The 72,089-nt window shown below is 40.5% G+C and overlaps 2 protein-coding genes and 1 long non-coding RNA gene across 3 annotated transcripts; all 3 read right to left on the bottom strand.

The window, feature by feature from the left end:
* Positions 1–28,716: 28,716 nt before the first annotated feature.
* LOC133460917 (chitin synthase chs-2-like) lies at positions 28,717–36,111 on the bottom strand. The gene is made up of 18 exons (XM_061741630.1): positions 35,639–36,111; positions 35,348–35,531; positions 35,108–35,203; positions 34,734–34,895; positions 34,427–34,601; positions 34,011–34,344; positions 33,734–33,934; positions 33,431–33,546; positions 32,998–33,166; positions 32,725–32,904; positions 32,335–32,613; positions 32,081–32,249; positions 31,946–31,989; positions 31,784–31,848; positions 30,356–30,466; positions 30,050–30,261; positions 29,875–29,950; positions 28,717–29,427 (listed from the first exon to the last, which is right to left on the bottom strand). The coding sequence occupies exons 1-18, from the start codon at positions 36,033–36,035 to the stop codon at positions 29,287–29,289; spliced, it is 3,111 nt and encodes a 1,036-aa protein (XP_061597614.1). The 5' UTR covers positions 36,036–36,111; the 3' UTR covers positions 28,717–29,286.
* A 21-nt stretch (positions 36,112–36,132) lies between these two features.
* Positions 36,133–38,334, bottom strand: LOC133460916 (uncharacterized). Its single transcript, XM_061741629.1, has 5 exons — positions 38,300–38,334; positions 37,643–37,778; positions 36,635–36,823; positions 36,230–36,518; positions 36,133–36,146 (listed from the first exon to the last, which is right to left on the bottom strand). Exons 1-5 carry the CDS (start codon positions 38,332–38,334, stop codon positions 36,133–36,135), a joined length of 663 nt encoding a protein of 220 aa, XP_061597613.1.
* Positions 38,335–66,180: 27,846 nt separating this feature from the next.
* Positions 66,181–66,781, bottom strand: LOC133460740 (uncharacterized). Its single transcript, XR_009784151.1, has 3 exons — positions 66,759–66,781; positions 66,542–66,660; positions 66,181–66,417 (listed from the first exon to the last, which is right to left on the bottom strand). It is a non-coding gene; the product is annotated as an uncharacterized LOC133460740 (long non-coding RNA).
* Positions 66,782–72,089: the final 5,308 nt, after the last annotated feature.

The following is a 72,089-nucleotide window of genomic DNA, read 5'->3' as shown; positions in this document are numbered from 1 at the left end:
GAAACAGTTCTAAATGTATATGGACAGCAGCTTACACACACACACACACACACACACACACACACACACACACACACACACACACACACACACACACACACACACACACACACACACACACACACCAGAAATCGAAATTTCGACTTTTTTCTCAACATTTAGACTTTTTTCTCAACATTTCCACTTTTTTCTCGAGATTGTACTTCAACATCAATCTTGACATTCCGACTTTTTTCTCAAAATGTTGACTTTTTTCTCAACATTTAGGCTATATATATATATATTAACATCAGAAATCCTCCCAAGTTGTCTTAACAAAAACGTATCTCATAGGTTCTGTGGTCAAATGGGTGTCAATTCAATTCAATTTTATTTATATAACATCTATTACAACACAAGTTGTCCCTTTCCAGAGACCCAGAACATGACCCCAAGCAATTATTACATAAAAAATGGCAGGTAAAATCTCTTATAGTAGGAGAAAAACCTTAAGTCAAACAGGTAAAAACCCTTTAAGAGGAGAGAAACCTCAAGCAGCAGGACCTGGACCATAAGGGGGGACCGTCCTGCCGAAGGACAGCCAAAGATAAAAAACACCATTCAGTTTACCAAGAAAAGTGGAAAAGCTGGTGTGTGTGATCTTATGAGTACATGGGTGACTCCGGTATGAGAGAAAGTATCACTGATGCAGAGCTGGTACTGAAACGTGACTGTATAACATCTTTGTCATGCTTTAAAGGGCACCTATTATGGCATCTAATCCCTATTTTAAACAGGCCTTGACTGTCTTAAAAACAAGCTTTTGATTGTTTTTGCTAAATAAATTAGAAATTCAGCCTCTGAGCCATGTCTTTATCATCTCATTCTCTAACCTCATTATCTATGCAGGATTCTGAGTGGGCGGGGCTATGATAATGAGGCTCTGTGCTGATTGGCTGCCTGAATGACGCGATACACCGCTACGGAAAAATGGCAGAAGCTCCAGCCGGCGGAGTTACCGTGTCCTAACTGCATGTGATGCAAGAGAGCGTCAGCGAAAAAATCAATTCCATTGCTTTATTTTCTATTGGACTGTCCTAACTGGCCGCGTCGTTTTGAGCTGAACATTTGTCGGACGCCCTGCTTCTATTTTCTTCCTGTCGCTCACGTTGAAAGCCGGTTGAAAGCGCTGTAGGAAACAGTCATGGATGAGGAACGGCTGGTCCAGTTAGTTGAAATGAGAAGTTATCTCTATGATTCCTCCTCATTTCACTACAAAAACCTTAATAAAGTGGCAGCTGCTGGAGGGAGCTGGACAGAGAGCGTCTGATGTCACGCAGTGCTACGATAGTCGGACGCTCGCATGCAGTTACACGGTTTTATAGTTGTGGACGTGGTTTGCATTTTCGTTACGTAACGAAAATGCGCAGAATCTTATTGGCTCGTAGATCCACATCACACTGGACGGCTCATCCGGGCGGCTGTACAGACACTGCAGAATCTGGTTGCTTTCCTCCTTCTCTGAGTTGGCAGGCTGAGGGGAGACCACTTTATATATGTTAAAGTAAGAGAAAACCTGTTTTCATAATAGGTCCCCTTTAACCAAAGTCTTGGCCCGCGTGCAGAACACATTCAGGAGACGGTAGGTACAGTAGGTTCAAGCTGTTCGGTGGGTTCTTTCAGAAGGGTCTTTGACAGGAACACAGTGGAGGGTCAGAATAGAATAGAGTAGAAAGCCTTTATTATCATCATAATAAAGGCTTAATCGTAAAAGTGCACACATGCAAAGACTATGTAAACAAGGACTGTAAACAACAAAAGAGGACTCTGGTGACCGAGTGCTGGCAGCGTGCTCCCTTTATCCTGCTGCTGCTGAGGGCTTGATGGAAAACACCTGTCGCCTCATCCAGCCGCCATGTTACCTGATGACATCTGGTGGATGAACAGACTGCAGAAAAAAGCAGACACAGATCTCACAGGTCTCCCAGACCCCGACAGTCTCATCATGCGGCGCCACCTGAGGGCTCAAAGGGGACATAATTCTAACAAACGCTTCCGTCATAGAAATGTCTTTTCTCAGAAAGCCTGCGCTTCCGATCTAACTACTGTATAGAAATGTCAAGGAGCATGCGGAAAAGAGTCAGATATATTTTTAATTATCTCCTTTGCACTCTTCTGTTAAATAGGAGTTCAGTTTAATGAACAAACTGTAGCTCTAAGTTTTTAGTACATTTTAGAAAACTTCTCAATTCTTCTGGAAATGGAGTTTGTTGTTGTTCCTCCAGAGAACTAAAAAAAAGAACTTTAAAAAAAAAGGCAATGAAGAAATAACATTTTCTCTTTGACAGTGTGAAACCATCAAAAAGCAGAATTGCCATTTCTTACGATGATTTTTGCAGTCCTAAGCACAGGAGTGTAAAACTAGTTTGGGTGTGTGTGTGTGTGTGTGTGTGTGTGAGTGTGTGTGTGTGTGAGAGATCACACTTGCAAAGCTGATTTCTTTAAATAATTCAAATAATGATTACATTGTCCATTGCAGCTCTGCATTCTTCTAAATGTTTTTTGATTATAAAACCACAAATATTGACATCAAAACAGACACAACACAAAACAAGTTCTAGTTTTTTCTGTCCTATTTTTGTTACTATGAAGGCGTGATGAGCACATTGATGGTATAAAGGTGGGATTTACTGACATCTAGTGGCAGAAACTTCAAACTGCCACCAACTGAATACTGGAAAGTCGGTCGGTTTGCTCCTTCTGGGCTACTTTTATAGTGGAAAGACAAGGAGGTGGATTTACGATGTGCCTGGATTTAAATTGATCATCAAACCATTAAGAAAAGCTTGTGTTACTTTTAAATTTCAAGCTGTTAAATCAATGGTTCCCAAACAGGGAAGTCATCATGCATTCATTAACCTCACCAGTGTAACTTGCATGGAGAACAGGGATCTGGCTCAGGAGCACATGAACCTAATCATCCTGTAACAGCAATTATGAAAAAAAATAACAGGAAAAACAAATGATGCATGTTACAGTTCAGTTGGGTGAAGCACGGAGAAGTTTGTGACAGCTAAACTAAAAGCAGGTGAGCTTGCATTGAACAGTTGGCAAAAAAAGATGTTTTTTGTCTAAAGCGACTTCAGAGGTTGGCGAGGGATGGACTGATCCCAGGCCAGAGAGGCCACACAACACAAACTGCTCCCAAATTAATTGTATTTCATCCCTTAAAGGAGCTTGAGGCTCCTTTTAAGAAATGAGACTCTCTAGCGCCACCCTTCACCACGACGGCCGTTGGGGGTACTGCAGCCAACAGTGAAGCCGGCACGGGAGAACGGGGAGAACGCGCATGCAGCGTCATGTGACGTCACATCCGCAGCCCAGCGCGGGAAATTCGGGACCGAATTGCAGCACATTTTGCAGCACACAGCCTGTTCAAGGCAAAGGAGAGATACACTAGAGGGCTCATTCTTTTGGGTTTGGAAGGCTTCATCTGACATTATTACTAGAAAACTTAAAATGTATACGGATTTTTTTCATAAATCCTGCCACAATCCGGCCTCAAGCTCCTTTAAATTAAAATAGATCAATATACCTACACATGATTAAGTGGGTAAGGTGAAAAATGAGTAAAAAAGAAATCTGTGCAGTCGTTCAAGTGATTCCGGTTGATCGTAAGGTGGATGGATGGTGTTTGAAGGTTATAAAAAAGTTAATGATGTCGAGTATTCATCTTCATCATGGAGCAAACTATCAAAGAAACCATTAAGTGCCCAGTTCAGAAACAGAAGAAGAGGAGAAACGGGCAAAAGATAATGATATGCAGTTTTCTATGAGTGAAGTGAGTGACAGTAGGTTATTAATTATAATTAATAGCCTCTTGCTAATATGTTGCCATTATAGGCAAAGAAGACGACTGCGTTTGTTTTTTGAAGTTTTGCTGAACTAGCAACTATAAAAACTGAGGCATCGTGTCATGCGACTAATTTCCCCCACAGGCAACCTGGTCTGGTTTCTGTTTGAAACAGAACGAGCGCAAAGTCACACAGACTTCCTGAATGTGGATTTTTTTATTGTTGTATGGTAGATGCTGGTTTTTCAAAGACCTTTAAAAAAAAAAAAAAAAAAGATTTCCATTTTCAAGTGTGGACCTACGGAAGCATATTGCATTCACTTGAAAAAAAAAATCTGCTCTGTTTTTCTGAATTAACGAGATAATTATCTCAGAATTCTTAGAAAAGTTTTAATGAAAAAAAATAATTCTGCTCTGTTCTGAATTAACCAGATACCTCACAACATGGAAGAAGCTGTCATTCCCTTGAGAACTCAAAGCAAACATGTCCCGCTTGTTTAATCCAGTTTTATTTTGCTTTTGGTTTGAAACATTGGGAGATACTCTTGTCTTTATGTTATATAGATGGTATTGTTATTAGTTTGTCGACTTTGCGCAGGCACCTCAGGACTTTGTGGTTGTGACAGCTTCTCGCAGTTTGTAAACAGAGCAGATTTTCTTTTTTTCATTAAAACCTTTCTCGGAATTCTGAGATAATTAACTCGTTAATTTGGAAAAACAAAGCAGATTTTTTTAATCCAAATTTTATTCTGTTAATTCTGAAAAACAGAGCAGATTTTTTTTTCTCAAGTGAATGCAATACGCTTCCGTATGCAGAGGTGTCAAGTAACAAAGTACAAATACTTTGTTACCTTACTTAAGTAGAAATTTTGGTTACCGGTATCTATACTTCACTGAAGTAATTATTTTTCAGACGACGTTTTACTTTTACTCCTTACATTTTTATTCAATTATCTGTACTTTTTACTCCTTACATTTTAAAAACAGCCTCGTTACTCTATTTCATTTCGGCCTTTAAAAAAAACTATCCAGTTAAATTGCTCCATCCAGATAGAGTGAATTTGGTTGTGGTTGTTTCAGATGTTCTTGTCCAGTTTTGTTCTTACATCCGTTCCCTCAGATTCCTGCAACTAAACTTGGATGTACATTCCAATAAAGGTTAGGATAAATGATAACATGAACATGAAGTTTGACTTTTTGCACCATTACAATACTTATAGGCAACTAGTCATCATATCTCCTGCTCTCTGAAACACATGTTAATGCTCAATAGTACACATATATGGTTCTTTAATATATTTACATTATACTAAGATGCATTCATTTTCAATGGCTTTTGTCCTTAATGGCTTTTTCCCCCTTACATTACTTTTACTTTTATACTTTAAGTAGTTTTGAAACCAGTACTTTTATACTTTTACTTGAGTAACAAACTTGAGTTGATACTTCAACTTCTACAGGAGTATTTTTAAACTCTAGTATCTATACTTCTACCTGAGTAATGAATGTGAATACTTTTGACACCTCTGTCCGTATCTAAGAAATGAAATAGTGATGTTGTTCACATTGTGTAACTTTGTTGTGGTAAATCTACTATAACTATTACGTTTTTACAGAAAAAATAACATAGTTTCATTGGAATAACATAATAGTAAGGCATTTCAAGGCTACAAAACACAGAAGATTCAAACGAACATAACTATCTCACTTAAATCATTTTTTTATTTTTTATTTTTTATTAACAGAACAAACAATCAAACAATACAAAAGCAAGTCTTATCAATGAAATATCAAACAGCAGAACATCAGCCAGGGGGTAGGCTGCTAAATAAATACAGAAAACAAGGTGCACAAATCACAAGTTTTCATAGCTTTCTTGTTATTCGAGTCACAAATACTTTGCATGTACTGTTCAGTTTCCTTTTGGAATGCAATAAAGCATGGTTTCGAGTGAGTAAATTTACCTTTGTGTATGTGATACTTCCCTAATATTATTATCAAGTTTATGACATACAGTTCTTTCTGTTTCTTACTTTTGACATCGTGGACACCAAAAAGTACATTGTTCCAATCTAAAGAAAAATCAGAGTCAATCTTCAAGGTGATGTAACGGATTACTTCTCTCCAGAAGATGGCAGTAGAGTTACAGAGCCAAAATAAGTGTATTACAGTTTCAGGTTCAGATTCACACAGGGAACAATTCACACACAAATCTTTCTTAAATTTTAACAAATAATGTTTGGCAGGGTAATATCTATGAATTAGTTTGTAAGACACTTCTCTAACTTTATTCGTAATTAGATATTTGTATGGAAGGTTCCATATATGGATCCAATTCAGTCCAGGAACAATATTAGACCAGTACGGAACAACATATGGAGTAGAGGTGATGTCAGTCTGAAAAAGAGATCTTATTAGATAATTCCTTTTTTTAGTTTTAACAGAAAAACACACTCGCCCCACTGGTGTTAATATAGGATCTAAGGGAGGACAGACTGGTTTACCAGCGCCTCTTAATAGATTTAGAATACCAGACGGAACAGCATCCATAACAACTGCAAAGTCTTTTGGGGTCACAGGAATACCATAAACTGTAAGGAATTCAGTGTAATTTAGCAGATTACCATTTTCATTGAGCAGTTGGGTAACTAAAATAATGTTGTTGTTGAACCATGAGTTAAGAAATAGAGATTTATTTTTATATTTGATGTGTTGATTGTTCCAAATAAAGCATCTATGTGGAGAGAAATTGTGTTTATAGATTAAGGACCATGCTAACAACATTTGTTTATGAAAGTTTGACAAAGTTAAGGGAAGTTTTTCTATTTTATAGTCACATAATAACACATATTCAAGACCTCCAATGGTAGAAAAAATTAATTTGGGTATAAAATTCCAAGTGGACGTAGGATTATGTAGGAACTGCTTTATCCAGTTAACTTTAAAAGTGTTGTTGAGGTTGGTAAAGTCAAGAAAATTTAGACCACCAGAATCATAAGTGTTCATAATAACAGACTTTTTTACATAATGCGTCTTGTTTTTCCAAATAAAATTAAATAATAACTTGTCAATGGCATTACAGATTTTTTTGTCATCTCACTTAAATCATACATGCACGCAAAGATACTCTACGACGCATTCTCAGACATGCGCAGTGACCACAGAGCAAAGCAACCGACGACACTCGCGCCATGTGCTCAGTTGGAAGCCGTCGTCCTTGAAAAAAATTGGTAAGTAGAAATGTTTCCTTGATAATACAGTGTGAAACTATAGGTTGTGTCAACCGACGATAAGTGTTTTCAGTTTTTAATGCCCTCGGTTGTACAGTTTGAAAGAGTTTTAAAGGGGCTGACACACCAAGCCGAAAATCGGCCGTCGGTGCTCGTCTGTCGGGCTAGTTTCCCCGGTGAATTTTCCAGGATGCTTTTCGTCGTCATTTGCGTAAATAAATATTTTGCATAAATATTTTACTTTCATAATATTCACTCAGTGAATGTACATAATCACTCGCTTGTCTTTTTCAAACCGCGCCAGAATAAAGGCTGATTTATGGTTCTGCGTTACACCAACGCAGAGCCTACGGCGTAAGTAACGCGGCGACGCGCGCCTTACGCCGTACCCTACGCCGTAGGCTCTGCGTCGATTTAACGTGGAACCATAAATCAGCTCCGGAGCCGGCAGGCAGAAAATCCCGAAATTTTCGGAGCAAATTACTTAACAGGCGCAGCTACAACTGTTAGATTTAATCTATTAAACCAACATTTAGAGATTAGAGAGCGGGGGAAGTCGGGTTGGTGTGTCAAGGCCTTTAAACACACACACACGCAGGCACCCGCTCGCACGCACACACACACACACACAGTTTCTTGCAAATGTGGTTTTATTGCAGCATTTGTGCCATTGTCAAGTGCATAGCTGTTATTTCTTGAATTCTTAAATAGCCAGATGATTTTTCTTTGGTGCCAGTTTATACTGCATCCCTAAATATTGAACAGAAAGCAGGAGGAGCTCTGGTAGACTTCATCACTCTTTATGAATTCTAGTGATGCACCGAAATGAAAATTTGTGGCCGAAACCGAAAATAATAATAAACACTTAATTAAATAATTAACACGGTATTGTTCGCCGAATACCGAACAATATCGAACATGGTTCTTCGCAGTTTTTCATTTATTTTGCCAATTTTTTCACCATTGCATAAATCAAATAAATTTGATTTAGGCATGCTTTTAAAAGAAAAACATCTTTTACAAAATTAAAAGGTAGAAAACATTTGTTGAACATAAAAAACTGAACATTTTTTAATTTCCCAGCATTTCTTAAATATTCCAGCAGACATTATACCAGCAAAGAACAATAACTTAAAATAAATAAATTAGCAAAATACATTTTTTGGCCATCTTTGAGCTTACGTTAGGCTTAACTGACTGAACATTGTAACATAGGCCTTAAAACAATAAAAATGCATTAAAGCGCTCAGGGTTTTTTATCATTTCAAATGATAAATCAAACTTGTAGTGCTGAAAGACTTTGCAGATGTGCCCCCTCTAGATATTTGAGCAGAACATTCATTGCAAACAGCCATTCTTGTATTATTCTTTGCCACTCTAAAATACTTCCACAGTGCTGACATGTTTGCACCGCACCACTTCACTCCACGCTCTTCCACGTTTGATTTCCTCATCTGAACGCACCTGTAATAGATTGATTTATGTTGTTTTGGTTCCACCTGCTGGTGAATGTTAGTTAAATTCTTATGTGGTTAGTTTTTGGTTGGCCAACTATTTATGTGGTGCGCAACAGTTACGGAGCGGCCAGTCTATTTCCTTATATTACAACGCCGTTATTAATTGTTCGTTTTTTTTCCCACTTATTCCACCGAAAGTGTTTTTTTGCCATTTTCAGCCGAACAATTTCGGTTACCGAACAATCGGTGCATCACTAATGAATTCATATTTGAAATTTCATATCACATTTTAAAAAATAGGTAAATTATCCTAGAGTGATACTAAACGTGTACATTTTGTGTGCCCTGTTTTCATAATTTACATAAATTAATTGCTTTTGGTAAAAATATACAGGTCGGGTGCAGTTGACTCAGTGTAATGTAACAATGTAACAATGTCAAACTGCTATTTACTAATATATGTTCCATATCTGTTTTATGAGCAGTTCTAATCCTAACATTTGAAGAGATTACTAATCACTGTCTCTCTTCTTTGTAGGCTCTGAATGTGGAGATGCAAACAGTGCCCTGAGACTGTATCTACGAGGTACCAGTTATTAAAACACTACAGATTGAAACATTATCATTACGGTCAGAGACACTCATATCCATGCACATACTATGAATGTCCATGCTCATTCAAAACATGGAATGCTCTTAAAACTAATTTGAGTCGATGTCATGTAAATGTGTTGGGTACTAGAAGTGCAGAACTAGGAGTTTTTACATGCCCTTTGTGCCCTGGAAGTGAAATACCATCTAGTAGAGAGTATTTTTCTCACATCAACAACCATCTGAAGCGTTATGAAACAGTAACTTGTGTGTTTCAAAACACCGATTTGATTGAATATGGTAAAACGGTTTGTAAGTTATTAAAAGTCAGTTTCTCCTAATTAAAGTGTTGCAATGCTAAAATTGATTGTGCAAAGGCCGATGAGATTTATGTGAGAAAATTATTTAGTGTTTTTGTTTTTCAGAATGAACACAAGATGGCTGCTTCACTGAGAGTTGTACTTGGAGAGGACAATGCAGCAAAACTAACTCTGCCCAATGGGATGCCGGATTCAATAGAGGCTCTCAAAGAAGACATCAAAAGAAAACTCAGCTTGCCTGGAAGTTTCAGACTACAATACAGAGACATTGAATTCGATAATGAGTTTGTGAACTTGCCAGAGATCTCACAAATCAAAGACAAGAGCACTGTTAAAGTCATTTACTTAACAGATGAGTCAGACACAACCACATGTCAACCTGTTTCACGGTGGTTAGATGACAGTTCTTTGTCCACATCATCAGACACAGATATCCTTTCCTCTTCCGAATCCACATCTTCAGGTTCTTCCCTTAGGTCACAGCCATGGCCCCAACATTTCCAGATACCTCAGTTTAATTATGAGGTACAGATTCAGTTGGAAAGGGCCAACCAAGCCTTCCTGAACAGTGGTACTCTTTTGAGTCCAAGTCCGAAATTAAAGTCGGATATACTTGATGGTTTGGCATCAGAAATGGTCAAAATTCAAAGTTTACCCTTCAAGTTCAGAGTTCGATGACGTGGCCCAGGCCCTCATAACAACGTATCCTTGTTTAAAGGAGCAGGGATCAGTTACTGGCTTCTATGGATGGAAAATTAGTTTGAAGTATAAAATGGCAAACTACCGAACAAGACTGAGGAACATTGGCTGCCCAGAATTGAGCATAAATGCCACCAAAGAAAAGCGAGGTGCCCCGGGTCAAAGTCCAAACCAAGTGAAGAAGCCGAAGAAAGCAGAAGTCAACTTCTGTCCCGATTACCCAGCAGGCGAAAGCAAAAGAAAGCCTTGAAAAGGAAAGGGAGGCACTTATATTAGAGGTGAAGAAGAAGAACAACAATCAGCTAATCAACAGTAAAATGGAGAAAGCCTTTGCCCATAGAAGACGAGAAGTAATTGAAGATATGCCCTTCATAGCAGAGTTTAAAAACAGATGGCCAGCCCTGTTTTCTGAGAATCAGGTAATGTTCATGTTTTTGTTTTTTTTTGTTTAAAATGGTTGTACGTGTATTAAACAATAAGCTCTTAGTTTTGTTTTTTTTTTTTGGGTGGGGGGTGGACTCAACTCAAGTATGTCAGTGTTCTTTTGCACCAGGTGAATGGAGAAAATACAATGCATGTGGACAATCTGTCTGCATTACAATGCACAGTATATTAGCATGAATGCAAACCATTAACCCACAACCTCAGAAGTTAGTTGAAAGTGACATGAGATCATTTTAAGATTCATCTGAGATTCTGACTAAATCTGTTTCAGGTAAATTCGGAGTTCACCCGTATTACCACGTTCCCCCTGCTGTCAACCTTTATGGCTCAACTGGATCATTACTCCAGCCAACTGATGAAGGTTTTCAAAAAGAAGGGAGGGGCAGCAGGACGCAGAATTAACCTGATCATGGTTGCCATGGACCAGGTGTGTGTTTTTCACTCAAACCCTGACCCGAAGTTGAACTCTTAACATAAAAAATCTGTTTAACCTCTTTACCTCTTATTAGGCGTTTCATTTTTAATCAAGTTCAGGTATGCTTTAGAGCAGGGGTTCTTAACCTTTCTGACCTTGGGGCCCAATTTTTTCAGTACAGAGTGGCCCGGGGCCCATTAAATATTAACACTTTATAGCAGGGGTATTCAACTAAAACTTTAAGAGGTCCATTTAGAGAAAATTCACTCAAGCGAAGGTCCAGAACATCATTTTATATATATATATATATATATATATATATATATATATATATATATATTTCAAGTAGCCTCATAGTTGTATCAACATCTGCATCTGACTGTTATATTAAAAAAGTACATATTTGCTACTTAACATGTGTAACTTGAATTACACATATTTTTTCTCTTAAAAATAAAATAGATTTTATTTTATTTTTCAAATGCTATCTTATTTTATTTCTTTATTTCTTTACCAGCAGTTTGAATTTCCCCTTTTCTTTGTTAATTGTCTCAACACATTTTTATAATAAATGAATATAAACACCTCTTAACAATTGAACAGTTTTGCAGTTTTTCTTTCTTCCCCTCTTTTAATCTTATGCCCCCACTTTCTGTTGTTCAGTGAGAGAACTGAGCTCTAATTTCTCCTGCCAGAACTTAAATCTGGGCTGCATGGTGTCAGGTTCTCATGCACATGAGAAGGTGCTCATTGATGAGCCTGAAACGATATTTAGTTTTAATTCTGTTCATTGTGGAGAAAGCTGCTTCACAGCTGTATCTGGACTCAAACATGGGTGTTTTAAGATGGTCAGCTTATTTTCTGTGACTTCAGTTCAGACTTGAGTGGATATGTTTGATGAAAAACTTTGTGTTTTGTTTCAGTGGCGTTTCACTTTCGCACTTTGAACGCCACGGTCTCTGAACGGATGAGACACTGGTTTTGTCCCAGTGGGAAGAGACGGGCAGAGCCTGCAGCTCTCATGGCCGTGCTGCAGCCGTGTCACAAACGCTTTTGCGAGCCCGAACCACAGTCCAGTCCAGCAGACACATCAGCCCACGCATCTACAATCCTTCAGCAGTAACGACGGAGCCCGCCGGCGCCGCCCGAGCGGCACCAACCTCCCCGGCCGCAGGGACGCGTCAGGATAAATGATCACACCCCGCTCGCTCGCTCTGGGCGCAGACCCAAGTAATCGATCCCTGATCCTGGCGGATCTAAACCTACTCTTTGCAAAATGAAGGATTTTCTCTGTAAATACACACCATTTCTCTTACTATTACACGTACAGCTAGCTGAGTGTCTTCTCCTCATTTGGTCGGGAGTTGCTATGCAGTCCCGCGGCCCCCGCGGCCCACACGTACAAAACGTAATTTTTTTTTTGCGGCCCACTAGATGCCGCTCGCGGCCCAAGTGTGGGCCGCGGCCCTATGGTTAAGAATCACTGCTTTAGAGCCATATCATAATCAAATATAGTATTATAAAAGAATGAACTCATGAGCATCATTAACACAATTTCTAATTATATTTCATTATTCAATATCCTCCGTTTATGTCACTTTAATATTAAAAGTTACAAATCTAAAACCATTAGTTCTTTAAAAAGAGTTGGTAAAAGTTATGTTTTTGGTCTCCCACAGAATCCAAGCATTGATGTAAGACGGGAATGCATACTGAAAGGATTATGCGTCTACTTAAATGAAGAGCCTGACAACCTTGTCAAGAAGTACATGGTGAGTTATGACACTGTTAATCATCCATAGCTTTTACTATAGCTAATTAATATAAAATAATGCAGCTTTTTAAACACTGTTGTCATGTTAATATTCAGAAACCTGTCTGGATAGCTACAACTTTATCAAAGATAGCAGAGACATTTAATGGACACATTTTAAATATATATGAATATACAGTATATGGTCACAAGTATAGAATCTAGAAAAGACACTGCAGTTTCATAATAGGAATCACTTCTGCAAAAAAACAACAACCATGAAACTTATAAATATTCCTTAATTCATTTTTGAAGCTGTTTTTGCAAACCATGGTGCAACTAGGCCTGGGACGAAAACAAATTTTGCTGGACGATATATTGTCCCACAAATTATTGATGATAAACAATATTATTGTCGACATTGTCAAGACCAAAATAAGCACTTATGTAATGTTAATAGAAATAGAAAGCCTTTATTATCATTATACTTCTACAATGAAATTAGGCAGCAGCTCCGTCAAAGTGCAAAACAAATGCAAGACTAATATATCATAATAATGCAAGTACACCCTTTCAAATGTAATAATTAAACCTTTATTTGACATTGGAGAACTTTTAAATATGCAAAACAAATAAAACAAGCAAACGGGGGGTTCGAGCCTTCGTGCCCCCAAGTGCAGACCGTCGGGACGCCTGGTCGCGACGTGCGGGACCCGCCCGGGGACATCCGCACCCCTCGCAGAAACAGGGTGCCCAAACAGCAGCTCTCACCCGCGGGGGTGAGAGGAAAAGGGGAGTGCCGTCTCCGTCCAGCCCCCCGCTTGCGCGGTGGGCGTGGCTGCCGGTGGACTCAGGTCTCCGCGCTGCCCGCGTACCACTGCGCCTGCGAAGGCCGGCGGAGGCGGACGCACGCTCCCATCCACTTGGGGGATCTTGGCGGCGGGCGCGTAGGGTGACGGAGCTCGTCCCCTCGCCGCTCCGGCACGCCCGGCAATCACCCGAGCACTGAGCCGCGGGCTGGAGGGGAGAGAGACGGCCGGCCTCCTTTTTTTTTCGCCTACGACCTCAGATCAGACGAGACAACCCGCTGAATTTAAGCATATTACCAGAGGTGGACAGAGTACTCGACCCCAGTACTTGAGTAAGAGTACAAATACTACTGGTCAAAATTTACTCCGTTACAAGTAAAAGTAGCTCAATCAAAATATTACTCGAGTAAGAGTAGAAAAGTACTTGCTTTTAAAGGTACTTAAGTATCCAAAAGTAAATGCTTTTAAATTTACTCTAAGTAAAAGTAAGATTATAAGAGTAAGAGTAAATTTCTTATTTTCCCCATCAGTAAATTACTATATTTTTTCTAAATTAATTTAAGGATCTTTTAACTCTTGTTTCTGAGAATTAACTCTTTGAAACCAGCTGCACTGATGTGCTGCTTTTAGAAGCACAATGTTATATAAAACCTGCAGAAACACCAAAAACAAATCAAATGAATGGGATCATAAGAGGACAGCAGATGATGCAGAGTTTATTAACAATCATGAACTGAAACCAAATGAACCTGCACCATCCAACTAAGTCTGGATCCCTCTCAAAGACAATTGCTTTACAAAAAACTGTGCCCTCGTTTTTTACTCGGTCGAACTCAAACATTGAGTTAAGATACGGCCAAGGATTTTGTGAAAGTCCCTGCTCCGAGTCCGGCTCATTATCAGACTCAGACGACTCAGCGGATTGTCTTTCTTCTCCTGACGCAGGCGTAGCCATTGTTGCAGCTCTGTCTTCACTTGTTGCGGCTCTGTCTTCACTTGTTGCGGCTCTGTCTTGACAAACGCAGGCTACTTTGACTTTGGTATCGTTTTGAGGAGGCTTGACGTATTTCCACTTTACGTACATCCCAGTGGAGAGCGTGCACTGTGATAGGTCTCCTCCTTTGACAAAAACCGCTTGTGTCCAATGGATTTTAGGGAAGAAGAAAAAAGAGCAGACCTGAAAATAACGAGTACTTTTCAGCCTTCCTAGAAATCTACTCGAGTAAAAGTAAAAATATTTGTCTTGGAAATGTATTCAAGTAAGAGTAATAAGTACCAAAGAAATCTAATACTCAAGTAAAGTACAAATCCTCTGGATATGTACTTAAGTACAGTACTCAAGTAAATTTACTCTGTTACTGTCCACCACTGCATATTACTAAGCAGAGGAAAAGAAAGTCTGCCCGGGGGATTCAACTCGGGGGATTCAACCCGAGGCTCCGCCTCCCCCCACAGATACAAAGAGTCTGAATGATTGACAAGATGGTTCACTCCGTTCATTTTTTTCTGCTAAGGAACAAACGCGCCCAGGTGCTAAGACCGATGCACAGAGTGAGCCCTCTTGTCATCCAGTGTGTTTGGAGGCCGGAGACGAAGAAAACAAATATGCGTGCATATGGCCATTTATGGAGGCCGGAACAATTATCGAGTCCATTTTCATTTATCATGCGATTAATTGATTTATTGATTATCGTCCCAGGCCTAGGTGCAACAGATCTCTGTGACCCAAACGAGTATTTCCTAATAGGATAATGTAGATTAATTGTTCAACAAACACAATTACTAGTCTTATTCTTGGAAGAAACTGGAAAATATTAATGGAAAATGCAGAGAGAGAAATGGAGAAAGTGGTTTTGGGCATCTACGCTGTGCAACCAGAGGGAGCAGAGGCAACAGATCCACTCGCGGATGTTGGCATCCTTGTTGAAGGATGCTCGGTCCTGCAAGACCTCAGATATGTTGCAAATGGCTGCGCAGTCCTGTTTGGCTTGATCTACTGTTTAAACTTGAGCTATCCCAAGGACCTGCGATACACTTTTGAGTTTCTTCAAAAAGTGGTGATGGGATTGGATGGGAACAAGCTCTCCACTAAGGTGCAAGTCCTCAAAAACAAACTGCATGAGTAAAGTGCCATCAAGACTGTAGATAAGCACTGGATTTGGATCAGATCTCTGTTGATCCCTACTTGAGAAAAAGCCAGCGCTTAGGGACTGTGGACTGATGCTGGACTTGTCAAGTTTCAAGACATTGTTTTTGTTGGTCTTAAATTGTGTTATTTGACATATTCCCCTTTTGGTACATTTTTACACAAGTGATGGAGTTTGAGTTCATAAAGAGTAAAAGTAAGATGGCCTGCAGTAAATCATACCTGACACTCAGATTGAAGCATGGTCATGATGGTCAGAGACAGTCATATCCATACACTAGGTTTGAGTCGATGTCTGTAAATGTGTTGGGTACTAGAAGTGCAGGAGTTTTTACATGCCCTTTGTGCCCTGGAAGTGAAATACCATCTAGTAGAGAGTATTTTTCTGACACCAACAACCATCTGAAGCGTTATGAAACAGTAACTTATGTGTTTTCAAATGTACTAAATTTGAAATACTTAGAAATCACATAAGAATAGGAGGCATCCACATTGCACAGTTAAAGGCCGGGTTTCCCAGATCCAACCTCTCTTAAGGATTTAAGAGGGGTTCAAAGAAGATTTCAGCTAAGAAGGTTCCCTAAGATACGGGTGTTTCCCAGATGAATTCTTAACACCGTCCTTTAGTTTCGCTCTTTCAGAAGCTCTTTGGAGGAGCTGTCCGGTTCTGAAACCAAATAATCGGTGTCAGGCAAATCGATCGCTGATCACTATCAGCGCATTTTCACCGCAGCACTGCTACCTAACGCACTAATTCCCTGCTGCCTGTGCGTTATAATGAAAAATTAAGATGATTAATATAATTCAATGACCCTTTTTCATGATGAAAACAAGACTGCAACTAAATAAGAAGTATCTTCGTAAGAGAATAATGAGGGAATGCATTGTTTTTACTTTTTTAATTCAGTCACGCAATTACCGCTACCTGGCTACAGTGAAGCTTTTTTTCCCCACATGCGGAGACCAGAGGAAACGTAGTGGGCGTGCGTGCTTTCAAAAACATGACGGTCATGGCGAGCCAAAAGAAGGCGAGTTTCGCAACGTGGAATTACAGCAATCCCTGGTTTTTCGCAGGGGTTATGTTCCAAAAAGAACCCGTGATAAGTGAAATTCTTTTTACAATTATAGAGGGCTTCAAACTGCAGAGATCAGCCCGACTCTGTAGCGTCTTTTTATCCTAAACCCTGCGGTGCAGGTGTGTTTTTTCAAGAGAAGAAAATAGTTATGGGTCGTTGTCTTCGCTCTTTTTTCTTCTGGGCAAAAAGATTCTTATAAACCGACATGCTACCATTGCTTATTATATTTGATGACTGTAATGAACGATTCATCAAAGGTCCTGTTCTTCAGCTGCTGCTGAAGCTCATTGGTCGTTCTCAGCTTGTTGCTAAGCAACCAACGTTATTGATACAGGAAGTGAAGAAGCGGGGAGACTGTTTAGAATGCAGAACACGATGCACAATGTAAATCCATACAGTACCTGCTGAAATGAAGGCTAGAGGGGCATTAATGGGAGCATTTAAAATAATGTTTTCATTTAAAGTAACTAAAAAGTTACTTTTCATAGTAACGCATTACTTTTTGGTCTAAGTAGCTGAGTTACTGAGTTACTTTTTAATGAAGTAACTAGTTACTATTTTTCAGTAACTAGCACGACACTGGTGGAGACGCAGCGCTGCTCCTCAATGCACTGATTCCCTGTCATCACACATGTAGGTGCTCGGGCTCGGGCTCGGCGCAGGAGGATCGGTGTCACGGCTGCCTGGACAGCCCGGTCCGACAGCACGTCCAGGGGACTGAAGTGCTTACGCACCAATGCGTTCATAAAAACAGTTCTGCTTCGCGCACGGTGACGGGGTTGATTTGCAGCGAGAATATGGTGTATAGCAGCCAAATTATCAAATAAATGATATTCATGATGATCGTTTTATTTGTGCGTAATGCATAAAGCATATATATATATATACACACTTGTTATTCCTTATTTTTCTTTTTTTTTCCCTTTGCTGTCACCAATGAATGCTAAACAATATATCTAATGTATAAAATAGATCAAAATTTGTGCGGGGTGCATTGTTTTAATATCTCATTGCTTGGTGTGATATTGATTTACCTGACGCGCCTGGATCTGTGAGTCTTTGTTCACTAAGATGGTTGTAAAGACTGGGTCAGCAGCATCTTTCATTTCCTTCTTAATGAAAGAGATACTTAAGCTAAGAGCAACTCTGGGAAACGCAATTTTCTTTTACAGGCTCCTTAAGAAGGTTTGAAAGAAGTCTTTCGCTGTTAAGAACTACTTAACTGATCTGGGAAACCCGGCCAAAGACTGTTTGTTGAATTAGTGAAAGGTGGTAATGTAAATGGTGATGAATATGCATCTGAAGACCATCCAGGTGATCTTGGACAAACTGCTTCAGACTTAGATAGATGGATAAAAGTGGTGCTCTTCAAACCCTTTATGACTGCATTGCAGAAATTAAAATGTGGTTGGGGCAAAATTTTCTGCACCTAAATGAAGGTAAAACAGAATGCATTTTATTTGGTGACTCACCACACTCTGGTGATCTATCTTTTAAAGTAAAAACATCTGTGAGGAATCTTGGAGTTATTTTTGATAGCAGCTTAAAATTTGACAAGCAAATTGACAGCGTGGTCAGGACCAGTTTTTATCAGTTACGGGTTTTAACAAAAGTAAAGCCATTCTTAAATCGCGCAGACTTGGAAAAAACCATTCATGCTTTTATAAGCTCTAGAATTGACTACTGCAATGCTTTGTATGTTGGCGTCTCCAAGTCTTCTCTTAGCCGTCTTCAGCTTGTTCAGAATGCCGCTGCACGCTTTTTAACTAGTACTCGACGTCACGAACACATCACTCCGGTTTTATTTGCTCTTCACTGGCTTCCTGTTTCTTTTAGAATTGATTTTAAAATTTTAATCTTTGTTTTTAAAGCCCTCAATGGGCTTGCCCCTCTTTATTTATGTGAACTAGTGCGAGTTCAGAACTCCACTAGAGGCCTACGGTCCTCAACTCAGCTCCTGCTGGAAGTCCCCAGAACAAGGACTAAACTCTGGGGTGATCGGGCCTTCTCCGTTGCTGGACCCAGACTCTGGAATACGCTGCCCCCAGAAATGCGCACCATCACTGACTTTGGGGTTTTTAAATCCAGACTGAAAACCTGGTTATTTAGACTGGCTTTTAATACATAGTATTGATGTGAAATATTCTTAATTTAATTTTAATGGTTTTATTATGTTGTTTTTAAATTGTTTTGTTTTAATGTGGATTTTAATGGAAAGCACTTTGGTCACCCTGTGTGTTGTAAAGGGCTTTATAAATAAAGATTGATTGATTGATTGATTGATAATTTGATAAAAACTGACACACCAAATGAGAAAAAAAAATTGCAACTGTTCTTGATATTAGAGGTTTTTTCACATGTGCCATGTTCAGCAATTGATGGCTTGCTTGAGGAGTTACATTTCATTTTGACCTCAGCAGCGCTGCCTATATCACACAGCACAGCTTCTGATATTTTCAGTAAACATAACCTCCAGGTTGACCAGCTCATAATTAGTCTTAATATGTTCCCTTTAAAGTCTCTACACTACAGCAGTTACTTGCTCGTAAAGATATAGTTGATAAGCTTGTTGATAATCATACAACTTTATCTTTAAATGTAAACCAGTATGTGTCCTTTAGGATGGCGAGCATCACAAATCACTGGACTTTAGGTAACTTACCTCCTGTTTGCAGCTCGTCCCTTTCTTCAATCTACTTGGCACTGTTATGCAAAATTGATTATGTTCAAACTTTTGGGTATGAAAAGATATTTGAACCTCTGTTGCATGATGTAGTGATTCTTGACCAGCAAGGTCTATACATTCCAAGTTTTTGACATTTTCAGTAAACATAACTTTTAGGTTGACCAGTTTGTAGTTAAAGGGAAAGTTCCGTTTTTTACAACCTGGATCTTATTTCTGGCATTGTTTATGGTCGTATACTCACCCAGAACAGTTTGGTGTCATTTGGAGTCCTTCGGAAGATATTAGGAGTTTTGTGCGAGCCGCTTCTCCATATAATGGTAGCGAATGGGGGCACAGCGGGACACAGACGATGCAGCGTCTAAATAACACATTATTGCCGTGAAACTCGTTCATTTCTTTTATGAATCTGATAAAGAATTGTGACAGCTTGGCCCCCCTGCAGGGGCAGGTTGCCCCAGTCCTACCTCCTGCAGGGCTTTGAACTGGACTCAAGACCTTTTGAGGTAGCTCCAAACTTCCTACCCAACTTCCTACCCCCCGGGCAGATCCCGACACCTGGAAGTTGGTTCAAACAGACAACTGGACTCAACACGTTTGAGGTAGCTCCAACTTATACCCAGCTTCCTACCCCCCGGGCAGATCCCGACACCTGGAAGTTGGTTCAAACAGACTTTAATCAAGAGAGCACCCTATGGGGTGATTTGGAGGTCTGTGACAGTCATGCCAAATGTCTGATAATGACATTTGGCCCGATTCACATCCGACTGTAAATTACTTTTTGTCTCTCGCCTGATTCGTGTATTCCTACATTCTGTTGTTTGTTCTTGTATAAGAAGCTTATTTCAAAACCACTCGATGTCAGCTCACCGACCGAGACACTGTGTCTGTGTCGGTCTGCTGAACGCCGGCTGAATAAAATCTCTAACCACAAAGCGGACTTCTGAACTGGTTTGATAAATTCCTCAACAAATCACTAGATCGGCTTCTGGGCATCTTCCAGGACCTGTTGTCTACATCCGGGGCTGCGTGTGTAACAAGGAAATCAGTTTGTAAACAAGACCTCTGACCTGCATGACGTCATCTCTGTGCGCGCATCGCACACACAGCTCTGTGTACAGCTGGAGTTCGCTACTGTTAGTTTACTGTTAGTTATTTGAAACATGTCTGAATATTTGTCAAATTCTGAGGTTGTGGACGACGACTTTGAATATTCAGACATGTTTCAAATAACTAACAGTAAACTAACAGTAGCGAACTCCAGCTGTACACAGAGCTGTGTCTGGGATGCGCGCACAGAGATGACGTCATGCAGGTCAGAGGTCTTGTTTACAAACTGATTTATTTGTTACACACGCAGGTCCTGGAAGATGCCCAGAAGCAGATCTAGTGAGTCATAAAAGAAATTAACGAGTTTCGCGGCAATAATGTGTTATTTAGACGCTGCATCGTCTGTGTCCCGCTGTGCCCCCATTCGCTACCATTATATGGAGAAGTGGCTTGCACAAAACCCCCTAATATCTTCCGAAGGACTCCAAATGACACCAAACTTTTCTGGGTGAGTATACGACCATAAAAAATGCCAGAAATAAGATCCAGGTTGTAAAAAACGAAACTTTCCCTTTAACCAAATGTTTTAGTTATACAACTTAGATGGTTCAACAAATGTGGATTTAATCAGGTGTGGGGTTAAAAGAGTAACATGATGTACCTTTACTCTTTAATTTTATTTTCTAAGTATATTTTAAATTTTTGTGAATGTGATGTGTATATTGTACACACATTACATTCTCATATTATAACATTATACACATGTTGTGTAATAGTCCCACTGTTTCCAAATGTTTCCAGAGTATAATAAAGTCTCAAGTGAAATTAAGCAACTTCAATTGTATTTATTTAACTTGTTCATTTAGCCAGTACAACTAGGGTGTTGCATTAACACAAACCTACCACCTTAATAATGTTCATTTGTGTTAAGTTAATTGAACTCAATCATATTAAGTTAACTTAATGTGGTGTCAGTAAATCCAACATAATATTGTTGTGTTTATGCAATATAATAATGTCATGTAGCTTTAAAGTAAGAATATTATGTTAGATTTACTTAATATGGGCCGCTCGGTGGCGCAGTGGGTTAAGCAGCGGGCCATATACTGAGGCTACAGTCCTCCTCTTGCAGCGGTCGCGGGTTCGAATCCAGCCCGCGCACCTTTGCTGCGTGTCTTCCCCGTTCTCTCTCTACCCCTTTCCAGTCTGCATCTCAATAAAGGGCCACTAGAGCTCAAAAAAAATCTTAAAAAAAAAAAGATTTACTTAATATGTGTTGTTGACATTAATAGTGATTTGCTTTTCCGGTTTAAATAACACAGTTTCGTGGGAGTAGTTGACATAACTTAGTTAAGTAAAATCAACATTTTATTTCTTAGAGTGACCTATCGTGCCACTCATTTACCAATATCATCTAACAATTACTAATAATTCATCTAAATAAAATGATGTGATGAACATGCACCTGGCAGGCCCTCATCACCTGCCCTGCCCTGCCCTGCACTTTGCAGCTCTGCAGGAGATTGTCACTTCAACGGAGGATATATTTTCACTTCCCGGTATGGTTTGCAGCAGTAGCATTATGTGCACATTATTTGTGTGTGTGTTGTTGTTATTGTTGTAGTAAGGCTTTGCAGCTGCGCAACATGTGCTGTATATTCCTGTTAGTAATTAGTCGCCATGTGACATATTAAAAAAAATATATCATATATATTTTATATCAAAATTGCACATATATATGCTTTAGGTTCTTATCAGCATGGTATTAACCATTAATATGTGTGCAGACAAGGTGAGGAGAAAAAAAAAAAGTAATTGACAGAGAGAGGGATAGAAATGCAGCTGCTTGTCTCTCCGTCTTTTTACCCACCGTTTTAGAGAGCATGTCATTTTAATTTAAAGTAATTTAAATTAAGTTGCAATCCCCCACTTGGCTGCATGTGTGTGTGTGTGTGTGTGTGTGTGTGTGTGTGCGGGCGCATGTTTTATGTGCATCAGATTTTTATTTTACTATCAGGATATTTAATTGTGCAGACATGCCTGTAAGGAGAGGAGGTGGAGAGAGAGGGAACAGGAGTGAGTTGCTAAAGGCTGTGGATCCATCACCAGCTGGATAACAAAAACAGCATGTAGAACATGGACCAGTTATTTCTGTTGATTCAGATCTGTAATGTTTTTCTGTCATTACTTTAGTTTTGATTGGTGGGTATCCAGATTTATAGTTTTGTATTTTTCCATTAGTTTCAGTATTAGTTTTAGTTTGTTATTATAATAGGTGGCATTTGTCGTGTTTAAGGTTTAAGAAGTTCAGAGCAGGTAATACAATATAAAACACAACAGTGTTTTGTATTGTATTGTAACCAGTACTCATGAGGGGGGATGGCATCCCCCCCGAAATAAAAACGGTCCAAATCATCCCCCCTGTAAAACTGCCATCCCCCCTTTCCATCCCTTATGTCATTTCATCACTGAATGTGGTTTTACTGCTATTTCAACATTTAGAGTCATCACCAGAAAAATAACTGCTAATTTTCACCTGTTTCAAGTAAATTTTCACTTGAAATAAGTAGATCTTATCTTCTCATTACAAGCAAAAAAATCTTGTTCCACTGGCAGATTTTCTACTTATTTCAAGTGAAAATCTACTTGAAACAGGTGAAAATTGTTGTTTTTTTTCCAGTGATGAGTCTTGTTTTAAGTATAATAAGATTTTTTTACTAAAATGAGACATTTTAACTAGAAATAAGACAAATATTCTTGTTAAGATTGTGAGTTTTTGCAGTGATCCATGTTACTTATCCTGTGAAGGACAGAGTCATATTGATAAGTTCAGAAAAGTGTTTTTTATTGTTGTGTTTTGATGTATTTGATGTAAGCCCAGTGGATATTTAAAGCTTACAGAAGGCTGCATTTAACTGCTGCTATGTCATTCCTGCAGTATTTCTGCAGGTGTTTTGGTCACTGCTATTATTTGTAATATATTATATTATTTGTAATCAGCACAAATTATCTGTCCCCATATGATAAAATCCACCATCCCCCCTGACTTTTTTTTACAACTCGAGTACTGATTGTAACAAAGTAACAAATATAACAAAGTTATTGTCGGGAAGTGTTAAAGTCGTGTTCCATGTGTCCCTTTTTTAAATTTTAGCACCTGCCCCTCATAAGGTCTCTGCACGTCCCTGATGGTCACTAAAGGGTTAACGCCTTTTTGATCCTCGGCAGCACCCGTTGGAACGGCAGATCCGACCCTCCGCTGGTGTGTGATGTAATTATCGGCCACGCGGGAAAAAGAACAAAGAAGGAGAGTGTCCATGCATGTGGACAGGAAGGTGTAATGATTACAGGTGACATTATAAAGAAAAAAGGATAGAAGAGACGATAAAGTGTGCGGGAGAGAGTGCCGTATGGTGCAGTATTGCTGAACGAATCTCCGGTGAGTGATTTAAATACTAAGCGAACACCTTGCGTGGCAAGCAATTCCTTAAAATGGCCACAAGATGGCGCTCCAGGCTGGATAATTGCAACAGGGCCACTTTATACAAGGCTTCTGTCTTTAAAGGAAACATCTGCAGACAGTGAAGCCATCTGTGGCATAAGTACAAAAGTCCATCACTATGATATGTTGAGAACACTTATTAGTCCATAAATAAACATATTTATCCAGTATATTGAAATATATTAACCCTTACTTGACATTCACGCACGACAGACACAGGCAGACGATTTGAAGAGGGTTGTTACTCTGAGAACTTCTATGATAACGTTTGTGAGGCGTGTGATTCTGTCTTAATATAGCAGCACTTCATTTGTGCCCATCAGTTACTTCGGGACTCGAGTCTCTCCGGTATGGGCAGTACAAAATCTTAACAAGAATATTTGTCTTATTTCTAGTTAAAACCTCATTACACTTAAAACAAGACTCGTCACTGGAAAAAACAACAATTTTCACCTATTTCAAGTAGATTTTCACTTGAAATAAGTAGAAAAATCTGCCAGTGGAACAAGATTTTTTTGCTTGTAATAAGAAGATAAATCTTGTCCCACTGGCAGATTTTCCTACTTATTTCAAGTGAAAATTTACCTGAAACAGGTGAAAATTGTCACATTTTTCTGGTGATGACTAAATGTTGAAATAGCAGTAAAACCACATTCGTTGATGAAATGACATAAGGGATGGAAAGGGGGGATGGCAGTTTTACAGGGGGGATGATTTTTACCGTTTTTATTTCAGGGCGGGATGCCATCCCCCCTCATCCCCCCTCAACTCCAGTACTGCTTGCAGGTCTTCCTGGATTCTGTGTAGTAGGGAGGTTTGCACACTGTTGCTGATGAATCAATACCTGTCTGCTTCTGACATGGTCTCAACCATGGTTGATGAAGCAATAGCCAACAAACTGAAGGCTATTCCTCTGTCAAATAATACAATCTCGAGCATTTGTGAAAGGGAAGCACTTTCATGGCAAAGTAATTTTGTTCTGCAGGTGGATGAAGCAACTGACAATAACAGAGACTTTGTTGATAATGTATATTAGATATATCAGGGCTGATGACTTTAAGGGGGATTTGCTTTTCTGCAAATGTGAAAATAAAGCCACTGCCAGCATTTTTCTTCTTTTTTTAATTATAGACGCTTGCTTAAAATAGGCTGACCTGAAATGGGAGGACTGTGTGGGGATCTGCAGAAATGCACAGACTCCAGACTAATCCAACTATCCAAGACTTGGATGAAAAGAGACTCCAGTAAGAAAAAGTGAAATCCCTGAAAGGAGTGTACATGATCCGGTCCAAACAAAAAGAGATAGTGCTAATAAGATTGCAGGAAGAACATTTTACCTGATCTTCAAATGGAAAAAGACTAAATCAAGTCCATTCAAGCAGAATTGAAAACAGCCCAGAATTCATGGAAAGATCTGAACTTTAAGTATGAAATTAACATCCTTGCAGCAAAGCAGCAAGTTGAATAGAAGAAGAATGTTTCCCTGCAACAAACGTCACAAGAAAGAAAGAATTCTATTCAATTCACTTTCATTTATATAAAGTCTATTGCAGCAGAAAGTGTCACTAGGTGCTTTCCAGAGACCCGGAACTTGACGAGCAATGGCAGGTGAAAACTCCCCTTTAGGAGGGAAGAAACCTTGACATTATTTTGGAATCCCGTGTCTTTGTGTTTCAGTTCTGTCTTGACTTCCCTTGTTTCCATCTGCCCTGATTGTCCGCACCCGTGTCTCATCAAGTCTTCTGTGTATATCTTATCCTGTCTTTCCCTTGCTCCCTACTGGTCCGTGCTGTTTCCCCCTTCCTTGTGTCCTGCCAGGTTTTGGTAAGCTCTTGTGGTATCTGTTAACCCTGCTCTGCAGCGCTTTTAGTTTCTTTTATGGTACAATAAATCACCTCTTTTGGGACGACTGCATTTGGGTCCTAGTCAACGCCTCCGTGACGCCAGGGACATTTTCTGTTCGAAGAAATCCAAAAAAGACGACCTTATCCAAAGAGACCGCCTAAAATCCCTATCTCCCATTTGCCTACAGTACATAAAACACAATTTAATCTAAATTGGAACTGGAACTGAATTTAAACTGAAATGAAATTAATCAAAATAAACCTGACTTGACTTGACTTCTTTCACTTTTGCGAAGCTGTTTATCTCTCATGTCATAGGATTAATCATCCATCCTTCCATTACATGGTATCTGTTGAGGCCTACTGTTTGTATTTTATGGGCTCTCTTTGCGGTGCACTTTGAACAAGCCGACAGATACCAGTTGATGGTTTAAATTCTTAGAAGTAATTCATTGTGACACGTAGATTAAAGCAGGAATGCAAGACTAACTATTGACTGCACCCATCGTGCCATCTGAGCTCTTTGAATGATTTGAGCATGAAGATGGGACGCTCACTTCTGCTCACTATGCATCGCCATGGCGACTCAGAATTTGAGCTCCATCCATCGGTGATGGGTTTTTTTTAGCCTTGCCACCCGGGATCAACAAACTGGTTGACTGAACCAGCTTTGGACAGGTTTCCTGTAACTCGCAGAACTAAGACTTTGTTCACTCCAAATACTGTAATTATTTTGACTCATGTCGAACCTCCTTTTGTGAAGAAGGTCACTGGTGGCAAATCCGCCTCTACCTGTTTGCCAACAAGACTGGGATGCTCACGTGTATATGTAAGTATGTAAGTCAAGTGGATGTAACCACCAAAGACAAAAAAGATGTCAGCCCAAGTAAAGTATTTGGGTGTGTTTTTATTACCTATGCCTGTTGCATCAAATCTCCCTTTATGTTCATCAAAACACCTAAACTGGGTCAGAGAGACAGCATGTCGATTGAAACACCAAAGATGGCGGCTCTTCGGATGATTGGCTGATTGAAAACACCTGAAGAGAAGTTTGAAGTTCTCAATCAGTCAAGCAAACGACTTCAGAGAGAGAAGCAGCCCCGGAACGACCAAGTTCCACTCGTCTGTGTTTGGTTCCAAGACACCAATGGTCGATAGAAATGACTTAAATGTGTTTAAATTGATATGTTAAGATGTTAATCTCCTTTCCTATATCGGTGTTTGAAGGTTTACAACCTAAACACCTGACGATGAACTGATCTACCCAGAAGCCAACTAACAAAGAAAATTTTGGAAAATAAAGATGGGGATTTAGTTGAACTCCTTGTCCTTTGGAACAAAATCTGAGGGAACTTGACAATGCCCTCGCAGATAATTTTCACTTCCTTTTCTTCATAATCATAATGCAGAAATCATTTTAACCAACAAGGAAACAAATCCTTCTTGGAATAATCCCCTTCTCCACCGTCATGTAACATTTGACGGTTATTACAGTATCATGCTTATTCTTATGCTGATGTTTATGTTTATAACCTTAAGGCTTTAATCACTGTATTTTATGTGCAAATATAAACTCAAATGTGGCAGGAGGCTTATAACTGAAACTTGTACTCTATACTATGCAACCTTTATTTATCTTCCATTGGCCCTTTGCCAAACGTGAGCACAATGTTGTAGTGACATGCACTGCAAAGTTATAATTAGTTATATTTATTTTCCCTTTAGGACATTAACTATTTTTGAATTGAAATATAAATGTCTCCACAAAATTACACAATTCATTTGCAGCTTGGAACCCACAAATTAGTCCATATACACTAAAAACACAAAAAACGAATTATTCATTTCTGGACCCAAATTCTAAACTAAGTTCTAAAATAAAATATTAAATAAATATAAAACATTGATATGATAATATTATAATAAATACTAGGATAATAGCAAATTGAAGCAAGTGTTTGCATGACCGCTCTCCGCGGCCGTTTAGCCGAGGAGTTGGTGAAGCAGCACTACACGCATACCAGGTACCCTGTAAGCCACTTGGTATGTTAAAAATGTTCTTTTTTTTCTACACACCCTACTCATAACCTCTGCTCTCTGCGCTGTACAGTCTCTTGCCAATGAACCACTTAATTTATCACTCCTTGCAATTTATAGTATGTTTTTTGTTTTGTTTTCATCTTTGTTTTTTTTGTCTTTGCTTCTTGTCTAGATACCTCTGTTACTTGTCCAATATATACATTCGTTTTCAATGTTTGAACCCAAATTATTAGTTTTGTTTTGTATAAAACCTCCTGAGTTGAGGTTCATAAAAGGGTAGGCATAATAAGCCTTGGCTTCAGCCTATACCTTTTCGGTGCCATTTAATATATTGGACCTTTTTTTTATGTTGTATTATGTTGTATCCAAATGGACCGAAATAAAAAAATCAAAATCAAAAAAGAAAAGACAGAGCCAGGTGGGGATAATCCAAAAGGTTATAGCTTCTTTCGCTCTCTCTTTCTCTCCAGTTCCTGACACCAAATATATAATATATATAACCTAAGGTCATCCACTCCTAATTTGAAGGTCCAGCTGCCCACTCACATTCCTAGTTGATTACCACAGATTGTTTTTGAGTCCATTTTTCCTGCATAATATTTGAATTTTATGTTTTTTGCAAAACGCAGTTAAAACCCCACATGCTTTTTTAAAAGAATCCGTGTCATCATTATGAGGCAATACTTCACACTTTTCATGTGGCAGGTGAAGAAACTCACTTTTTCTTTGAAAATTATTTTGTATTTCTTTATTTTAATGTCACATATTAAAATACAGCATATTATGTAGAATTAATAGTTACACCAAAAGAAAAATAAAGTGCCCAATAAGATTTGTTTTCACATGAAGATGAACACATTATACATCTGTGATATAAAACTTCTTGTTACATGTCAATATAATTGACTCTCGTTTGACATATAATCATTAAAAAATTCACTTTTAAAAAAAATCTAAAATAACAGAGTTAATACTTCCATAACTTTTCATTATTCAAGTGCTGTTATGTCTGCATACTACCAGATTTCGACTGACCTTTATCAGTATTTCAAGACATTGCTTCATTTGTATGTATAACATTGTTTTTTATACTATCATCCTTCACACTTTGTCTTCTGTCATTCCTCTTGTCATCACATTAAACAAACATTGCATTAAATACAGGAGCAGCAAAATTATGCACATGGCTGCTTTACAGTGTAAATTAAAACTTCATACCCCAATAAATAGAATAAACAGTGATAATGTTATGATATAGCCTGATCTAAAATAAATATAAATAACACTTGTCTAAGAGCAAAACTAAGAACTTCATAGTGGGTCAGTTTTAGTAAAACTTGCAATACATAATGTAAAGTTGTAGCATCCTTTTTTGCTTATTGAGACTATCTGTGTTCATACCAAAGTCCCTCCATTTGCATTACTGAAGATCTCATCATCACTGTAGTCATCACTGTCTTCATAAAGGACATCAGAGTTAGCCACTTCGGAGACCTGTGAGCTGTAACTCGAATCTGCTGAGCAGAAGATTTCATCCTAGGACGACATTGAATCAATATTAGTCCAAAAACAAAAAAAGATGTCACCAGGAAACAGCAGGATGGAATTATGAAACAAGACGGTAAAGGTCAAGTTAATGATCCTGTCGCCTCAGGAGATGCAATAAACTGTGAGAACACATATTTAGTTTAAATTTTGATTAAATGTGTCAGTAAAAATCTTGTAAAGCAGGTTCCCACGGCAAACTGTTACAATGTGCTTTCGTTTAAGTTTAAAAGAATAATTCATCTGTTTTTCAGTCATGTCGCCTGATTCTGTTAGACATTGTTACAGACTTGGATTTCGTCCAAAGTCAGACAGTGTTTAAACAATTTTTTTTATCTGTTAGTGGGGATTTTTGTCACAGCATATGGATGCTGCCTCACTGAGAACCAACAGAAGAAGTAGTTAGAATAAAAGTTGAAACAAAGAAATTGCAAATACCTCTTCGTCTGTCTTTGGGGGTGTTTTCTTTCTCTCAGTGTTCACAAAAGCAACATAGTGGATGAGTGTGTTCACTCTGATTAAACACAAAACAACATTTCTTAGATTATTTCTCTGTTTTTTGAACAAATATGAACTACCTGTAAAGAAAAGGTAATTTGATGTAAGTGGTTACCTGTGGTACAGCATGGCAATGAACTGGACTAAAACTGTGATTGCGAACCCCATGATGAACATGAGGGTCATGGGCTCGATTTGGATGTTTTTGCCGTTCTTGTTTAAGTTGAGGTCAACCATTTCAATTTTGATGGCGAAGACTTCAAAGACCTGGAACATGAAGGCTGCCACCAGCCACAGGGCGTTCACGAAGAAGAAGGAGAAATTGATCTGTTGTGGAGGGAAAGACATGCAGTAAGAGTTTGATCTGAACTTACTCGTACGTATTTACTGTGGAGAACAAGACTCAGATGGTAACACTTACCTTGTTTCTCAGCTCACGCAGGTCACTCTGTGTCTTTTTTTGTTTCTCTTTATCAGTTGCCAGAGGTTGAAGGTATTTTTCCTGCAGGTCATTCCAGAATTTTACTTCTTCCTGCAGAACAATAAAAATAAAATGTTTACATGTTTATATACCCCAAAATCCGAGGTAGTACATAATTCTAAAGTTGTATACAGTTTTGATGATAACAGTTACTGTAAACCGAGTTCAGGAACTGATAAACCAACTTGGCTGGTGAACCATTAGTAAGTGTCTGAGCCGGCTTTTATATATGGGTCCCATATGTGCTACAGGTGAGTTGCAAATGTGAGACTCAAGTGCCTCTGTTTGCACAATTTTCAAATGTTGGGGCCTACCGTATTTTCCGCACTATAAGGCGCACCTAAAAGCCTTTAATTTTCTCAAAAAACGGCAGTGCGCCTTATATATGATCATTACGGTAATTTCTGTTACTGTAGCCAGGGGGATTGTAGCTACTGTAGCTAGTGTCGCCGAAGTAACAGCGCTAAAACCGGCAGGAATCGTCACAGACGTTCAAGACAACAGCAGCGACGCTGACTCGTATAATGGCGCCTTTGACGAGACGGAGCGGGTTGGATATTGTACATACGGATTCAGGTATGGGAAATGAACTGGAAAAGTTCCCCTCCACATTTGTTTTGGGAGTGAACCACGTTTTCAGAAAGCTGGTTTTTATTTTGTTAATAAAGTTTGACTTACAGTACTTGCTGACCGGGGTTGATGCTAACTCAACCCCAGTCACTATACTACGTTATCTTACCGTATATTCCGTGTGCCTTATAATATGATGCGCCTTATGGTGCGGAAAATACAGGGGGGTGAGTCTGAGTCCAGCTTCCTAACCGACACCTTTGAACTCGCTACAACACAGACTTGAACCACGGAAATGCCATATGACGAAGTTCATGACTGACTGATATGTTAATACCAACTCATTTGGCCACAGACTTGAATCACGAGAACACCCTATGGGGTAATTTACAACTTAGTGACAGTCATGCCAAATGCCCGATAACGGCATTTGGCCACAGATCACATCTGACTGTAAATTGCTTTTTGTCTCTCACTTGACTTGTTTATTCCTGCCTTTTGTGCTTTGAACTTACTGTATAAAAGTCATGATTTCAAACCATTCGTGGTCAGCACACCGACCCAGACACGATCTGTGTCGGTCTGCTCACCGCCGGCTTACTGAATAAAACTCACTACACCACAGCGGACTTCTGAACTGGATTTTATATTATTCTTCAACATACCATAGTACTGACCTAGACTGAATAGGGTAAGGCCATACATACATTTAATTGTAATTATTTGTAATCATCATTCATCAGCCCAGTTTTTGTGAGTGTGACAGCTCCATTCAGTCAAATGAAATAAAACACACACCTCGCTCAGAAAACCCTCCTGCAGGCGAATGTCATTAGACATATTCTGTAGTTCTGTTACCCAACCTAAAGAGCAGAATAAAAAATATTAGATAACATCAAATGTTTATGTGTTGAAATGTTTAACAAAAAAGCTATTTTAAAAGTTATTTCTTCCACTTACACTGATTATGGAAGTCATGAATGTCATAAAGCATATCCATTTCCCTGGAAGAGAAATAAAAAAAAACATCAGTATCATGTCATGGTTTAAATTATATTTTGCTGATTTATTATTTATTGTTTATTTGTAAAATACCCTTGGCCTTCCTCCGAGATGTCATCCACAATAGTGTTCTGGGGTTGTGGTACAGGCTCTGAGGGCTCTGGGATTAAGTTCCCCTGATTTATACGGAGCTGCTCATCTTCAGATGTCGATTTTTTACAACACTTAACCCATGAGCAGAGTTTTTGGCAGGCACTTTTGGCTGCAAGGGTAGAACACGGCTTCAGTTCAGTAAGCATAAATATCAATAATCATCTTTACACATGGCAAGAAAGTCTGTAATCTACCTTTCTGTTTGCTGGTTTGCTGGGTGATGGCTGCATCCGGGGCATCCTCGGCAGCAGGCTTTGTCTCTCTGGTGCCCCAAGAGACGTTGTTCATGTTCACCATGGAGTACATGGTGAGCAGGAGGTAGGCGCTGGGGATGCAGATGATGTAGAGAAGGCCATAAAATACTAGAGGAAATTCCTGAGGATGCATTACTGCAGTGGTAATGAAGATGATTGTCATGATGATGATGAAGATGCTGCTGGGTGTCAGAATGGTTTGGTCCTCGACCATTGAAGCTGGTAGAAAACAAAAAAGAAACGTAGATTGTAGGATTAAATTAAGTCATCAGCAAAAGCCCACGTAAGGTAGCAAAATGTACATCTGCAAAAAGTTTAAACATAACATACCAATAATGGACATGGACACCACCAACATGAGGATTGCATACATGATGCTCATGGCAGCGGCAATAGTGATCTGAGTGTCTGTCTTGAGCTTAAAACAGAGACCCAGGTAGATAGCAGGAGGAATCACAGCTAAGATCAGAGCACCAGCAGAAGGGATCTCCAAGACGAAAGTCAAACTGCCTGGAGGACACAGAAGACATGGAATTTGACGAGATGCACTTGCCTTTGACTTTTCAAATGTGCACAAGCTGTCCTCAAATACACAAGACAAACCTGCAATCATGAGGCAGATGGTGGCAGGTGACAGAATAGCTGAGACGATGGCAAATAGCTGGTAGAACATGAATGGTTTGGAGATGGACCTATTCCTCTTGGAAAGACTGTTGGTGGAGCCCAGCAAGTCCACCACGTTGGCCATCGTCGACGGTCCCCATCGCTTACGCTGTGGAGGGAAAATAAAGTAAGACTGCTTGTGCCAACATGATTAGCCAGACCGGTCATGCCAGTTCACTTCCTAGCTATTCGCACTCATCAAACTGGTTTGGTATCAATCCTATTCACAGCCATTTCTGCATTTGAAATGTAAGAATTACTGCAGTTGGCCATGTTACAAAATGTTATGCAAATTATTCAAATATTGGGTGCAAATCAATTTTCCATTCCTGCTACTATAATAGGAAATGCTCTGCTGAGCTTCTGCATTTACCTGGTTGTACAGTTCCTTGAAGTTCTCAGGTGCGTTGGTGTAGGCATCTGATGCTGCATTGTACTCCACTCGCCATCCCTGCTTCAACATTAAAGTGCACAACCAACGGTCCTCACCTGCAGAGAGCACATGTGGAAGGAGAGAAGATTAAGTTTAAACACTATCAGCAAACCTGAGTCACACAAAAATGCAAGTTTATATGAGATAGTACACAATGACCTGAAATAAATAAAGGAAAGTAACACCAAGAGAATAATGTCAGGGAGTGAAATGAGAGTGTCAATATCTAAACACGGACAGCACCTTGGTCATACTGGATGTATTGACTGGCCTCCATCGACTTGGTGGAATATCTCTTCATGACATTGTCGTCCATCAGCGCCTCGGCTCTGAACAGACTGAAGCAGCCGGGGCTGCAGAGCACGCAGCCAAACACATGCTCGGCTGTCTTCTGCAGCCAATGACTGACGGCATACTCAAACTTCTGGAACCACACTGCAGGACCTGAAGAGGAAATGCACAAGTATTACAATCTAAGCCTGGCAATGTGTGTTTCAAATCCCCATTTCTTTATGCTAACCTGATCCTGTGGGGTGAATTCTGCCGCATGCTGCCCCAACTCGAGGATACATTTTGAGACGGTCTATGAGCAGCAACACTGCGGTGGGCTGAAAATCGGTGTCACCGTCTAAAGCCAGGATGTAGGTGTTGTGCTTCTCTTTCTGTAGAAACAGACATCTTAAATCGATCATTGTATTCTGTGGTAGTTTATCCAAAATAGTTTGCATGAAGAAGAATATCAGATGACTGACCTCAATCTTTGCTTCAACCTCTTTTTTACCCATGCCCTTCTGCCAGGATTTGTAATGTTTAGTCATGAGTTTCCAGCCCAGAAGAAAGTAAAGATACATCACCTGAAAAATATTAAAGACCAGTCAACAAGAGATGTATTTCTATCAAAAGTCAAGCATTATAATATCCTATAGTCTTTTCTACCTGAGACCATCGCTTCTTGTGGCGAATGAGGTTTTTATCCTTGAAGTGAACTATGATGTCGTTCCCGTGAGGCATGGTGAAGATTACGCGGCCCCCATACGGTGTCCGTATGACATTCTGATCAGGAATATCTTGATGAATTTTGAATAACTTTTTGTCAACGTTCTTGAAGATACTGATGACAGAAAGTAAAGCGACAATAAATTGAAGAACCATCAAAATATGAGTCTCTGCTTTTGTAACAGATGTCACTGCCAGTCCAGGAATCAACATTGAGCGTCAGACTTTCAGTAAAGAGAGCTCTTACCAATAAACTTCTGCCATGATTTTTACAAGATCCTTTGCGTATTCATTGAGGTGATGTTCATGACTCCCCTCAACTGGTTCGAAGGCGTCATCAAAGTAGATGTGGGTTTCAAAGGTGAAATCGTCGTGCTTCGTATCATCCTTTGGTCTGAACTTGTCCAGTCTACAGAGATCAGACGGAGAAATCCATCATGAAAAAGACACACGCCTCTGAAGTGGCTGTATGGACAGATGCCTTCACAAAGTTATTTGCCAGTCGTGAAAAACATATGTTCTTTCTACTAAACTTAGTGTTGTGTGGTTTCACTTGTAAGTTTCATATACTTTCATTTGTTTATATCTTGGAGTGCTATAAAACAAGCTAACAGCACTTACCTGAAAATTGAGATAATTATGTTCATCATCTCCTCGTAGGTTTCGTGCCACATGGTCGCACACAGATACACCATCACTGTTTCAGGATCCTTAAAACTGGATCGATCAAGATTTTAGGGGGAAAAAAAGAAGGACAAATTGTATTTTTTTTTACTTTTGACTTTTAACTAAACACCAACTGCAACTTCTGTCCAGAAGAGTTGACGGAAAAATAACAAGGACAAGTTGCAAAATACTTACCCGTTCTTTTTGTCTTTGGTCTGGATGTTGAATCGGGTGTTGAGGAGCAGGGATTGCTCGATGAAGGCTCCGTCATACAGCCTCCTGCTGAACAAGTCTTGGGTCTTTTGGATGCGATAGATTTTGAAGTTGAAGATATAGACTGTGGCTAACACAAGACCAAGCCACCAGGACACTGCTTCACCTGGAGAACCATTGAATGAGAGAAACGTTTTGGTGTTTACTGCTATATTTAGATAAAAATAGCACTAAATAATGACTTCTGCATGTATTGCAACACGGCAGTCTTACCTGTCAGTATGCCAATGTCACTGATCTTGGACATGTCCAGGAAGCACAGAGTTTGTGTAACGTCCAAAACTAGATGTGGGAACACACTGCCATTCAGATTTTGATTTCTTCCGGCGACCTCTACGTTGCAGTAACTTGTGAAGTTGATGTTTTCAGTTGTGTTCAGGCTTAGTCTGTAATCCTGGTAATAAACAATGACTGGAATGATGAGCACAGCCATGACAGCAAGCGAGGCCAGGTACAAAGGCACGACGAAGCATCGTCGGATGGCATGCATCTTGCAGGCTACCAGTGAAAACCAGTGACAGAGTGGTGAGGAGATCAGCTGGACTCCGATGATGATGACTATAATCCTCGCCTCTCGGCCCGGGATGGAAGTCAAGACGTCCCAGTCCATTTTGGCCAGAGGGACATAGGCCCCGAGCACACAGGTGGTCACCGCAATCCTGAGCAGGCTGGAGAGGATGTGCAGCATGTTCTGACACCTTGAGATGTCATGGAACATGTCCTTGAGGAAGATGGAACTGCTATTCTCGCAGATCAATCTGAAGTAGTTCTCCCACCAGCTGAAAGATGCCAAGATGGACCCACCAACAGCAAGGCCCATCCAAATGCTCATCTTGATATTCGCAGGGTCCTTCGTAATGTATAAGCCCAGGAACAGGCAATATCCAAGCAAAAGGAGAATGAAGGCAAGGGTGGCAGGCACCAGGAAGCGGTTTCTTTCCTTGGCAGTGCACTGTGCGACTACTTGCAGGAGCGCAGAGAGGACAGCTACACCATTTAATATCGTCACGTTGGTCACAACATCCAGGTGAGGCATCGCCACAATGGTGAGGATTGCTACACCCACAGACACCAGAAACTCAAAAAACAAAACCTGAAAAAGGAGAACACAAATCAAAAGAGCATAAAGCCACATGCCATGCTCTGCTTTCATTCTGGCTCAGAGATGAGATGCAGTTAAGAAGTGTCGACTTTTTTTTCTTTTCTTACCAGGGCTATGGTTGCTTTTCTAGGAAACTTTGATGTTTTATAGCAGCTTTTCCAGGTGCTTTTGAATAGCAGAAGGATTGTGGGTGCAATAAGGCAGCAGCCGATACACAGCAGTGCGAGAGGTTTCTGCTTCGCTGGAATGGTCTTTGTGCTGTCATGGGCCAAGGTAATGAGGAGAAGGAAAGATGTCTAGAAAATACAAAATTGAAAACACATTTTGAGGTTTGCGTAAAATCACTGGCTGATCTTTACACAGTGACTGGTTGGTCAGTACCTTTACCAGTAGCAAGTAAAAATGCAATCTAACTAATTAAACTTGATCAAGAAAAAAAGACATTTCACCACAAAGTTTCCCTGGTGTGGAGCTAAAACTTTGAAGACATTGGAATTATTAAAATTAAAAGGTGGCTTTATTTACCTTTGTGGGGTGTTAAAGGACAAAATTACTTCATCATTCTTGTTCTCTTTTAAATTAACTTTGTCATTAAGCAAACTTTGCCATCCTGTAAGCCGCATGGGATGACAAGGAAAGTGTTGAGACCTCCGAAACCAAGATAAAGTATACCGGTGGAAAATTGTGGAAGATGTTTTCCAAAAGAAATAGATCAAGCATTAACAAAATCGGCTCAAGGATGCGCCCTTGATGAATTCCAGTGTTAAACGAAACAATTCAGAAATGAACAATTGTAATAGACAGCTTCCAGGAACAGCTTAAAAAACAATACAGGGGTTGACTATGTCAAACATTGTTTCCTTAGACTTTGGGCTATGATGACACGCTTGAAGTCTGACTTTGACTGGAAAGGGTGCTATTTTGTAAAAATAGAAATATAAATACTACAATTCAAGCCATGTGCAATTAAAACATGTACAGGACCGATGTCCAGAGGCCAGGTAGTGGAGTATGGAACATAAACACTTCTTGAAATCTTAGAAATTAAGAAGTGGAAGAGACCAAAGAGTGATCATTGGAGACTTAAAAAAAGCACTAAAAGCATGAAAACTGACCTTGCTACATAGAGCCAATCCAAACACGATGATAAATATTGCAGACAAGGAGATGAACCTCAGCAGTTTGATCATCTTCCAGGACGTCCGTTCATCTTCAATAACTGGGACCTCTCGGCAGGTGTCCCACGGCCTCCTGAATGAAGGCAGAGTTTGAAAGTTGAAGATGGGTCTTTTTTTTCCCAGAGTTACTTTTCAGTGACAAATTCCCCACAAATTAAAGTTGATTAAACATCCACTCCCAAAAGCAAAAACAGAAATTTAAAATTTAATTTAAAATTAAAATTATTTAAAAAAAATATTTTTAAAAATATTCCAATGGCTATTTGGTATTTTTGATCTAAATAAATGTGTTTTTTAGCAATAATCCTAATATCGATCCCAATAGTAATTAAAATTAAATCTATTTAATTTAAAGATTCAAGGTGTAAACCACTTTTGGCTAAAATATGTTCATAACCATAAAAAAAACCCTCATATCTTCAATCATTTTTTCATAATGTTCTCATATAGGTTTTTTACACATTTAAGAGGTTAAGAAATTGTTTATATGTGCATCATTACTTTCAAATTAAGCCTAACAAAATAAATACTTGTACATGTTTTTTATGTAAATGTGTGTGAAAATATTATATATTATATGATGGTTATACTTACTTGAGGGCTCCTCTTCTCTGTCCTTCCTCCTCCATTGTGACTGTATCTGATGTAAATTATTTTTTTTTGGGAGTTTATATTGGGTAGGACAGCTGCACACCTTAAGCCACACCTCCATGTTGAACTGGTCGGGCAGGTAGGAAGTTACCTCAGGTGAATGGCATCACAACTGAAAGACCAGTTTCCTGCATCATAACACATAACACTTACTGTAATTATATAGACCTGACGTACCTAATAAAGTGACCAGTGAGTATGTACAGTGGGGCAAAAAAAACTATTTAGCCAGCCACCAATTGTGCAAGTTCAACTACTTTTTCGGTGAAATTAGGGTTAGGGTTAGGGTTAAGGTTAGGGTTAGGTTAGGTTTGGGTTGGGGTTAAGGTTAGGGTTAGGGTTAGGGTTAGGGTTAGGTTAGGGTTGGGGTTAAGGTTAGGTTAGGGTTAGGTTTTAGAAAAATTAAAATTATAGGGTGGCTCAGCAAAATTGCCGTAGCCAGGCACGGGCACGCAAGCACAAAGTTTAAGCCCACTACTCTCTTGATTTTAAGGGATTAATCAAATACAGATACACTAAGGTGTGTATTTTTGGTTAGACCTGAAATACCAACAATGGTAAATCAGGTCCCCCCTTCCCTATTTAAGTTATTACTTTGTCTGCTTCCTCCACTATTTTAGATGTTATATCCATTAGGGTTAGGTTAGGGTTGGGGTTAAGGTTAGGTTAGGGTTAGGGTTAGGGTTAGGTTAGGGTTAGGGTTAGGTTAGGGTTAGGGTATTTGGTCTCCTACAAACAAGCCAAATTTCTGGCTTTCACAGACCTGTAACTTATTCTTTAAGAGGCTCCTCTGTCCTCCACTCGTTAGCTGTATTAATGGCACCTGTTTTAACTGGTTATCAGTATAAAAGACACCTGTTTTAACTGGTTACCAGTATAAAAGACACCTGTCCACAACCTCAAACAGTCACACTCCAAACTCCACTATGGCCAAGACCACAGAGCTGTCAAAGGACGTCAGAAACAAAAGCAGCTTGGTGTGAAGAAATCAACTGTGGGAGCAATTATGAGAAAATGAAAGACATACAAGACACTGATAATCTCCCTCCATCTGGGACTCCAAGCAAGATCTCACCCCGTGGGGTAAAAATGATCACAAGAACGGTGAGTAAAGATCCCAGAACCACACGGGGATCTAGTGAGATGACCTGCAGAGAGCTGGGACCAAAGTAACAAAGGAACCATCAGTAACACACTACGCCTGCAGGGATTCAGATCCTGCAGTGCCAGACATGTCCCCCTGCTGAAGCCAGTACATGTCCAGGCCCGTTTGCTAGAGAGGATGATGAGAAGAGGATCGGGTGAATGTTATATGGTCAGATGAAACCAAAATAGAACTTTTTGGTAGAAACAGAACTTCATGCTTTGGGGAGGTTTTTCTGCAAAGGGACCAGGACGACTGATCCGTGTAGGGAAAGAATGAATGATGTGTGAGGTAGACAGACAGATATTGCACATATGGTATTGCACATCTTGTTATTATTATTATTGCACGTGTTATTGTCCATAAACTACTGAGAGCAGGCCTGGTTGTACAGTCTTATGGCAGCGGGGAGGAAGGACCTGCGATGCCTCTCAATGGGGCCATGTATCGTGAGATTTTGAGTCAACAAGGGCATTGAAGATGAAACGTGGTTGGGTCTTTCAGCATGGCAATGTTACCAAACACACCGCTGGGCAAAGAAGGAGTGGCTTCCTAGGAAGCATGCGAATGTCCTGGAGTGGCCTAGCCTAACCGCATCTCAATACCTCAGAAAATCTTTGGAGGGAGTTTTATAGTCGTGTTGCCCAGCGACAGCCCCAAAACATCACGGATCTAGAGGAGATCTGCATGGAGGAATGGGCCAAAATACCAGCAACAGGGTGTGGAAACCTTGTGAAGACTTACAGGAAACGTTTGACCCCTGTCATTGCCAACAAAGGGTATATAACAAAGTATGTGACTGTGTTGTTGATTTTTTCTGGAGATATAGCCTACCTGTGATGACAGGCCTCTCATCTTTTTAAGTGGGAAAACTTGCACAACTGGTGTCTGACTAAATACTTTTTTGCCCCACTGTACGTATATACATACATGTAGGTATAGTAGTGTATGTTTGTATGTATGTATGTATATATATATATATATATATATATATATATATATATATATATATATATATATATATATATATATATATATATAACTGGATTATGTACACACATTATGTACACCTGGCTTGACAAAGGATTCCTGAATCTTACTTTTGAGAAACAGCCCCTCTGATGTTAATTTCCGGTCATTTCAAATACATTTAGGGGAAATTAAACTCTTAAAAAAAGACAGATGTGGTGTAGTAGATGTTTGGAAATATAAAAGAAAAAAAGGAAGAATCTAGTAGCATATGGATATCTTATGTGATCTACAACTGTGTATGTGTGTGTGTGTGTGTGTGTGTGTTTGTGGGTATTAAAGTCAGGATGTGTGTCAAAATGACTAGATGCGGGATTTTATTATGTAAAGCACTTTGCGTTTCTCATGTATGAAAAGTGCTATGTAAATCAAGTTCGATTTGATTTGATCAATGCATTTGATAAATGTTTGAATTGGAATATTGTCTCCTGGTGAGATGGTTATTTAGATTTGTGTGTCATCTGTATACAGTAGTTATTGTAACACCTTTTGATAGGAATCCAACCAGTAAGTGCTTTGCCAAAAAGTCCTACCGAGTTCTTCAACCGGTCTATCAAGATGTTGTGATTTACTACTGCTGTCATTTAGCAGACACTTTAATCCAAAGCGGCTTACATCTGAGACACACACACCATGGAGCAATTAGGGTTAAGACCTAATTGCAACATGGTTCATGTTGGTTGCCATTCCGGGGCTTGAACCCGGGTCCCCCAAGACTGAGAAGTTGCCACTATCAGTATTGGGGTAAATGTCGTTCACAGCCTTTACTAGCGCTGTCTTAAGCCTGAATTACGGTTCTGCGTCAAACCAACGCAGAGCACACGCCGTCACCGTGACGCCGTCGTGAACCCTTCGGACTTCTCCGTCACTCCATTTCTCCGCAGTGCAGTACCCCCCGTGACCGCTAATTCGCAATCTTTTCCTGAATGGTTTATCCGACTTTTTCCGGTCACAGTGAATCAAAGAGATAAGGACAACTATTGTGGAAAAAAACAAAAGAAAAAAAATCACACATACACGAAGAAAAGAGCGCTGAAAGTTCACGACTGCTTCAAACCGGAAACCGGAAATGCGTTGCTACCAAGTGAACCAATCACAGCCCTCTCGTCTGCGTGTGGTCTGCGTCGCCTTGACGCGTAGTTACAATTTTCGGGAGGTACGCGTCAGTGACGGCGTCAGTGACGGCGTGTGGTCTAAAGCTTGAGTTATGGTTCTGCGTCGAAATGACGCCGTGCCTACAGCGTGTGGTACGTGTCGACGCAGAACCATAACTCAAGCTTTAGTGCTGTGGTCTGGCCGGACTGGAAGACATCAAAACAGTCATTTAGTGTCAAGAGGTTGTATAGCTGTTGAAAAACTGCTTTTTCCATGAACTTCCTAAGGAAAGGGAAGTTTTATATAGTCTGCTGTCTTGACTAAAGCCTTAGAAACTTTTTATGTGTTTGCATTTTATCAGTACTAATACACTGATTTTAATTGTATTAACTTTGGGTTATAATTTGCACCATTTGCTGGTAGCTTCTCACTTGGTAAAAGTAGCTGGATTGTGTTGATACTCGCTGCAGAAATCAAAGAATCCACTCCCATTAGTCATTTCTTGACACCACTGCAGAAACTGCACTCTCAGAGTCATTATATCATTTATGAATCCTGAATGATAAAAATAAATAAATGCTGTATAAATTTACATTTAAATTTACATATTCATGTGTATTTTCTCATATTTCAGCGAAAAGGGCTGAGTCAATAACTCAGAATCCAGTCAAGCAAATCAACCTTCACCCTGTTTCAAAAGAAAAGGGAGTGGTTATAAAGACCCAGGTTTTTCGCTGGAGGCTGTTGTGACGTCAAGTTTGACGATTCCACGCCCTAAACTGCCCTAAAATGTATCTTCACAGCATATAAATTCTTTCTTCTTGTGAAGCATGTAAGAAACAAAAGACTTACCTTAAAGAATGCCAAGGAAAAAAAACAAGCACACCTTCAATTTTGTACCATTACTTAAAGCGCGTATCTTCCTCCTTCCCACTTTGAATATTGAAGCAATCCTTGTTTAAGGCTGAGTTTGAGTATTTACATGAAAGTACACAATTTTTACACCAGAGGTTCTCAATCTTTAGGATAAGACCCTAAAAAATGACCCTGTAGAGAAATTCAGAACCCCTTTTAATGCTGTGTGTATATAATGCTTAATACAGTAAATGAATGTATCTGCCTTTTACTAAATGATGGTTTTATTTTCACTTGTTATATAGTAGCAGAAGTATTTCTCATTTTAAGGGATAGGCAGTGTAAACCTATGAAATACGTCTTTAAAATAGGCAGAACCTGTAGAAGTCAGGGATGACTGGGAGTGGAGAATCTCATCCCTTCTCTCCCTACAAATGGCTGCTGTCTCATTGGAGCCTTCAGTGCTGCAGAAATGTTTCTGTAACCGTTCCCAGATCTGGGCCTGGACACAATCCTGTTTCAGAGGTTTAGAGACAACTTCTCAGACTTCACGATTTGGTTTGTACTCTTGACATGTGCTGTCAACTGTGAGGCGTCCAGTTGTAGATTTTGTTATATTTTGTTATTTTACAGCCATATTCAAAAATTTATTTGATTAATTTACCTCCACAAGGGTCTACTCACAATTACGGAAGAGTATTAGGGCCAGGCAGGAGAAAAAATATTTGGGAGGGGAAGATTTTTTTTTATTGTGCACTTTGAGAAAAAAGTCGAAATGTCCAGAAAAAAGTCAAAATTTCGAGATTAATGTTGAAATACAATTTCGAAATAAAAAAGTCGAAATTTCGTGAATAAAGTCGAAATTTTGTGAATAAAGTTGAAATTTTGTGAATAAAGTTGAAATTTCGTGAATAAAGTTGAAATTTCGAGAATGAAGTTGAAATACATTTCGACTTTTTTCTCTAAATTGTATTTCAACATTAATCTTGACATTTCGACTTTTTTCTCCTGCCTGGCCCTAATACTCTTTTTTTGATTTTGATTTTTCATTTTTTGATTTTGATTTTTTTTTTCTTATGTTTGCAAACTTCTGTAAAAATAAAGAACATAAATATAAAATGCAAGATTCTTCAGTCTTTGCTCAATGAAATCTTGAACATCAATTACAAGTATGATGCTACAAGCTGGAGTTCCTCCCATTCTTCTTTGCAGGACCTCTCAGGTCCATTCGGTTGCACAGGGAGCATTGGTGGAGTTGTTCTACGATCTCTCCAAAGATCTTGAAACACGTTCAAGCCCGGGTTAAGGTTAGGATTCCTCCTGGACGCCTCCCTGGGGAGGTTTTCCGGGCACTTCCCACTGGGAGGAGACCTTGGGGAAGATCTGGGGACACGCTGGAGGGATTATGTTCCTTGGCTGGCCAGAAAACACCTTGAGACACCACACGACACCTTCTACACTCGCACTTCCCTAGTCACCTGATTTGATTTGGATTTGATTTGATATGTTTATTTGGTCACGTTTATAGAAATCAGTAGTCAATACAAAGTTTTTTGCATGTATATCAAGCAAGGACCAAAAGGTGTAGACTGAAACCAAAGCTTATTTTGTCTACCCTTTTAACACAATGTAACCGCTATAGTGCAAGATTTAAAAAAACAAAACAAAATAACTACATGAAAAAAATAAATAAAACTGGCCTATCTCGGCTTAACAGCATCAAGATGTTCATATTTACACACGTGCATACATTCATCCACACACACCAAACCCACCTATATACAGTATACATTGCTGTGCATACATACATACATATATATGCACTTATTTATACCTGTATACACATACATACATGTACATACATATACACTCATCTACACATACATGCATACATAAGCATTCAGATACATACTACCATATACATGCACCCTTCCATAGACATAATACACACATAATTCTGTCCATAATTTTGCAATAAGCCTCATTAGACACCACTTTATCCCCACTAGGAATGGGCGATATTTTACCGTTCACGATAAACCGTCAAAAAAATTCCCCATGATAAGAATTTGTCATCTTGCGGTAAAAACGATAAATTCCCGTTGATGATGTTTTTGTGTAAAGCTGATTTATGGTTCTGCGTTAAATCAACGCACAACGTACGGAAGGAAGGAAGGAAGGAAGGAAGGAAGGAAGGAAGGAAGGAAGGAAGGAAGGAAGGAAGGAAGGAAGGAAGGAAGGAAATGAGCGAGAAAGAAAGAAAAATATGAGCCTGAAAGAAAGAAAGAAATGAGCCTAAAAGGAAAGAAAGAAAGAAAGAAAGAAAGAAAGAAAGAAAGAAATGAGCCTAAAAGGAAAGAAAGAAAGAAAGAAAGAAATGAGCCTAAAAAGAAAGAAAGAAAGAAAGAAAGAAAGAAATTAGCCTAAAAAGAAAGAAAGAAAGAAATAAATGTGCCTAAAAAGAAAGAAAGAAAGAAAGAAAGAAAGAAAGAAATTAGCCTAAAAAGAAAGAAAGAAAGAAATTAGCCTAAAAAGAAAGAAAGAAAGAAATAAATGTGCCTAAAAAGAAAGAAAGAAAGAAAGAAAGAAAGAAAGAAATTAGCCTAAAAGGAAAGAAAGAAAGAAATGTGCCTAGAAAGAAAGAAAGAAAGAAAGAAATTAGCCTAAAAAGAAAGAAAGAAAGAAATGTGCCTAGAAAGAAAGAAAGAAAGAAAGAAATGAGCCTAAAAAGAAAGAAAGAAAGAAAGAAATGAGCCTAAAAAGAAAGAAAGAAAGAAAGAAAGAAATTAGCCTAAAAAGAAAGAAAGAAAGAAATGAGCCTAGAAAGAAAGAAAGAAAGAAATGAGCCTAAAGAAAGAAATTAGCCTAAAAGGAAAGAAAGAAAGAAAGAAAGAAAGAAAGAAAGAAAGAAAGAAAGAGAAAGAAAGAAAGAAAGAAAGAAAGAAAGAAAGAGAAAGAAAGAAAGAAAGAAAGAAAGAAAGAAAGAAAGAAAGAAAGAAAGAAAGAAAGAAAGAAAGAAAGAAAGAAAGAAAGAAAGAAAGAAAGAAAGAAATGAGCCAAGAAAGAAAGAAAGAAGGAAAGAAATGAGCCCGAAAGAAAGAAAGAAAGAAAGAAAGAAAGAAAGAAAGAAAGAAAGAAAGAAAGAAAGAAAGAAAGAAAGAAAGAAAGAAACAAAGAAAGAAAGAAAGAAAGAAAGAAAGAAAGAAAGAAATTAGCCTAAAAAGAAAGAAAGAGAAAAAATCCTGTTGATGACGTTTTTGTATTGTTATTTTTTTTATCGTTATCGGGATAAATGCCAGAAATTATCGCGATAAATCTTTTAGTCCATACCGCCCATCCCTAATCCCCACTCCCCTTAGTTAACCCGTGATTCCCAGAGACCCCCCACATCCACCAGTGAATTACTGCTGGAGCAACTATCATGACAAAGCTGCAGGTCCTGATGGCATCAGTGCCCGTCTCTCAAGTGGCCAGTAAACCTGCAACATGCATGTTTTTGAATGTAGGAGGAAGCCCGACCCAAGCAAATCAAATCAAGAAACAGTAAAATGGCAGGAATGGTGTTCTTAGAAAAGGTTGATATGATCAGAACCGCAAACATGATTGAAAAGGTTTCTATTTTGGTTTTGGGCTGTATGTTTATTTTCAACCAGGAAATAAAACATTTCTTTAAGCCCACAAGGACATGGAGCGTGATGTCTCATTTAAAAAGGATGTTAAGAATGATTTAATCGACACACCTTAAATTTGTTTTCATCAGAACTCGCACGGCAGTATTCTCACCATCCAATCATGAAAGCCTATCAGTGACATTTGATTTGACTTGTATAACTTTCTACGCTTCAATGCATGAGTCAAGTCTTTCCCTGTTACCTGCCAACTCTCCCTCAAGTCTACCAACAACGCCCCCTTTCAATTGTACAGTTACATCAGAACGTAATTAAAAAGAAGAAAAACTCCTCTACCCCGAAACAAACTCAATAAATAATAAACATTTATCATTTATTGGCAGAAACAAATCAGAGCTCAAAACTAAGGTGGCGTGTACGGTACGTTCTTAACCACATGTATCAAAGTAGAACCATGAAACTTTTTAAGGGCACATTATGTAATGATTGAATATGCTGAAAAGTGGTTTAGAAAATAATAAACCTTCATTGGGGATGTCCAGCACAGCCAAAATGTTTGTCTGGATAAAGTTATTTTTTTAATTTTCTTTTGTTTAATTCAGTGAAAGTGTTGTGGATCCTGTTTCTCTAAAACCAACTTTCAACCACATTTTGCTTCCTCATAGCCCGAAACACCGAAACTTAAGTTGCAGAGCAAGTTTACGCATCCGAACCCTCAGTCAAACTAATGAGGTGTTTTTATAAACCCAGTTTATGCAGATATTGTATTAATCGCTCTGTCTGACACCATAATTGTGGTACTTTTATTGTAGGCCTATTTTCTGTTTGGTACTAAAGTATCTGGTAAATGTCCAAATGTCCTAACAATCTTCCTCAGAATTGATTTGATTGATTTAAACTGAAGACAAGCCCTCACTTAGAGACACTTTTTGTTAACTGCAGACCGTTTTATCCACCGCAGGAGTTTTCCTCCTTTGTTCTGGTCGCCTTCTACATCCCGCCGCACGCGTGTGTGACTGAAGCCAAAGGTGTGGACATTAATTGCTAATTTAGTTGTTTTTTTTTTGTTTTTTTTTTTCCCCCTTTTCTCTCTCTGTCGTGACCCGTCGCTGTATTATTATATACCTTCAGTATATATGTATATGTATAATGGTCCATACATAATAAATATGTATGCAATAATTTCAACTTGTGCAATAAGTGCAATAGGGCAAATGCAATATGCATCAGCACTTTACAACTTTGAGCACTAAAAGCAATTAAAATGCAAAAAAAAAAAGAATCAATGTGCAACATGCATTAGCACTTTATACATCTGAGCATTGGAGCACTTTAAAGAAAATTGGAGCACTTTAAAGAAATAATGGGACGATGTGTAATCTGCATTGACACTTTAAATCTCTTGAACTTAAGCACTTAGCACTTTAAACATGACGGTCACATACTGGTGTCAATTGTAACATGTTTTTATTTCTTATTGATTTTATCTAGCTTAGTCGTGTTTTTAAATGTTGTCTTTCGTTGCTATATCTTGTCTTCCTTGTTTGCTGGTGTCTGATTATATGTTTTATGTTGGGCATTGATTTGCCACAGGGACGAATTGTGGAAATTAGCCTATGGCTATAAACATACAAGTTTACACTCGTGTTCATTAACATGTACAGGCCCTGTCATCAAATAAATACATTTAATTGAATTGTAAGCCACTCAGCTGCTGGCCGACCAGATAACGGATCTGGAAAAAAAACTGTTCATTGTTTTGGGGATATCAACAGAGCAAACCTCACCCACAAACTTCCTAAATACAGGCAGCATGTTACGTACCCCACCAGGGACACGCAGACTCTGGACCACTGTTACACAGTAATTAAGGACGCATACCGCTCTGTTCCCCGCGCAGCTTTAGGACACTCTGACCACTGCCTGCTTCATCTGATCCCGACATACAGGCCGAAATTAAAAACCTCTAAGCCTGTAGTGAGGACTGGGAAGAAGTGGACAGAGGAGTCAAAGCTGAAGCTTCAGGCCTGCTTTGACTGCACGGACTGGAGTGTTTTTGAAGCTGCAGCCACAGACCTGCATGACACTTTGACATCCTACACTAGTTTTTGTGATGACATGTGTGTGCAGACTAATTAAGTTGTCTAAAGTTACTGATTGGTCACGTGTTTCCTCACTCCTCCGCAAGAAGCTTTGCCCATAGCGCAGTTGTCTCTCTTAGCTTGCGGGGCACCGCACAGCTGCGCCCCAGGCTGCACTTGAAGGCAGTTGGATGTACCGCCGCCCATGCTATGTCACTGCCGTGTGTCACAAAGAGAGGCAGCGGCAACGTGAGCTCGACTCACTTGGCCTAGTTTCTTTCCCATAACAATTCAGCACCTGGAGCAGAATTAGGCGGGTTGGATCAAAGCTGCTGTGACCTATTTGATTGTGTGATGTAAACGAAGAAGACAACAACACTAAATATGTAGAACATGGAGGAGATGATAGATGTGCCGCTGGGTGTGTGGCTTGTGTTCGATATCAAGTTAAAAAATGAGAGAGAGAGAAGCTTCAAGCGGTGACGTTTTTAAATTTTTTTTTGTTTGTCTAGGCCAGGGGTCGGCGACCCAAAATGTTGAAAGAGCCCTATTGGACCAAAAACACAAAAAACAAATATGTCTGGAAATGAAAAGTATGTATAAGCCTTAGAATGAAGGCAAATGGCGAAAGGCAAAATGTCGAGAAAAAAGTCAAAATGTTGAGACAAAAGTCGTAATGTCGAGGAAATAGTCAAATGTTGAGAAAAAATTTGAAATGTCAAGATTAATGTTGAAGTACAATCTCGAGAAAAAAGTCAAAATGTCGAGAAAAAAGTCAAAATGTCGAGAAAAAATTCTAAATTTCGAGAAAAAAGCAGAAATGTCGAGAATAAAAAAGGAAAAAGGAAGAAAAAAAGTAGAAAAAAAAGAAGAAAAAAAGGAAAAAAAAGGTCAAACATTTTTGAAAAAGCTCCAGGAGCCACTAGGGCAGCACTAAAGATGTGGCTCTGGAGCTGCGGGTTGCCGACCCCTGGTCTGTTGGTATCTGAGCAGCTATGAAGTGACAGAGCGCCTGGTAGATCTGGTCGTTCCTTATCGCCCGTCTAGATCCCTTTTTAATTCTCTCTTCAGTCACCAGGTTTATGAACATCTGCACCTCAGAGTTGGATCACGTCTGACTCCCAACCCCCCGACCAATCGGTGGCGTGTAGTTTGATGATGTCAGATGCAGCCCGACTCAGAACCTCGGCAGAATAGATACAGAAAAATATCTACTCGGCACAGCCGGACCCCTAGTGGGAAAGCGTCAAACCAAGTGGAGGCAAGCCGAGCTGGGCTTAGTAGGTACTAGTGGAAAAGTGCCATAAATGACTACAGGCCTTTCGCCCTGACATCAGTGGTCATGGAATCCTTTGAGCAGCAGGTGAGGCTGGGGAGCATCACATCCAGCACCCGGACCATCAGCACTGGCGCCCCCCAGGGGTGCGTCCTCTCGCCACTGCTGTTCTCCCTCTACACCAACGACTGCACCTCAGTGGACTCTTCTGTGAAGCTCCTGCAGTACGACACAACCATCATCGGCCTGATCCGGGAGGGTGACGAGTCCGTCTACCGACAGGAGGTGGAACAGCTGGTCCACTGGTGCAGTCAGAACCACCTGGAGCTGAACTCGTGAAGATGACAGTGGACTTCAGGAAAAACCCACTGACACTCCGCCAACCCCCCCCGTCAACCTTCCTCCTTTTCTCTTTTTTCTCTTTTGTACATGGTGCAGCATCCTCTGCCGGTGGCGAAGAGCATCTCTGAATGCACAACACCGGAACCTGCTGCGTAAGGCGGGGGAGAGATTTGTCCGTCAAGACTCCTCTCCCTGGCCCTGCCCCTTCTCAACCTTTCCCCGACCCTGAACCTAACCTGGGGCTTGCTGATTGGGCCGGAGCTTCGGGAGCTGCGTGCTGGCCTGCGGTCCCCATCCTGTTGCTGCTTCCACATGCCTGCTGTGCTGTTAACGTCCCTCACCCCCCAGTCTGGCCCTTGGCAGGAGGGTCCCCCCTTATGATCCAGGTCCTGCTCAAGGTTTCTTCCCTCCTAAAGGGGAGTTTTTTCTTGCCACTGTTTGGCTTAAGGCTTTTCTCCCACTAGGGGAGTTTTTACCTGCCATTGTTTATGTAATAATTGCTCGGGGGTTTATGTTTATGTTTATGTTCATGTTCTGGATCTCTGGAAAGCGTCTGGAGACAACTTTTGTTGTATTAGACGCTATATAAATAAAATTGAATTGAATTGAATTCAACAGCACTGTCTCCACCACAGACTCCTTCAGGTTCCTGGGATCCACCATCTCCCGGGACCTGAAGTGGAGCACCCACATCAACTCCGTCAGAAAGAAGCTCAGCAAAGGTTGTACTTCCTGCGTCAGCTCAGGAAGTTTAACCTGCCACAGCAGCTGTTGATCACCTTCTACTCTGCATCATCCAGTCTGTCCTCTGCATGTCCATCACTGTCTGGTTTGGATCGACCAAACTAGACACGGACTGCCAAGGACAATTAGGTCTGCAGAGAGGATAGTTGGGACTAACCTCCCATCTATCCAGGACCTGTACCGGTCCAGGACCAGGAAACGGGCAGGTAGCATCTCTGCAGACCCCTCACACCCAGGACCAGGACCAGACCCCTCACACCCAGAACACAGTCTGTTTGAACTCCTCCCCTCTGGACGGCGCTACAGAGCTCTGTACGCTAAAACCTCCAGACTCAGAGACAGTTTCTTCCCCCAAACTGTTGCTCTGATAAACTCTCATCACTCATAGAGTCTCAGAGAAATCAATCCCTGTGCAATAATAATAATAGTACTAATAACCACAATCATATGCTGTAACAATGACCCTTTCGATAACCATATCTACCTCATACTGCTGCATCTTTCACTTTTTTAATTTTATATATGTTAATAAGAGCCACATTTGTCTATTTACTGTTTGCTACTATTTAAATCTGGGTTCAGTGAGCGAAATAACTGCCAAATGACTGTTCACTCAGTCATTGGTTTTGGGCGGTATGTTTATTTTCAACCAGGAAATTAGACATTTCTTTAATCCTGTAAGGAAATGGAGCGAGATGTCTCATTTAAAAGGATGCTAAGTATGCCTTGATTGACACACCTTACATTTGTTTTCATCAGAACTGGCACGCCAGTATTCTCACCGTCACATGTCATTGGCATTTGACATTTGACATTTTCTAACTTCAAGGCATGAGTCAAGTCTCTCCCCGAGGTAATGACAGCCTCTATAACAAAGATGATTACATGCCAACTCTCCGTTAAGTGTACCAACAACGCCCCCCTTTCAATTTTAAAATTACACATCAGAACGTTATTAACAATAAGAAAAACTCTTCGTAACGTCACTGTAATTTGGTAGGTATTTGACCTGTGTTGTGGATGCTGTTTCTCTAAAAAATAGGTCAACCAACTTTCAACCACATTTGGCTTCCTCATAGCCCAAAAAGACCAAAACTTAATTTGCAGATCAAGTTTACACATCTGAACCCTCATTCAAACTCATGAGGTAGTTGTATTGTGTTAATTATGTCTTCGGATACATATCCTAAGGTTTCTTTTTTCCAGACAAAGTTCCTACTTCTTACCTTCCGTGAGGAAGGCGGGAGATCCGCCAAAACTGTCAGATGGAAGGTAAGAAGTCGGAACTTTGTCTGGAAAAAAGAAACCTTAGGATTAACTCATGAGGTGTTTTTTTAAACCCAGTTAATGCAGATATTGTATTAATCGCTCTGTCTGATACCATAATTGTGGTACTTTTATCATAGGCCTATTTTCTGTTTAGTAATAAAGTATCTGGTAAATGTCCAAATGTCCTAACAATCTTCCTCAGAATTGATTTGATGATTTAAACTGAAGACACAATGATTTTTGTAAAACATTAAAATCAGAAGGAAACACATGAAAACCACAACTGTACATGTTACAGTGTTGAAAGACTCTTGCAGCCCTCACTTAGAGACACTTTTTGTTAACTGCAGACCGTTTTATCCACCGCAGGAGTTTTCCTCCTTTGTTCTCTAAAAAATAGGTCAACCAACTTCAACCACATTTGGCTTCCGCATAACCTTGTTGTGCAACTCAGGTAGCTTGGCTCTCCAGTTATCGAAGGGTTATTAATAATTTTATTAATAATTATTAATAATTAATAAAGTTGACTATTTATCAAATTGAATGACCAATATGATAAATAAAATCCTCGGGGCACCACCCTGGGCCTTAATCCAGGGAAATGATAACTTTTAACAGCAGAAAATCAGTCTCAGAAATTAAGGTTTTTGCCTAATACAGTAATTGAAGGCGTGCAGTTCGAGCTCTGAGCTCTGTCAAACAAACCAATTGTGACCAAATTGCATGAAACAACAGAAACCACTCATTAAAAATCAATCAGAATTTATTTACATACGGGTATCAAAGCAGGTGTAAATAAATACCCAAATAAAATCCTGATGGCACACTACGTTATTATAAAACCATTAATTAACTAGAAAAACATCAATAGAAATGAAATGAAAGTTAAATGCACGGAATGAAAAATAAATCAAAGCAATAATAATAAAGATGATAAAAAACACAATAATGATAACGTACAGTAATACGCATACAGTAATCTCATTAAACATAAATTCAGCTTTACACCGTTCTAACTGACTGATCGCCCAAACACAGCCTCACGTCTCCTCTGGATTCTGGATCTGGGCTGCGGGTTCTGTCGGGGGTTCCAGTCCGATGCGGCCTCGTTTCTCTCGGCTTTCAGTCCCAGCAGTCTCTCGTCTCTCTCTCTTCTCCTTCGACTCTGAAGAAATAAAAAGACAGGGGTGCAGCGTGCAGCAGCCGGGCGATCCCGCCCTGGTCAACGGAGCCTATCACGGCATCTCGGTGCGCGCGGGGTCTCGTCCACTCGTCGGACGTGGGGGCTCCCGTCCGGGCTGATGAGCGTGTGGGCCTCACGGACACAGGTGGCTGGGTGCTCCTCAGGCTGAGCTGGCAGGCTGAGAGGAGGATGAGGCCCCTCCTCGGGAGAGAAACTTAGAGCGGAGAGAGAAATTATAGGGAGAGAAAGTCGGGAGCGCAGTGCGCTCCGTGGTGCGCTCCAGGCTCGAAGCGGCTCCCCCCCCCCCCCCCCCCCGTCTCGTCGCAGTGCTCAGGAATAAATGGGTAGATGCGGCCGCGGCTGCCTCGGTCGGCAGGCACGTCTTGTCCGGTCCGCTGGCTGAGGGAGAGAGAGCGAGCGCTCGGCAGGACAGGAGTTTGAGTTCCGCGGGCTGCGTGACGTCACCAGCCCCTGGCCAGATGATTGGGTGCTCCCCGCTTTTGGGCTTGGGGGCGGTTCTACTGTGAGGGACAGTCCCCCCCTTCAGGACTCGCACGACTGGTTTCCTGGGGGCTCCACTGCGTCTGAACCCCCCTGGTGTCGTAACCCCATGGAGTCTGTTCTCTTGTCCCTTTGCGTTGGCTTTCCTTTGTTCCCCCTCTCAGGTCTGGCAGGAACCCTGCTGGGTTTGTGGGGGCTATACTACGTCTGACCCCCCTCCCAGGTGTCGTAAACCCCATGGAGTCTGTTATCTGGTCTGGAGTCATGCAGCATAAACTTTGGCTTGGCTTCGGCCCTTTACTGGCCCAAGAGAAATGTTCACCCACTCACATATGTCATGAATTCATAATCATATTAGTCCAATAGTCCAACAGCCCGAAAGACCAAAACTTAATTTGCAGATCAAGTTCACACATCTGAACCCTCATTCAAACTCATGAGGTGTTTTTTTTAAAACACCAAGTCATGGATGTTCCCGGCCAGTAGTTTCCCGTCCAAAACGGGAGACTTGACAGCAACAAACTCTGGGCCCGCGTCACTCAAAAGTTCCTTAGGTTCTGTTTACCAAAAGCAGCAAAGAATGTGAGGAGGTGGCAGAGCTGATCCTCATAGATCTCCAGACCGCCACCCAGCCTGAGAGGCGGCCCCTATAGTGAAAAAAAGATCAGCAAATTCCGCCTCAAATAGCGTAGAAGGCAGTGACGTTGGTAGGGGGGAAATGGCTGCCTGAGACAAGGCATGGCGGTTGCAGTCCCCACATCCGTCTCTGGGGGCCCAGATGTCCCTCCACATCCCAGGACAGTACACTACGGTACGGGCGTGGCACTCCGTCACTGAGGTGTCTTGGTGAGCGGCGTGGAGGTGCCGAAGGACCGGCTCACGTAGAGATGGAGGGACCACCATGGACTCGCAGGCTGGTGACAGGCTTGACAGGACAGGGTCGTTTAGGTCCATCCTACCCTTGTGCTCTATAAGGTATGATGTACGGATCAATACTGAAATATTGATACTTACGATACCAGATCTGTACGCTCTAAAATCGATTCTCAAATTAAAATATCTGTACTTTTGATACTTCAGTCATTTGTGCTAATGTATATCATTAACAGGAATATGGTGGAAGGTAACTAAACCTTTTAGATTTTGTCTAAATGACACGCTGCTGGTTGGAACTATTTTTTCATTTTCATTTTTATAGTAGTTCTTATTCTTGTTTATTATTACACATCAGAATGTTATTAACAATAAGAAAAACTATTCTTAACGTCACTGTAATTTGGTAGGTATTTGACCTGTATTGTGGTGCTGTTTCTCTAAAAAATAGGTCAACCAACTTTCAACCACACTTTACTTCCTCATAGCCCAAAAAAACTAAACTTAAGTTGCAGGGCAAGTTTACACATCTGAAGCCTATTTCAAACACATGAGGTGTTTTTTTTAAACACAGTTTATCCAGATATTGTATTAAGGGATCGGTCTGATACCATAATTGCAGTACTTTTATTGTAGGTCTATTTTCTGTTTAGTACTAATCCCATAAGTATCTGGGGCTTCATTTATAAAAGAGTGGGTAGGATTCATACTAAAAGTGTACGTGCGCTCAAAAGCCGAAAATGGCGTGTGCACAAAAGAATCCTGATTTATAAAATCGTGAATGGTCAATGTAAAGTACGTGTTGACTGTATTTGCATATAAATAAGCCTGCTGATCATGCTCAGCGCCTGCCTGCAGTCTGTTTCCTACACTGCTGTGCGTCAGGATGAATGAGACGTGTGTCGAGCCACCGTGCCACTAAATTTGTCAGAACCATGTTTGAGGCACAAATGACTTGTACATTTATTCAATGCGAATTTTTACGCTTCACATAAACAAATTCATTTTCGCTCGGAGCCCTTATAGCAATGTGAGTGCAGCCTGATGAGGCAATGTGACACCGTGGCTGACGTGAAACTCCAGCTTCCTACCCCCTGCAGGGCCGACACCTTTGAACTGGCTTCAACACAGACTTGAACCACGGGAATGCCATATGACAAAGTTCCTGACTGACTGATATGTTAATACCAACTCATTTGGCCACAGACGTGAATCACGAGAACACCCTATGGGGTAATTTACAACTTAGTGACAGTCATGCCAAATGCCCGATAACGGCATTTGGCCACAGATCACATCTGACTGTAAATTGCTTTTTGTCTCTCACTTGATTGTTTATTCCTGCCTTTTGTGCTTTGAACTTACTGTATAAAAGTCATGATTTCAAACCATTCGTGGTCAGCACACCAACTCAGACCCGATCTGTGTCGGTCTGCTCACCGCCGGCTTACTGAATAAAACTCACTACACCACAGCGGACGTCTGAACTGGATATTATATTATTCTTCAACAAGCCAATAGCACCGATTACATTTGGGAAACCTGCCGTTGCTGCAAATTGCCTTTTAATGTTGGCCTGTTCTCCCACAGTGTAAGGAAACCAGATGTATCGACTGGTCATTTTAATAATGCCATCCAAAACGGCTGGCATTATAGTGCTCAGTGACGGCTGTGATATCCCAGACCTAAAGACGGAATTTAGATATTATATCGTACCTCAAAGGAGCTTTAGGCAGAACATGTAACATTATTTATTGCTAATTAAGCACATTCCTGTCGGCTAATTCCTGCTGTAAAGAGCCGGTCCAGACGTTACTCAACAGTTACTCAGTACTTGAGTAGTATTTTCACCAAGTACTTTTTTACTTTTACTCAAGTAATTATTTGGATGACTACTTTTTACTTCTACTTGAGTCATATTATTCTGAAGCAACAGTACTTTTACTTGACATAAACGATGGAAGGTAAAAACTCTCCTAGTGGGAGAAAAACCTTAAGACAAACAGTGGCAAGGAAAAACTAGGAGGGAAGAAACTTTGACTAGGACCTGGATCATAAGGGGGAAACTCCTGCTGAAGGCCAGCTGGGCAGAGCAGGAAAAGAGAGAACAGACAGAGAGAATGAAGAACAGAGGGAGGAGAGATATAGACACAATGGTAGGTGCGGGCAATACAGGGAACGTACTGTAATTAATGACAAGAAAAACTCTTCTTAACGTCACTGTAATTTGGCAGGTATTTGACCTGTGTTGTGGTGCCGTTTCTCTAAGAAATAGGTCAGCCAACTTTGAACCACATTTGGCTTCCGCATAGCCCGAAAGACCAAAATTTAATTTGCAGATCAAGTTAACACATCTGAACTCTCATTCAAACTCATGATGTTTTTTTTAAACACCAAGTCATGGATGTTCCCGGCAAGTAGTTTCCCGTCCAAAACAGGAGACTTGACAGGTCTGGGGCAGCAACAAACTCTGGGCCCGCGTCACTCAAAGGTTCCTTAGGTTCTGTTTACCAAAAGCAGCAAAGAATGTGAGGAGGTGGCAGAGCTGATCCTCATAGATGTCAAGACCGCCACCCAGCCTGAGAGGCGGCCCCTATAGTGAAAGAAAAATCAGCAAGTACCGCCTCAAATAGAGTAGAAGGCAGTGACGATGGTAGGGGGGAAATGGCTGCCTGAGACAAGGCATGGCGGTTGCAGTCCCCACATCCGTCTCTGGGGGCCCAGATGTCCCTCCACATCCCAGGACAGTAAACTACGGCACGGCCGCGGCGCTCCGTCACCGAGGTGTCTTGGTGAGCGGCGTGGAGGTGCCGAAGGACCGGCTCACGTAGAGATGGAGGGACCACCATGGACTCGCAGGCTGGTGACAGGCTTGACAGGACAGGGTCGTTTAGGTCCATCCTACCCTTGTGCTCTATAAGGTATGATGTACGGATCAATACTGAAATATTGATACTTCCGATACCAGATCTGTACGCTCTAAAATCGATTCTCAAATGAAAATATCGATACTTTTGATACTTCAGTCTTTTGTGGTAATGTATATCATTAACAGGAATATGGTGGAAGGTAACTAAACCATTCAGATTTTGTCTAAATGACACGCTGCTGGTTGGAACTATTTTTTCATTTTCATTTCTATAGTACTTTCTTATTCTTGTTTATTATTACACATCAGAATGTTATTAAAAATAAGAAAAACTATTCTTAACGTCACTGTAATTTGGTAGTTATTTGACCTGTATTGTGGTGCTGTTTCTCAAAAAAATAGGTCAACCAACTTTCAACCACACTTTACTTCCTCATAGCCCAAAAAAACTAAACTTAAATTGCAGGGCAAGTTTACACATCTGAAGCCTATTTCAAACACATGAGGTGTTTTTTTTAAACACAGTTTATCCAGATATTGTATTAAGGGATCTGTCTGATACCATAATTGCGGTACTTTTATTGTAGGCCTATTTTCTGTTTAGTACTAATCCCATAAGTATCTTGGGCCTCATTATTTATAAGAGTGGGTAGGATTCATACTAAAAGTGTACGTGCGCTCAAAAGCCGAAAATGGCGTGTGCACAAAAGAATCCTGATTTATAAAATCATGAATGGTCAATGTAAAGTTCTTGATGACTGTATTTACATATAAATAAGCCTGCTGATCATGCTCAGCGCCTGCCTGCAGTCTGTTTCCTACACTGCTGTGCGTCAGGATGAATGAGACATGTGTCGAGCCACCGTGCCACTAAATTTGTCAGAACCAGGTTTGAGGCACAAATGATTTGTACATTTATTCAATGCGAATTTTTACGCTTCACATAGACAAATTCATTTTCGCTCGGAGCCCTTATAGCAATGTGAGTGCAGCCTGATGAGGCAATGTGACACCGTGGCTGATGTGAAACTCCAGCTTCCTACCCCCTGCAGGGCCGACACCTTTGAACTGGCTTCAACACAGACTTGAACCACGGGAATGCCATATGACGAAGTTCCTGACTGACTGATATGTTAATACCAACTCATTTGGCCACAGACGTGAATCACGAGAACACCCTATGGGGTAATTTACAACTTAGTGACAGTCATGCCAAATGCCCGATAACGGCATTTGGCCACAGATCACATCTGACTGTAAATTGCTTTTTGTCTCTCACTTTATTTTTTATTCCTGCCTTTTGTGCTTTGAACTTACTGTATAAAAGTCATGATTTCAAACCATTCGTGGTCAGCACACCAACTCAGACCCGATCTGTGTCGGTCTGCTCACCGCCGGCTTACTGAATAAAACTCACTACACCACAGCGGACGTCTGAACTGGATATTATATTATTCTTCAACAAGCCAATAGCACCGATTACATTTGGGAAACCTGCCGTTGCTGCAAATTGCCTTTTAATGTTGGCCTGTTCATCCACAGTGTAAGGAAACCAGGCGTATCGACTGGTCATTTTAATAATGCCATCCAAAACGGCTGGCATTATAGTGCTCAGTGACGGCTGTGATATCCCAGACCTAATGAAGAACAGAGGGAGGAGAGACATAGACACAATGGTAGGTGCGGGCACGACAGGGAAGTCCTGTAATTAAGGATAAGAAAAACTCTTCTTAACGTCACTGTAATTTGGCAGGTATTTGACCTGTGTTGTGGTGCCGTTTCTCTAAAAAATAGGTCAGCCAACTTTGAACCACATTTTGCTTCCGCATAGCCCGAAAGACCAAAACTTAATTTGCAGATCAAGTTAACACATCTGAACCCTCATTCAAACTCATGAGGTGTTTTTTTTAAAACACCAAGTCATGGATGTTCCCGGCCAGTAGTTTCTCGTCCAAAACAGGAGACTTGACAGCAACAAACTCTGGGCCCGCGTCACTCAAACGTTCCTTAGGTTCTGTTTACCAAAAGCAGCAAAGAATGTGAGGAGGTGGCATAGCTGATCCTCATAGATGTCACCCAGCCTGAGAGGCGGCCCCTATAGTGAAAAAAAATCAGCAAATTCCGCCTCAAATAGCGTAGAAGGCAGTGACGATGGAAGGGGGGGAATGGCTGCCTGAGACAAGGCATGGCGGTTGCAGTCCCCACATCCGTCTCTGGGGGCCCAGATGTCCCTCCACATCCCAGGACAGTAAACTACGGCACGGCCGCGGCGCTCCGTCACCGAGGTGTCTTGGTGAGCGGCGTGGAGGTGCTGAAGGACCGGCTCACGTAGAGATGGAGGGACCACCATGGACTCGCAGGCTGGTGACAGGCTTGACAGGACAGGGTCGTTTAGGTCCATCCTACCCTTGTGCTCTATAAGGTATGATGTACGGATCAATACTGAAATATTGATACTTCCGATACCAGATCTGTACGCTCTAAAATCGATTCTCAAATGAAAATATCGATACTTTTGATACTTCAGTCATTTGTGCTAATGTATATCATTAACAGGAATATGGTGGAAGGTAACTAAACCTTTCAGATTTTGTCTAAATGACACGCTGCTGGTTGGAACTATTTTTTCATTTTCATTTTTATAGTACTTTCTTATTCTTGTTTATTATTACACATCAGAATGTTATTAACAATAAGAAAAACTATTCTTAACGTCACTGTACTTTGGTAGGTATTTGACCTGTATTGTGGTGCTGTTTCTCTAAAAAATAGGTCAACCAACTTTCAACCACACTTTACTTCCTCATAACCCAAAAAAACTAAACTTAAATTGCAGGGCAAGTTTACACATCTGAAGCCTATTTCAAACACATGAGGTGTTTTTTTTAAACACAGTTTATCCAGATATTGTATTAAGGGATCTGTCTGATACCATAATTGCGGTACTTTTATTGTAGGCCTATTTTCTGTTTAGTACTAATCCCATAAGTATCTTGGGCCTCATTATTTATAAGAGTGGGTAGGATTCATACTAAAAGTGTACGTGCGCTCAAAAGCCGAAAATGGCGTGTGCACAAAAGAATCCTGATTTATAAAATCATGAATGGTCAATGTAAAGTTCTTGATGACTGTATTTACATATAAATAAGCCTGCTGATCATGCTCAGCGCCTGCCTGCAGTCTGTTTCCTACACTGCTCTGCGTCAGGATGAATGAGACATGTGTCGAGCCACCGTGCCACTAAATTTGTCAGAACCATGTTTGAGGCACAAATGACTTGTACATTTATTCAATGCGAATTTTTACGCTTCACATAGACAAATTCATTTTCGCTCGGAGCCCTTATAGCAATGTGAGTGCAGCCTGATGAGGCAATGTGACACCGTGGCTGATGTGAAACTCCAGCTTCCTACCCCCTGCAGGGCCGACACCTTTGAACTGGCTTCAACACAGACTTGAACCACGGGAATGCCATATGACGAAGTTCCTGACTGACTGATATGTTAATACCAACTCATTTGGCCACAGACGTGAATCACGAGAACACCCTATGGGGTAATTTACAACTTAGTGACAGTCATGCCAAATGCCCGATAACGGCATTTGGCCACAGATCACATCTGACTGTAAATTGCTTTTTGTCTCTCACTTGATTGTTTATTCCTGCCTTTTGTGCTTTGAACTTACTGTATAAAAGTCATGATTTCAAACCATTCGTGGTCAGCACACCAACTCAGACCCGATCTGTGTCGGTCTGCTCACCGCCGGCTTACTGAATAAAACTCACTACACCACAGCGGACTTCTGAACTGTATTTTATATTATTCTTCAACAAGCCAATAGCCCCGATTACATTTGGGAAACCTCCCGTTGCTGCAAATTGCCTTTTAATGTTGGCCTGTTCATCCACAGTGTAAGGAAACCAGATGTATCGACTGGTCATTTTAATAATGCCATCCAAAACGGCTGGCATTATAGTGCTCAGTGACGGCTGTGATATTCCAGACCTAAAGACGGAATTTAGGTATTATATCGTACCTCAAAGGGGCTTTAGGCAGAACATGTAACATTATTTATTGTTAATCAAACACATACCTGCCGGCTAATTCCTGCTGTAAAGAGCCGGTCCAGACGTTACTCAACAGTTACTCAGTACTTAGTTTAGTTTAGTTTATTGTTTTGCACAGTTTTTAAAAAATATACAGGACATATCAATGATAAACACTATAGGTGCAGGAAGAGGCAAAAAACCCAATGGGCTTATTTGAAGCCTCCACCGAAGATATTAAAATTTCATGTCAAGATTAACATACAAAAAAACAGAAAGTAAAACTACACAAAAGTGATGGCCAACTAATAATGCAATATATAAATAATAAAGAATAAAGACAAAAAATAAGTGTGTGTGAGTGTGCATGGGATATTGTTTTTACAACTTATATTATATTGACTCCTGAGCAAATAAGACTGTACATGTCACTTGAGAAGTTTTTTCACTAAGTACTTTTTTACTTTTACTGAAGTAATTATTTGGATGACTACTTTTTACTTCTACTTGAGTCATATTATTCTGAAGTAACAGTACTTTTACTTGAGTACAATTTTTGGCTCCTCTACCCAGCTCTGGCACCGGGATGGCGTGATTCCGGCGGGTCGTCTAACACTGGACCCAGTTCAGCACTGATATCCAAGACTCTGCTCTAGGGAATCACAATCAGCTTATTAGCCAGTCATCATCATGGGCCAGGAAATCTTCCTGGTCCCTAAATACTCTCTCCATCCTGATCCTGCCATTTACATGACCTTCCAGCAGTGCCAGCGCATCCATTGTGCAGCATTACGCACGGCTGTCACCACGCAATTTATATTCTTACTCAGCAATTGGACTGATGGTTACACACCTTGTCACAATAAATAATCAATCTGGTGCTATTCACCACTCCATACCATTTGAAGATGGAAGTCTGATATATGAACATAGTACCTACTGCAAATACAGGCGTAATGGCTCCCTTACGGAACACATAGATCTATAAAGCTGCCGGCTTGGGTGTACATGGATCTATAAGTCTGATATGTGATGACATTAAAAGTATGACATGAATCTGGCTTCATTTCACCACCTCACCGTTTGCGTCGCCAGTTCCCCATATCTTCAGAATGTTTGTGCGCTAGGATCCAAGTTTGCGTAAAGATACGCACATTTTCCCGTTACGTTTTTTTTTTATAAATCCCAACCTTTGCATAGAAGATGGCATGTGCATCTTTCAAGCCCTGTTTTGTGCGCACGCAAGCTTTATAAATGAGGCCCCTGGTGAATGTCCAAGTTAACAATCTTCCTCAGAATTGATTTGATTGATTTAAACTGAAGACACAGTGATTTCTGTAAAATATTAAAATCAGAAGGAAACACATGAAAACCACAATAAAAGAAAGATTCTTCTTTTAATCTTTTCATTATTTGAAAACTTAATTACTGTTCAGTCAGTCATTAAGTTCTTTTCCAAGAAACTGCTCTGGATTGTCGCTCTTTAGCTGGAAAAATAATTATATTGGCAAGTTATTTTATATACCTTTTTCATATTTTTCAGTTCAATTCAGTTTTATTCATACAGCGTCTATTACAAAAGAAGTTGTCTTTAGGTGCTTTCCAGAGACCCCGAACATGGCCCCCGAGTAATTATTATATAAACATAAACGATGGAAGGTAAAAACTCTCTTAGTGGGAGAAAAACCTTAAGACAAACAGTGGCAAGGAAAAACTAGGAGGGAAGGAACTTAAGACCTGGATCATAAGGGGGAAACTCCTGCTGAAGGCCAGCTGGGCAGAGCAGGAAAAGAGAGAACAGACAGAGAGAATGAAGAACAGAGGGAGGAGAGACATAGACACAATTGTAGGTGCGGGCACGACAGGGAACGTAATTAAAGACACTGTAATTAAACACTCTTCTTAACGTCACTGTAATTTGGCAGGTATTTGACCTGTGTTGTGGTGCTGTTTCTCTAAAAAATAGGTCAGCCAACTTTGAACCACATTTTGCTTCCGCATAGCCCGAAAGACCAAAACTTAATTTGCAGATCAAGTTAACACATCTGAACTCTCATTCAAACTCATGAGGTATTTTTTTTTAAAACACCAAGTCATGGATGTTCCCGGCCAGTAGTTTCCCGTCCAAAACGGGTGACTTGAGAGCAACAAACTCTGGGCCCGCGTCACTCAAACGTTCCTTAGGTTCTGTTTACCAAAAGCAGCAAAGAATGTGAGGAGGTGGCATAGCTGATCCTCATAGATCTCAAGACTGCCACCCAGCCTGAGAGGCGGCCCCTATAGTGAAAGAAAAATCAGCAAATTCCGCCTCAAATAGCGTAGAAGGCAGTGACGTTGGTAGGGGGGGAATGGCTGCCTGAGACAAGGCATGGCGGTTGCAGTCCTCACATCCGTCTCTGGGGGCCCAGATGTCCCTCCACATCCCAGGACAGTAAACTACGGCACGGGCGCGGCGCTCCGTCACCGAGGTGTCTTGGTGAGCGGCGTGGAGGTGCCGAAGGACCGGCTCACGTAGAGATGGAGGGACCACCATGGACTCGCAGGCTGGTGACAGGCTTGACAGGACAGGGTCGTTTAGGTCCATCCTACCCTTGTGCTCTATAAGGTATGATGTACGGATCAATACTGAAATATTGATACTTCCGATATCAGATCTGTACGCTCTCAAGTCGATTCTCAAATGAAAATATCGATACTTTTGATACTTCAGTCATTTGTGGTAATCATTAACAGGAATATGGTGGAAGGTAACTAAACCATTCAGATTTTGTCTAAATGACACGCTACTGGTTGGAACTATTTTTTCATTTTCATTTTTATAGTAGTTCTTATTCTTGTTTCTTATTACACATCAGAATGTTATTAACAATAAGAAAAACTATTCTTAACGTCACTGTAATTTGGTAGGTATTTGACCTGTATTGTGGTGCTGTTTCTCTAAAAAATAGGTCAACCAACTTTCAACCACACTTTGCTTCCTCATAGCCCAAAAAAACTAAACTTAAATTGCAGGGCAAGTTTACACATCTGAAGCCTATTTCAAACACATGAGGTGTTTTTTTTTAAACACAGTTTATCCAGATATTGTATTAAGGGATCTGTCTGATACCATAATTGCAGTACTTTTATTGTAGGTCTATTTTCTGTTTAGTACTAATCCCATAAGTATCTTGGGCCTCATTATTTATAAGAGTGGGTAAGATTCATACAAAAAGTGTACGTGCGCTCAAAAGCCGAAAATGGCGTCTGCACAAAAGAATCCTGATTTATAAAATCGTGAATGGTCAATGTAAAGTACGTGTTGACTGTATTTAGATATAAATGAGCCTGCTGATCATGCTCAGCGCCTGCCTGCAGTCTGTTTCCTACACTGCTGTGCGTCAGGATGAATGAGACATGTGTCGAGCCACCGTGCCACTAAATTTGTCAGAACCATGTTTGAGGCACAAATGACTTGTACATTTATTGAATGCAAATTTTCACGGTTCACATAGACCAGGGGTCGGCAACCCAAAATGTTGAAAGAGCCATATTGGACCAAAAAACACAAAAAACAAATATGTCTGGAGCCGCAAAAAATGAAAAGTCTTGTATAAGCCTTAGAAAAAAGTAGAAATGTCGAGAAAAAAGTTGAAATGTTGAGAAAAAAGACAAAATTTCCACTTTATTCTTGAAATTGTATTTAAACATTAATCTCAACATTTCGACTTTTTTCTCGAAATTGTATTTCAACATTAATTTCGAAATTTAAATAAATATTTATTTAAATATTTTTCTCCTGCATTACCCTGATACTCTTCCGTAAAAATCTTCGTTAACAGAAATGTTGAAATGTGATATTTATTCTACACAGTTTTTCAGCATTGGTTAAGAATGTCTGTGTCATATTTCTCCTCCTACAGAAACCATATGAAAACTAAAAATATATTTCCCTCCCCCATTTATTTCCATTTTCAAAATTTTTTGAAAAAGCTCCAGGGAGCCACTAGGGAGGCGCTAAAGAGCCGCATGCGGCTCTAGAGCTGCGGGTTGCCGACCCCCGACATAGACAAATTCATTTTCGCTTGGAGCCCTTATAGCAATGTGCACAGCAAAAAAAACAGGGTTTACGGCTGTGTATACCCCCGGTATTTCAGGTGCTAGCACGGGAATTTATGTAAGGTAAACCAGCCGAAAACGAAAAATTTTCCCGGTCCGGAAACACCCGTATTGTACTGGGACCTCCTGCTGTGTTTGGAGTAGCCAGCTCAGCAGGGTGCCATGTTGGCTATTGTCACACAAAGGTGTGACATTGCAGACTTGAGGGGGGTGGGGGGGGGGTAACTTCACCGACCCAAGCCTCACCCCCCAACCGCCCCCCACCCCCCCAGCCCTCACCCCCCAACCTCCCCCAAGCCCCCCCCTCCCCAACCCCCCCCCCCCAAGCCCCACCCCCCCAACCCTCACCCCCCAACCTCCCCCAAGCCCCACTCCCCCAACCCCCCCAACCCTCACTCCCCAGCCCCCCCCCAAGCCCCATCCCCCCAACGCCCCCCAAGCACAGCAGCCTCTACTGGTGCAGAAGAAAATTGCACCCGAGAGGATTACTGCAAGCTACCTGCAGTTTACCAGGCTACAAATACATGCACATTTCAGAAATCAAATAAGCAACCACCTCAGTACAAGTAAATGTATTTATTGCAGAAAATTAAAACACAGTATTCCAAAAAGTTCAGTGTGTGTCCACATGAAAAAAAACAAAAAAGGCACTTTTAAAAGCAAATCTCCCACAAAGAGATCAAAACTAAGTCCAGTCAGTGAGCACTTCTCTCTCTTGCAGTTTTTTTTTTTTTTACAGTTTGATCTGAATGGCCCCTGCTCCTCTACCAAACGGGTCAACTTAAGAGTTTAACAGAGCTAAAAACGAGCCATTGTCTCCCTGCACTCTGCTTGTCTTTCCTCTGCTGAAGCACCTGGCACAAATCAGAAAGCTCCTCGTCTCTTTGGGGTGGAGGTGAAACTATCCACACCGCCCGTCCATCTACGACGCCATCTTCTTCTTCTGACATCAGGTCAAGGGTTGCATGCGCCCACACAGCCATTTCAGCGGGAGTCTGTACACATCTAGCCCTGGAGGCCAGCAACTGCAAAATATAGAGTAGCAGTTAAAATGTGTATAATTTTTACCAATATTCAATTAACACTAAATTAAAAACATCTCAGTTCCATATACTGTAACTCACTAACCCAAATATTGCTGTAACTTACCCTTGTTTTCCGTTGTCTAGTCTTCATTGCATTGTTTAATTTCTTTTTCTGGGGAGCATTTTCTGGCTGATCGAGACGATGGCTCCTTTTCAAAGACTCAAAATAAGTCTTGCAAGCAGCTAAAGCGCAAGCAAAAATACAATTAGAATTTAATTAGTTTCAATATCTATTCAAAGCAATTCTAAAAGATCAAGGATGGATGTGCCTTTCTTTTTACCTGTTATCACGTCGCTGTCTGTGTCAGGAAAGGCAATGCCGACCTGCTCCAACATGTATGTCGTAACTGCAAGGTTATGTGGAGAATTGATACTGTTGGGAAAGAGAGGAGCCATTAGTTGATTAAAAACAAACTCAAACCCCAAAGCAACCTTTTATTTATTTTTGTGTGGAGAAAATAGATCTAGATCACAGGTGACTACACTGAGCACACGTGACACGTTACTAAGAATACTATAGAAATATTGATTTAATATAAAAACCATGTCATAGCTATCTGTTTCTGGTTATTTTCATATAAAAGTACGTTTTTCAATGTTTATAATTATTCACAAGTATGCAGTATCATAACTACATCTCTGACGTTGATAAAAAACCCAACTGTTTGAAAATCTGTTGAGAATTGAGCAAGTTAAGGTTGTTTAAGCAGTACAGGCACCATTAAACACAATGTTAGAGTGAGCGAGCTCTCCTGTGGCAAGATGGCCGCCATGTGACGACGTCGCTCTGCATTGGCAGCAGCGCGGACGAGTCATCTAGCCTTTAATAAAGTCCATAGACATATATAAAGTTTATATATGTCTATGGACCGACCCATCACTACAAAATCAGTTTGGCTTTTCAACAATTTCTTTCCTAATGCTGTTTATTCATTTATTTTTTATTTTGCTGTGGTAAATTACAGTGATTACAAACAAAAAACATATATTTACCTTTGTTTTGGATCCAGCTTCATAGCGTTGTTTTCAGAATTGTGTAAACGTCTTACAGCCTCCTGTATAGATTAATAATACAAAGTTAGTGTGATTCTAAAAGTATTTAAGCATTATTGCCTCCTGTGGACATGCAGTTAAATGTAAAAGGAATTGTGCACAGTCCTTATAGTCATAAGCAAACTTACTTACAGCAACACGTGTGTTCTTTGCTCTTTTAATCCGTTTTGCGGGTGTGGAATCGGAGCTGAAAGTTTCAACACGATCAGAGCTTAAGTTCTTCACTTCCTCGTCCAGTAGTTCAAATCTGCCGTCCATGTCTTGTAGTGTGCGCTCTGATTTGGATAAAAGCCCAAGGACCGTTTATGCGACATGTTTTACAACAACGCAGCAGTATCTCCTCAAAAGCAAAAAAAGTTCTACCGGGCGGGAGCAAAACAAACTAACTAGGAAAAACTTTAAAGACCCCCGCAACTTTCAACGCTGTGTGAGATTAATCCAAGTTTATCATTGTGAAACTGCCAGAATCAGAATTAGAAAACTGCCTGTTTTATCCTCATGACACACGCAGGAGGTTAAAACTGCTGACTTCCTGGTTGGTCAAATCAACCATTGTCTTTAGACGCATCTGTTTCAAAACCCCCATCACATGCTCTGAACACATAACAGGGCAGCTACTTCAGGGGGGTCGACTGACAGCCGTCTCATTGTCTTTAAAAGTTAGCTAAGGGTTATTTGAACCATCTGTTCAAATACTCTAACAGAGGTCCTATTTTAGTTGACCCCTTGACCCTTTGTGTTTTAAGGATGTCTGTTTGTTTCTTCATACCAAGCCTCTTTAACTGAAAAGTCACATGTGTGTGACCATCTGTTTCCTGTTTCTGTCCATTGTCCATCCACTGTCTACCATTGGTTGTCTTAATATAGCCAACGCCTGTCAGCTTTTCAATAAATACCTCCTGCTAAGAAGGACCCAGCAAGCATTTCGTCGAGAGCCACAGAGAGAGAGCCGTGTTGCTCGACAGGGCTCCGACTTTGCTTCACTTCTACGCAGAAGGCCTTAAAAATCATTTCTGACAGTTTCTGGTGTCTTTTTCTAAAGTTATTTATGTTGTGATGACTTTTCAACCTAACAGCTGTGAGACAGAAACCAATGACATTGCTGAATCAATTCTTAGCCACGCCCCCGCAATAACATAAAGGCCCTATCTCCATTTGCTATTCACGTGGGCCAATTGGGCATAGACAGGTTGGGGGAGTTTGAATGGTAACTCACAGAAGTGTTGATGGCCGTTTGATGGCTCTTGTTTGATGGCTCCTTTTTAAACAAAGGCCTTAAAGGTCCCCTGCTGTTCCTCTACCCGTGGCAACAAAGTGGGGTCAGTAAACTCCCGATTACAGCTCAGAAATGGCCGTATTTCACAGTAAACTTCTTTCACCAGTAAATTCCCAATAACATCCACACACACCCAGCAAACACAAACATTACCGGTTAAATGCTATGTCAGCATATTCCCATAAACTCATCTTTTCGTGCTGTGGTGAGTGCAGCCTGATGAGGCAATGTGACACCGTGGCTGACGTGAAACTCCAGCTTCCTACCCCCTGCAGGGCCGACACCTTTGAACTGGCTTCAACACAGACTTGAACCACGGGAATGCCATATGACGAAGTTCCTGACTGACTGATATGTTAATACCAACTCATTTGGCCACAGACTTGAATCAAGAGAACACCCTATCGGGTAATTTACAACTTAGTGACAGTCATGCCAAATGCCCGATAACGGCATTTGGCCACAGATCACATCTGACTGTAAATTGCTTTTTGTATCTCACTTGGCTTGTTTATTCCTGCCTTTTGGGCTTTGAACTTACTGTATAAAAGTCATGATTCCAACCACTCTGGGTCGGCACACCAACTCAGACCCGATCTGTGTCGGTCTGCTCTCCGCCGGCTTACTGAATAAAACTCACTACACCACAGCGGACGTCTGAACTGGATATTATATTATTCTTCAACAAGCCAATAGCACCGATAACATTTGGAAAACCTGCCGTTGCTGCAAATTGCCTTTTAATGTTGGCCTGTTCACCCACAGTGTAAGGAAACCAGATGTATCGACTGGTCATTTTAATAATGCCATCCAAAACGGCTGGCATTATAGTGCTCAGTGACGGCTGTGATATCCCAGACCTAAAGACGGAATTTAGATATTATATCGTACCTCAAAGGAGCTTTAGGCAGAACATGTAACATTATTTATTGTTAATCAAGCACATACCTGTCGGCTAATTCCCGCTGGAAAGAGCCGGTTCAGACGTTACTCAACAGTTACTCAGTACTTGAGTAGTTTTTTCACCAAGTACTTTTTTACTTTTAATCAAGTAATTATTTGGATGACTACTTTTTACTTCTACTTGAGTCATATTATTCTGATGTAACAGTACTTTTACTTGACATAAACGATGGAAGGTAAAAACTCTCCTAGTGGGAGAAAAACCTTAAGACAAACAGTGGCGAGGAAAAACTAGGAGGGAAGAAACTTTGAATAGGACCTGGATCATAAGGGGGAAACTCCTGCTGAAGGCCAGCTGGGCAGAGCAGGAAAAGAGAGAACAGACAGAGAGAATGAAGAACAGAGGGAGGAGAGATATAGACACAATTGTAGGTGCGGGCACGACAGGGAAGTCCTGTAATTAAGGATAAGAAAAACTCTTCTTAACGTCACTGTAATTTGGCAGGTATTTGACCTGTGTTGTGGTGCCGTTTCTCTAAAAAATAGGTCAGCCAACTTTGAACCACATTTTGCTTTCACTATAGCCAGAAAGACCAAAACTTAATTTGCAGATCAAGTTAACACATCTGAACCCTCATTCAAACTCATGAGGTGTTTTTTTTAAAACACCAAGTCATGGATGTTCCCGGCCAGTAGTTTCCCGTCCAAAACGGGAGACTTGACAGCAACAAACTCTGGGCCCGCGTCACTCAAACGTTCCTTAGGTTCTGTATACCAAAAGCAGCAAAGAATGTGAGGAGGTGGCATAGCTGATCCTCATAGATCTCAAGACTGTCATCCAGCCTGAGAGGCGGCCCCTATAGTGAAAGAAAAATCAGCAAATTCCGCCTCAAATAGCGTAGAAGGCAGTGACGTTGGTAGGGGAGGCATGGCTGCCTGAGACAAGGCATGGCGGTTGCAGTCCCCACATCCGTCTCTGGGGGCCCAGATGTCCCTCCACATCCCAGGACAGTAAACTACGGCACGGGCGCGGCGCTCAATCACCGAGGTGTCTTGGTGAGCGGCGTGGAGGTGCCGAAGGACCGGCTCACGTAGAGATGGAGGGACCACCATGGACTCGCAGGCTGGTGACAGGCTTGACAGGACAGGGTCGTTTAGGTCCATCCTACCCTTGTGCTCTATAAGGTATCAATACGGATCAATACTGAAATATTGATACTTCCGATACCAGATCTGTATGCTCTAAAATCGATTCTCAAATGAAAATATCGATACTTTTGATACTTCAGTCATTTGTGGTAATGTATATCATTAACAGGAATATGGTGGAAGGTAACTAAACCATTCAGATTTTGTCTAAATGACACGCTGCTGGTTGGAATTATTTTTTCATTTTCATTTTTATAGTACTTTCTTATTCTTGTTTATTATTACACATCAGAATGTTATTAACAATAAGAAAAACTATTCTTAACGTCACTGTAATTTGGTAGGTATTTGACCTGTATTGTGGTGCTGTTTCTCTAAAAAATAGGTCAACCAACTTTCAACCACACTTTACTTCCTTATAGCCCAAAAAAACTAAACTTAAATTGCAGGGCAAGTTTACACATCTGAAGCCTATTTCAAACACATGAGGTGTTTTTTTTAAACACAGTTTATCCAGATATTGTATTAAGGGATCTGTCTGATGCCATAATTGCGGTACTTTTATTATAGGCCTATTTTCTGTTTAGTACTAGTCCCATAAGTATCTTGGGCCTCATTATTTATAAGAGTGGGTAAGATTCATACAAAAAGTGTACGTGCGCTCAAAAGCCGAAAATGGCGTGTGCACAAAAGAATCCTGATTTATAAAATCGTGAATGGTCAATGTAAAGTACGTGTTGACTGTATTTACATATAAATGAGCCTGCTGATCATGCTCAGCGCCTGCCTGCAGTCTGTTTCCTACACTGCTGTGCGTCAGGATGAATGAGACATGTGTCGAGCCACCGTGCCACTAAATTTGTCAGAACCATGTTTGAGGCACAAATGACTTGTACATTTATTGAATGCGAATTTTCACGGTTCACGTAGACCAGGGGTCGGCAACCCAAAATGTTGAAAGAGCCATATTGGACCAAAAACACAAAAAACAAATATGTCTGGAGCCGCAAAAAATGAAAAGTCTTGTATAAGCCTTATAAAAAAGTCGGAATGTCGAGAAAAAAGTTGAAATGTTGAGAAAAAAGGCAAAATTTCCACCCTATTCTTGAAATTGTATTTCAACATTAATCTCGAAATTTCAACTTTTTTCTCAACATTTCGACTTTTTTCTCGAAATTTCAACTTTTTTCTCGAAATTGTATTTCAACATTAATCTCGAAATTTCAACTTT

Source organism: Cololabis saira, chromosome 15, assembly GCF_033807715.1.
Source record: "Cololabis saira isolate AMF1-May2022 chromosome 15, fColSai1.1, whole genome shotgun sequence".
Classification (NCBI taxonomy): domain Eukaryota; kingdom Metazoa; phylum Chordata; class Actinopteri; order Beloniformes; family Belonidae; genus Cololabis; species Cololabis saira.
This window is presented reverse-complemented; position numbering and strand designations above follow the sequence as displayed.

Excerpts from the sequence above, each read along its gene's own strand:
- LOC133460917 (XM_061741630.1), bottom strand. The coding sequence starts at position 36,035 with ATGGACTGGGACGTCTTGACTTCCATCCCGGGCCGAGAGGCGAGGATT. Across the intron at positions 35,532-35,638 it reads TGACATTGGCATACTGACAG|GTGAAGCAGTGTCCTGGTGG; the intron begins GTAAGACTGCCG and ends ATGGTTCTCCAG. Across the intron at positions 34,602-34,733 it reads ATCATGGCAGAAGTTTATTG|TATCTTCAAGAACGTTGACA; the intron begins GTAAGAGCTCTC and ends TTCTGTCATCAG.
- LOC133460916 (XM_061741629.1), bottom strand. The coding sequence starts at position 38,334 with ATGGAGGAGGAAGGACAGAGAAGAGGAGCCCTCAA. Across the intron at positions 36,824-37,642 it reads GATTGGCTCTATGTAGCAAG|ACATCTTTCCTTCTCCTCAT; the intron begins GTCAGTTTTCAT and ends TGTATTTTCTAG. Across the intron at positions 36,519-36,634 it reads GAAAAGCAACCATAGCCCTG|GTTTTGTTTTTTGAGTTTCT; the intron begins GTAAGAAAAGAA and ends CTCCTTTTTCAG.